The 72,089-nt window shown below is 44.9% G+C and overlaps 1 protein-coding gene and 1 pseudogene across 1 annotated transcript; both read left to right on the top strand.

The window, feature by feature from the left end:
- The first annotated feature begins 31,065 nt into the window (after positions 1 to 31,065).
- Positions 31,066 to 31,774, top strand: LOC137381082 (mediator of RNA polymerase II transcription subunit 10-like). The gene has a single exon (XM_068053506.1). It carries the CDS (start codon positions 31,066 to 31,068, stop codon positions 31,471 to 31,473), a length of 408 nt encoding a protein of 135 aa, XP_067909607.1. The 3' UTR covers positions 31,474 to 31,774.
- Positions 31,775 to 59,906: 28,132 nt separating this feature from the next.
- On the top strand, positions 59,907 to 65,767 carry LOC137351642 (nucleolin-like; annotated as a pseudogene).
- The last annotated feature ends 6,322 nt before the right edge of the window (positions 65,768 to 72,089 follow it).

The raw sequence follows: 72,089 nt of genomic DNA, 5'->3' as shown, positions 1-72,089 counted from the left end.
AATTCCAAGCTCTAGGATTGCTTTCTGAGACTGGTTGCTTTCAACATCTTGGTGGCTTTTACATTTACAGTGGAAAAAAAAGCAAAATGACTGGGTGTGTGAGGTGGGGCCGCTGCTTGGTACAGTTGACTGATTTGTTGGCGGCTGAAGGTACAAAAATTGTGAATCCCACTCTGTGGGTGGGATTTTTGTTAAAATGTGAGAGTGGAACGAGAGCAGGCGGTTGTTTAAACCCACTCCTCGTGTCAGCGTGCTTGTTTCCTGACGTGAAATCAGGTTCTGCCAAGAGGCGGAGCAGCCAACCCATCTAAGATTGCTAAATGGCTCGTTATGTCACTTAATGAGCTTGTTGCCAGCTTGGTTAGGGCCAGCTTTGAGTTTTCTTTTGGAGGCACGGGATCCACATATCCGTGACGTGCCTGATGGTGTGATGAGCTGCCAACTGCAAGATGCCACCTAGGTCTTCAGCTGATCCCTAGAATAAGTTGGTTGCATAGAAATTCAAAGCGACGGTGACCTTGATGGCTGCAGGTAAGGGACTGCCATGGGGGCCACGAGGCGTCAGGTCATTGTGGATCAGAGCACAGAGGTCTGAGACCACCTACCTAGATAGGTGCAGTCTCTTACAGCACTGGCGCTTTGTCATTTCTTGGTAGCTGACTCTTGGGCAGTAGACCCAATGTCTAGGGTAGCACCTTCTTCCCCTTGCAGCTCCCTGCTGGAGGTTGCATCTGCTGAAGCTCATCCTGGCTGTTGTGTCCAATGCCAGAGTAGCCTGTTTCCAACTGATTTCCCTCAGCTGGGCTTTGTGCATCCATCAGGCCTTCTCCTGCCAACCTTAGGTGCCCAGTGATGCCAGCGACCTCACATCCTTCTCTGGATTCCTGCCACTCACCACTGAGAAAAGCAAGCCTTACCGCTTCAGCAATGGCGACTCAGAGGCACCTCTGAAGCAGCTGAGTTTTATTTTGTGCCTCTATCTCATCTTAATCAGCCCTTCTCCTAGCCTTCAAGGACCCCCACAGTGTTCATATCTTCAGAACCCTATCATGTTCCACACATGGCGTCTTCTCCATTCCCAGCCTTTAAAAATTGAACACTTCTGTTGACAAGCCAGTAAATTAGTTCTTCAATGAGCTCAACAGGCACTTAACTGGAGACATATGGGGCTGCTGATCCCTGCCTCCTGGCGGCCTTTTGAAAATAGCTTTATGTTCCCGAGGCAGTGGGACCCGGTGCTGACCTCCAAGACACCATCTTCAAATCTTGCTCGCACTCAGCCCATGGTTGCTGACTTGTGCACCCTCATTGAGAGTTCGCATAGTTTTCCCATGGCTGTAAATATCACAGTGGCCTTGCACTTTCTTGCAACTGTGACCCTTTAAGCAGCGGAGACAGACATTGGTGGCATCTCACAGGCAGCACGGAGGTGATCAACACTCTGTTCGAGAGGGCAGGGGATTACATTGAATTCCAGGTGGATAGTGGCACTCAAACTCAAAGGGCAGTGGGATTTGCCTCAATCACCAGAATCCCACAGGTACAGGGGATCATTGATTGCATCCATGTAGCCATCAAGGCACCAACTGACCAGCCAGGGAGATTCCTCAACAGCAAGGATTCCACTCCCTAAATGTTCAGCTGGTCTACAACCACAGCAAGAGCTTTATGCAGGTGTGTGCACAATATCCTGGAAGCTGCCATGATGCCTTTATCCTTCGGCAACAACAGGTGCCGCAGCTCTTCATGGAGCTGGATAAGGCTTACCCTGCAAGGAGATGGCTGATGACTCTTGTGTGTTACTCCACCACAGAGGCTGAGAAACACTACAGCTGATGTCACCTGAGCACAAGGGTCATCATTGAGCAGGCCATCGACCTCCTGAAGATAAGGTCCAGGTGCCTTGACCAGTCATCTGGTGCCCTTCAGTACACCCCCTCAAGGGTCTCATGCATTGTGGTGGTTTGCTGCACAGTTCATAATGTGGCCCTCCAGAGAGGTATGGAACTTAAAGAGGAGAAGTGCTGGAACGGCACAGCTCCTCAGGGGAAGCTGAAGGAGAACTGAGAGCAGGGATGTCACCATGGTAGGGTTAGGAGGCACAGCACTTATCAGGATGGCACGGACACTAGGGTCACTCTGATCAGGACACTTGTCAGCTGAGCAATACGCAGTTGGCAGGACATTTGGAAATGATATTCTCCTTCATCTGAGTAAGCATACACTAAGAACAATAATCAGCAAGCTTCTAATGGCACAAACACTGTAAGGCGCCAGGTTTTCCAACACACTCTTCCCCAACACAATCGTTCACTTTAGTAACCCTTATTTCTCCTTCCCCTGCCTTTTGCCATAATGAAATGAAGACTCACAAGTCTGCCTTAGTACAACAACATGCCCAGTGCTTTATCGTATAACAGTGTGATATTATTTACAATAAACATACCCAAGTGACCCACAAAGTGATGTTATTGATGTGGTGGCCTCCGCTCACGGCCACTCCTATGAAGTGCTCCCCCTGTGGCTGAGGATGAGGTAGAGGCAGACTGCTCGCTAGTGCCTCTATGGGACTAAGATACCGATGGCAGTTGGCCTTGTCGTGGAAATGGTGTGGGGGGGGTGGGGGTTAGTCACCATCAAAGTCTGCGACAACGGAATTACTGCAGGGGCAGTCTCTATCACAGGGCATAACTCTACCAATGCTTTTTCTGTTGGAGGGGCAATGGAGGTGGATGATGATGATGGAGCCCATGAGGGTTTCTCCTCATCACCATCTGTCGCCTCTGTTGTGGTACGCCTTTAAGAAGGTGTGGTTGTGTTTTCGATGTAAAACAGTGTAAGGGAAATGATGTAATGTACCCTGTGACTTCTACTCTGTGCGTGAGTCTGCAGAGAGTGGTTGTCCAGACCAGATGTAAGATTACTCCTAGTTGTATACATGCAGAATATTCGTCAATAAAGAAGCTACATTATGTGTTGACAGAATCACAGATCACAGAATTGTTACAGCACAGACGGAGGCCATTCGGCCCATCATGTCAGCACTGGCTCTTCCCATGAGCAATTCACCTCGTGCCATTCCCCGTCTCCAGTCCTCTGGCACCACCCCCAAGTCTAAGAAAGACTGAAAAATTATGGCCAGTGCCTCCGCAATTTCCATTCTCACTTCCCTCAGTATCTTTGGCTGCATCTCATCCAGTCCTGTTGCCTTATCCACTTTATCCACTTGTAGATAGTGCACAAGAAAGATGTGACATGCAGTCTCCAAAATGTCTTCCTCCTTTGATTCCTCAGGAACTTGTTGGCATTGTGTGGATTCCTGCCCCTCTGAAGCTGGGGAGACATAGGGGAAGATGATGATGAGCGATCAGGAGAGTCAATAAATGCTTCCACTGCTTAAATCATGAGATGACAGCTTATTTATTGACAGCTTGTTGCATGGGGAGCATTACCATACATCCATTGAACCTGGAGTTGTCGAAATCTTTTCACACTGTCTACAGTAAACTCCTGTTTCTCTGTCTCCTGCATCCCTGTGGCTTGCCACTCTGGCCACATCAAGGGTCAGTTCCTCAATATGCATCATTGTCGCGAGCTGGGGCACCATCCAGATGTGTCCTCTCACTTTCCCTGGTATCCATCCCTCATTTGGCCTGCAAGGTGAATAAAGATGCCACTAGGACTATGCCTCTCTCCTTCACGACTTGTTGCTTTTCATTTGTATAAGATGCTGCAGTCTGCACTCCAGCCCTCTGTCCAACAGCACTAGGGTTTTGAGTCATTATGAATCATCAATGCTGCTGAGAACACATGGTCAGGAGAAGTCAATACACCCTCAGGATGTCCTCTCTTTCTCCTTCTGGTGACTGCTGACCAGGAGGGATACCATTTAGGTCTATCTTTGGGCTCATCTTGCCAGACCTAAGCAGGTCTTTTTTTTAATTTCCAAAATATACTTTATTCATAAAAATCTGTAAAAAAAAATACATTACCAAACAGTTTCAAACAGCACCAAGTCAAAAAATACAAACAGTGCAAAGGAGATCAGTTTCCTTCAATACAATCATGAGTTGCCTCACAACCCCACAACCCTTCCATTTCATTTGTCGTGCCAGATACGTTTTTACATTTTACAGCACACAAAATTTTCCCGATACAGTTCGAGGGGTTTCCCATAGATCCAGCCCCTCAGTTCAGCTTGGTGGGGGAACTTACACTGTGGTCTTTCCCCATTGAGCCTTTGCTGCGGTTGCCCCAAGCTTTAGTGCGTCCCTCAGCACGTAATCCTGGACCTTGGAATGTGCCAGTCTGCAACATTCGGTCGTGGACAACTCTTTGCGCTCGAAGACCAGCAAGTTTCGGGCAGACCATAGAGCGTCTTTCACCGAATTGATAGTCCTCCAGCAGCAGTTGATGTTTATCTCAGTGTGTGTCCCTGGGAACAGCCCGTAGAGCACAGACTCCTGTGTTACAGAGCTGCTTGGGATGAACCTCGACAAAAACCACTGCATCTCTTTCCACACCTGTTTTGCAAAGACACATTCCAGAAAGAGGTGGGTAACCATCTCTTACGCACCACAGCCACCGCGAGGGCATTGTGCAGAGGGGGTGAGACTTCGGGCGTGCAGGAAGGATCTGAAGGGGAGGGCTCTTCTCACCACGTGCCAAGCTACATCTTGGTGCTTGTTTGAAAGTTCTGGTGATAGCAGGTCATTGTAGCATTTCCTGCACTGGACCCAGTTCCCCTCACCACTCCTCTGCTGCTGACCTCATGAGCCACCTTCAGCCATGCCTTCTTGGTGAGCCTTGTCTGTCTTCACTGGCAGGGCACAGGATTCAGTCCCCACCACCAGCAGCACCTCCAGTGAGACATCAGAAAAATGGGGGGCTGCCCTGGCACAGGGGCCCTCCCTATCCACTGCCCTCTGCTCTGCTTCTCCTTGCATCGCGGAGACAAACAGAAACCACAGCAATGACTGCTGCTTGCCATTTAAATCCAGCCTGCTGCTGACTGTGCCCCGCCTCCTTCTCACATCTGCTGCCACTAATTAGGCAGCGAACACGACTCTATGCCAATTAACTACTTACCATCTATTTACCATATTAAAATTGCAACGCATGCGCATTGCTGACGCGGTGCGGGGTCGGGATCCCGAAATGAACATGACATCAGTGTCTCAACTCCGGAATTGAAATCCCGCCCTGTAACTGTGATTGTCTCACCAAGGGAGCATTGAGAGCCATGTCCATAGTAACTGTTATAAATGATGAAAATAAATATAAAATCCAAGCAAATCATTTAGTGCTTTAATAACCTATTTTATCTTAATTTTAATACTATTATTGACAGTGCATATCGCTGATTTATGTGTAGCTGTGCTGCCCACTGCACTTAAGCAGCCTGATGGTACTCAGTCTGTCTCGAGCATGAATTATTGGCTGTTTGGAAAAAATTGCAGAGTGTGACAGGTACCTGATAAACAGTAACTTGAGCAAGGAGTCAATACCTTCAACAGATTCGGAAAGGCAAAATTAATTTTTAAAAAGGGATGGGCAAATACTTTTTCTGTTTACAAGGAGTAAATCAGATCAAAACAGATTTTTGTATTCCTAAGATATTACTGTGCAAAACTGCTAGTCAATTGTTTAAACTGAACTGAGTGCTGCCAATAAGGCAACCAAGATCATGCCCCTGTAAACTGCTATCGGTCCTTTTTCACCATTCTACATTCTCCATTTTCTTCTCTTTCAACAGTGAGATGGCGCTGGTTGCATTTCAATGCCATTATTTTTGCATATTTAATTTAGTCATTCTTCTAAGTCAGTAAATATTAATTATTTACATAAATGTGGCATCAAAATCATGTGTGGGCGAGGGTTAATAGGCCTTTAACAATGTTCAAACATTAACTTTGGGAAAAGGAGAGTTGGGGCCATTGAAAGGACATGGTGAAAGTATTTTGTTCATAAATCCTGAATCATTAGAATGATGTATACTGATTTACCTCACACAGTCCTGTCAGAGCCTATAGCAGCTCCGGGATATGATGCTAGAAGCTGCTGGGTATGAAGGAAAGTTTTACTCAGTCATTCTTAAGTTCCCACTTAACAATGCATGAGAAAAATGGGCCCAAAATTCCTGGGATTTCACTCCAGTGTTGGAAGTGTGACAGAGTTGGGATTTCTGGCCACTGACTGCTTAGGACATTGATCTAATCGCAAATCCTGGGGACAGGGTCATATAAATAATTCGGGGTGTGACGTCAGCACCTACAAAGATGCAACAGAGGCACTGTCCTGAAAAAGCGGCAGGAAATCAGTGTGACACTCTGCCACTCCAGTATGGGGAGCCAGGAGCCCTTAACTTGAAGGCTAAATTTAAAAAAAAATGTTTGTCCTGCACAGAAACAAGCTCTGTTATTACGAGATAATGCAATTCTTCCACCATTTGAAGGTGCAAGGGATATCAAGAAGTTAAATGAGAAAATCAGGAAAAAATAGTCAGGTCAAAGGCCCAAAGAATTAGAATTCGGCTTGAATGGCACAAACCACTCAAAACAAGATTGGAGAGTTTGAAGTATTAATTACATTTGAAGGAATATAATATAGTCACTGTAACAAAGATGTGGCTTGGATTTAGAGGCTTAATAGACTTAGTTGAGATTCTACAAGGTAAAAGGAAAATCTGGCAAATTTCTTCAAAGGCATGTGCTCCAACCCACCCACATTTTCCAACATTTGCTGCACCCCTATGATTCAGTGCATCTCAGAAAATCTCCCCTACTATTCCTGGTTATAACATTTTGAGGAAAGAAGGGAAGGAAAGAAAAGGGAGGATTAAATGAAGGATTCTCACAATGCTACAATGTAAGGATATTTTGGAGGCTATTTTAAGACAGAATCCATATGGATAGAGCTAAGAAATAAAAAGGAAATTGGTGCAATTTTCAGTGTGCATTACAGGCCATCAAACAGTAAAGTATAGAAGTGGAGATATGCAGACAGTGGCACAGAGTAATAATATTGGGTAATTTTAATCTTCCCAAGATAGATTGAAATAAAGGACATGAATTTTAGAATACGTCCAGGATTGAATCCTAGATTGGTAGGAGATAGAATTTCCACGGAGTTCTCCTGATTTCCCATCATAACTTTGATGGAAGATCAGCAGAAACCAGTGCAAATGGCCCTTTTTGTAATTTCTCTGGATTTTCACCATCATCCCACCAAAGGTAGGAACATAGGAATTGTTCGACGGGCAAAGACCAAGATCCATCTAGTTTGCCTTCTCTGTTCCTGATAGTCAAGATACAACAATAATTGAATTGCTGACTAATTTATTTTATTCTTTCATGGGATGTGGGCATTGCCAGCAAGGCCAGCATTTGTTGCCCATCCCTAATTGCCCTTGACACTGAGTGGCTTGTTAGGCCATTGCATAGGGCAATTAAGAGTCAACCATATTACTGTGGATCTGGAGTCACATGAAAGCCAGACCAGGTGAGGACAGCAGATTTCCTTCCCTAAAACATTAGTGAACCAGATGTTTTTTATGACAATCGATGGTAGTTTCATGGCACCATTACTGAGACTAGCTTTCAATTCCAGCTTTTTATTAATTAAGTGAATTTATTAATTAATTTATTTTAAATTCCACCAGCTGCCATTTGAACCCATGTCCCCAGGGCATTAGCCCAGGTCTCTGGATTACTAGTTCAGTGACATTACCATTACACCACCATCTCCCCCCATGGCAAGTAATCTCTATCAATTAGTCTGCAACAGACTAAGACTATGAGGAAAACTCCAGTAATACAAAGCTTTAGGAAGAATCGGTCCAAAGTCTCCCAAACATGCTCCACTTACCACATTTCATGTCTCAAATCCTCACAAGTTCAATGACAATTTCACTGATTACTAAAAGATTCTGACAAGTGCTCAGCCCACACTCACAAATGCATAAAGGTGTTTGATTAGAGAGTTCAATCTATTCACCAGATAAATGGTTTATTTTAACTCCTGATGTGACACTGTCCATATACACTGGCTAAAAAGTACAATACTGAGGATAGCTTGTTTTTACAGCTAATTTACAGACAGCTTTCTAAAATAATTTTCTGAATTTTTCTTCAACTAAAAAATCTGTCTTTAGTTTGCTAGTGTTTATGCAATATTCCCTCAGCTCCAGAGCTTTATATGATCATGTTCAGTAATCTGTTGAGGTTCACATGAACATATTCTGTGATCTACTGGGATTTATGTGGAAATGCTCTATCGTCTGCTGGGGCTGTAATATAAGTGTCTTTCATGCAATGGGTTTTACATGAACAAGATCAGTAGTCTGCATAAACATACTTTATGGTTGGTGATGAATACAGATCATGCTGGAAGAGCTCAGCAGTTCTATTAGCTTTAATAATGGAGATTTTAGTGATTATGCTATCTAGTGGTTATAGTACTGGACCAGCAACTCCGGAGGTTGTGAATTCAAATCTCACATGGCAAATTACAAAAATGAATCTGAAAAATCTGGTAACTTGGAGGCTCGCACTGAAAAATGACCTTAGCCAAATTCTTCAGGGTCACTCCTGCTCCGCCACTAGGGCTTTTCTGGTAGTGTGGGGTTTCAGTCACATTTCTGGTAAAGTTGCAGTAGTGGTGTGGGAACAGCTCTAAGGAAATTCCCACCACATGAAAGCTGTTGGTTTCTGGAAAAAACTAAACTGGTTCATCATGTTTTTCATGCTGAAGAACCTGACACCCCCTTACCCAGTCTGGCTTATATATTACTCCTGTTCAACATTATAGCATCCGAAAACTGGAGGTCAAGCAGTTAAAATGACCTCTGTGACTTATTATGCTGTCTTCTTGTAAGTTACCATTTTAACTGACTCTTCTGAGCAGACAAGAGGAACACCTGCCAGAAGCCAAATGTGGCAATGGCAAGATTGGGAGCAGGAACAGGGCGGTAAGCTTTTCACTGACATTTTAGCGGCTCTACTGCCCTGCTTCCATCCAGTGGCCCAGGGAACGTCTTCTCATTCCTTCTAACCACTTACAACACAGAGTGGTCATGGAAGAATGCAGCGTTATCAGAGTGCTAAAGTCAGGAATTTGGTGCAAATGGGAATTCGATGCAGAGGGGGAAAGAGGCACTGTTTTTCTTTACCTCCAGTAGCTCATGAGTGTTTTGCTTTTGTCTCTAAGCTAGAAATTTGTATCTAATTAACTAATCAAATAAATAAATAAGGTTAGACTGACATGGCAGGGCAGGTGATGTGCTGTAAATGCAGCATGTGGGAGTTTGTGGAGAGCATTGCAATCCCAGACAACCATATCTGTGGTAAGTTTCTGCAGCTTGAGGAACTTTGGCTTAGAGTTGTTGAGTTGGAGTCCGAGCTGCAGACATTGCAGACTATCAGGGAAGGGGAGAGTTACCTGGACACTTTGTTCCAGGAGGCAGTCACACCCCTTAGATTAAGTAGAACTTTAGAGTTGGTCAATGATCAGGGATATGAGGGTGTGACTGCGAGTCAGGCAGGTATGGGGATCTAGGATGTAATGATGGAGGATTCTCGGCTCTTTTCTTTGACCAACAGGTACAATGTACTTGCTATCTGTGTGGATGAGAACTGCAGGGTGGACGGACAAACTGATCATAACACCATGATGCAGGAAGCTAATCACATGGGGGGGATTGAAATGAATGTGATAGTGTTAGGGATGGTATAGTCAGAGGCATAGATACTGTTCTCTGTAACCGCGACTGGGAGTTCTGAAGGTTGTGTTGCCTGTTCGGTACCAGGGTTAAAGACATCTCATTGTGGCTGAAGAAGAACCTGGAGTGGGAGGGGGAGGAGCAGTGGTACTGTCACTGGACTAGCAATCCAGAGCCCAGGCTAATGCTCTGGGGGCATGGGTTCGAATCCCACCACAGCAGACAGCAACATTTGAATTCAATTAATAAATCTGGAAATAAAATCTAGTCTAATGGTGACCAAGAAACCATTGTCAATTGTTGTAAAAACCCATCTGGTTCACTGATGTCCTTTAGGGAAGGAAAGCTGCTGGTCTTACCTACACGTGACTCCAGACCGACAGCAATGTGGTTGACTCTTAAATGGCCTCCCAAGCCACTCAGTTCAAGGGCAATTAGGGATGGGCAATAAATGCTGGCCTAGGCAGCGATGCCCACATCCCAGAAACAAATAAAATAAGGATCCAGTTGTAATGGTCCACAGAGGAACCAATGGCATAGGTAGAACTAGGAATGATGTTCTGCTGAGAGAGGTTCAGGAGTTATGGTCCAAATTAAAATGCAGAACCTCAAAAGAAATAACCTTTGGATTTTTACCTGAGCTGCAAGAAATGGCTAGCATTTAAAGAATTAATACAAAATTTGCAACCAACATACACTCCTTTAAAGCACAAAAACCCACAGAGAAACTGGTCCAACTCTGGCTAACAGGAAGAGTTAAAGATAGTATTAGATCAAAAGAAGGGACTTATAATGTTATTGAAAAGAGTAGTAAGCCTGAGGATTGGGAGGATTTTAGAATTCAGCAAAGGAGGACCAAGAAATTGATAAGAAAAGAGAAAAATCGTAAACGTCTCCATAGGTATGTAAATAGGAAGAGATCAGTGACAGCATACATGGGCCCATTAGAGGCAGAGACAGGTGAAATTTAATGGGGAATAAGGTAATAACAGAAACATTAAACAACTACTTTGTATCTGTCTTTATGGTAGAAAACACAAAAGCATTCCGGAAATAAAGGGGTATCAAAGGTCTAGCGGTCTAGTGAGAATAAGAAACTTAAAGAAAGCAGTATAAGTAAAGATATAGTATAGTGTTTGATTGTTTTGGGTTTGATTGTATTAATCTGTCCACTTATCTGTGTCCACCGTGCTTGATTGCTTAAGCCTATGGATGGAGCTGAAGTGTTTGAAACTGAAACCAAAAAAGACAGAGACTGTTTGAATATACACTGGCCTTCTGCTCTGAGACAATGTACAAGTATTGCTTTCTTATGGTTCACTGCTATATCTGGGCTGTCCATCCCCGTAGCAAGCAAGTAGGTTTTGAACCTCGAAATCCATTGCTCCCAGCACAAGGGAGGATTTCCCAGCATTGAAAAAAATGGTTCTGGAGCTGGTAACTACATTTTGTTGAATCATCCTCGTAGCCACAGATTTCCCACGGAGGAGGGACCCAAGGTGCCGTCCCCGCATAGTGGAGGCACTCCCCATCGCTGATAAGATCCCAGCAGCCATGGGAAGAGGCCCTTAATTGGCCATTAATAGGCCATTAAGGGCATCAATTAACCTCTGGGTAGGAAGTCCAATGTCGGCCTATCCCGCCCCCGGGAAGATCGCTTAGTAATGAGGAGGCAATGGGCCCTTCACCACCCCTGCCACCCATCAGAATACCTCCTGTTCCCCCCCCCTTCAACCCTGCCTCAGGGGTCCACATAAAATCCCGCCCAATGTTGGCGTCTTAGATGAGGGAACTGAGTGTAAAGCATCCAAGTTTGCTGACGTTACAAAGTTAGGTGGGAAGGTAAGTGGTGAGGAGGATTTTTTTTAAATTCATTCATGGGATGGAGGCATCACTGGCCAGGCCAGCATTTATTGCCAATCCCTAATTGCCCTTGAGAAGGTGGTGATGAGCTGCCTTCTTGAACCGCTGCAGTCCATTTGGGGTAGGTATACCCACAGTGCTGTTAGGAAGGGAGTTCCAGGATTTTGACCCAGCGACAGTGAATGAATGGCGATATAGTTCCAAGTCAGGATGGTGTGTGAAAGACGAGAGTGGTCCTAAAGGAAGAGTGCTAAATTGGGGGAAGGCCAACTATACCAAAATTCGGCAGGAGCTGGGAAATGTAGATTGGGAGCAGCTGTTTGAAGGTAAATCCACATTTGATATGTGGGAGGCTTTTAAAGAGAGGTTGATTAGCGTGCAGGAGAGACATGTTCCTGTGAAAATGAGGGATAGAAATGGCAAGATTAGGGAACCATGGATGACAGGTGAAATTGTGAGACTAGCTAAGAGGAAAAAGGAAGCATACATAAGGTCTAGGCGGCTGATGAAAGACGAAGCTTTGAAAGAATATCGGGAATGTAGGACCAATCTGAAACGAGGAATTAAGAGGGCTAAAAGGGGTCATGAAATATCTTTAGCAAACAGGGTTAAAGAAAATCCCAAAGCCTTTTATTCATATATAAGGAGAAAGAGGGTAACTAGAGAAAGGATTGGCCGACTAAAGGACAAAGGAGGAATGTTATGCTTGGACTCAGAGAAAATGGGTGAGATTCTAAACGAGTACTTTGCATCGGTATTCACCGAGGAGAGGGACATGACGGATGTTGAGCTTAGGAACAGATGTTTGATTACACTAGGTCAAGTCGGCATAAGGAGGGAGGAAGTGTTGGGTATTCTAAAGGGCATTAAGGTGGACAAGTCCCCAGGTCCGGATGGGATCTATCCCAGATTACTGAGGGAAGCGAGAGAGGAAATAGCTGGGGCCTTAACAGATATTTAACAGATATGGGGCTCTTTCTGGGGTAGGTGGGACCTCTACAAACAGGATGGTCTTCACCTGAACCAGAGGGGTACCAATATCCTGGGGGGGAGATTTGTTAGTGCTCTTCGGGGGGGTTTAAACTAAATCAGCAGGGGAATGGGAACCTAAATTGTAGTTCCAGTGTACAGGCTGTTGAGAGTAGTGAGGTAGGGGATAAGGTTACAGGGACGCAAGAGGGCACTGGCAAGCAAGAACTTGGTTTAAAGTGTGTCTACTTCAACGCCAGGAGCATCCGGAATAAGGTGGGTGAGCTTGCAGCATGGGTTGGTACCTGGGATCCTGATATTGTGGCCATTTCAGAGACATGGGTAGAGCAGGGGCAGGAATGGATGTTGCAGGTTCCGGGATTTAGATGTTTCAGTAAGAACAGAGAAGAGGGTAAAAGATGGGGGGGGTGTGGCATTGTTAATCAAGGAAAGTATTACAGCGGCAGAAAGGACGTTTGAGGACTCGTCTACTGAGGTAGTATGGGCCGAGGTTAGAAACAGGAGAGGAGAGGTCACCCTGTTGGGAGTTTTCTATAGACCTCCGAATAGTTCCAGAGATGTAGAGGAAAGGATAGCGAAGATGATTCTCGACAGGAGCGAGAGTAACAGGGTAGTGGTTATGGGGGACTTTAACTTTCCAAATATAGACTGGAAATACTATAGTTCGAGTACTTTAGATGGGTCTGTTTTTGGCCAGTGTGTGCAGGAGGGTTTTCTGACACAGTATGTGGACAGGCCAACCAGGGGCGATGCCACATTGGATTTGGTACTGGGTAATGAACCCGGCCAGGTGTTCGATTTAGATGTAGGTGAGCACTTTGGCGATAGTGATCACAATTCGGTTAGGTTTACCTTAGCGATGGGCAGGGACAGGTATATACCGCAGGGCAAGAATTATAGCTGGGGGAAAGGAAATTATGACGCGATTAGGCAAGATTTAGGATGTGTAGGATGGGGAAGGAAACTGCAGGGGATGGGCACAAACGAAATGTGGAGCTTATTCAAGGAGCAGCTAATGCGTGTCCTTGATAAGTATGTACCTGTCAGGCAGGGAGGAAGTTGTCGAGCGAGGGAGCCGTGGTTTACTAAAGAAGTTGAAGCGCTTGTCAAGAGGAAGAGGGCGGCTTATGTTAGGATGAGACGTGAAGGCTCAGTTAGGGCGCTTGAGAGTTACAAGCTAGCCAGGAAGGATCTAAAGGGAGGGCTAAGAAGAGCAAGGAGAGGACACGAGAAGTCATTGGCGGATAGGATCAAAGAAAACCCTAAGGCTTTCTATAGGTATATCAGGAATAAAAGAATGATAAGAGTTAGAACAGGGCCAATCAAAGATAGTAGTGGGAAGTTGTGTGTGGAATCAGAGGAGATAGGGGAAGCGTTAAGTGAATATTTTACGTCAGTATTTACAGTAGAGAAAGAAAATGTTGCCAAGGAGATTACTGAGATACAGCCTACTAGGCTAGATGGGATTGAGATTCACAAGGAGGAGGTGTTAGCAATTTTGGAAAGAGTGAAAATAGATAAGTCCCCTGGGCCAGATGGGATTTATCCTAGGATTCTCTGGGAAGCCAGGGAGGAGATTGCAGAGCCGTTGTTGTTGATCTTTATGTCGTCATTGTCGACAGGAGTAGTGCCGGAGGACTGGAGGATAGCAAATGTTGTCCCCTTGTTCAAGAAGGGGAGCAGAGACAGCCCTGGTAATTATAGACCTGTGAGCCTTACTTCGGTTGTGGGTAAAATGCTGGAAAGGGTTATAAGAGATAGGATTTATAATCATCTTGAAAAGAATAAGTTCATTTGCAATAGTCAGCACGGTTTTGTGAAAGGTAGGTCGTGCCTCACAAACCTTATTGAGTTTTTCGAGAAGGTGACCAAACAGGTGGATGAGGGTAAAGCCGTGGATGTGGTGTATATGGATTTCAGTAAGGCGTTTGATAAGGTTCCCCACGGTAGGCTATTGCAGAAAATACGGAAGTATGGGGTTGAAGGTGATTTAGAGCTTTGGATCAGAAATTGGCTAGCTGAAAGAAGACAGAGGGTGGTGGTTGATGGCAAATGTTCATCCTGGAGTTTAGTTACCAGTGGTGCACCGCAAGGTTCTGTTTTGGGGCCACTGCTGTTTGTCATTTTTATAAATGACCTGGATGAGGGTGCAGAAGGGTGGGTTAGTAAATTTGCGGATGACACGAAGGTCGGTGGAGTTGTGGATAGTGTCGAAGGGTGTTGTAGGGTACAGAGGGACATAGATAGGCTGCAGAGCTGGGCTGAGAGATGGCAAATGGAGTTTAATGCGGAGAAGTGTGAGGTGATTCACTTTGGAAGGAGTAACAGCAATGCAGAGTACTGGGCTAATGGGAAGATTCTTGGTAGTGTAGATGAGCAGAGAGATCTTGGTGTCCAGGTACATAAATCCCTGAAAGTTGCTACCCAGGTTAATAGGGCTGTTAAGAAGGCATATGGTGTGTTAGCTTTTATTAGTAGGGGGATCGAGTTTCGGAGCCACGAGGTCGTGATGCAGCTGTACAAAACTCTGGTGAGGCCGCACCTTGAGTATTGCGTGCAGTTCTGGTCACCGCATTATAGGAAGGATGTGGAAGCTTTGGAAAGGGTGCAGAGGAGATTTACTAGGATGTTGCCTGGTATGGAAGGAAGGTCTTACGAGGAAAGGCTGAGGGACTTGGGGTTGTTTTCGTTAGAGAGAAGGAGGAGGAGAGGTGACTTAATAGAGACATACAAGATAATCAGAGGGTTAGATAGGTTGGATAGTGAGAGTCTTTTTCCTCGGATGATGATGGCAAACACGAGGGGACATAGCTTTAAGTTGAGGGGTGAAAGATATAGGACAGATGTCAGAGGTAGTTTCTTTACGCAGAGAGTAGTAGGGGCGTGGAACGCCCTGCCTGCAACAGTAGTAGACTCGCCAACTTTAAGGGCATTTAAATAGTCATTGGATAGACATATGGATGAAAATGGAATAGTGTAGGTCAGATGATCGGCGCAACATCGAGGGCCGAAGGGCCTGTACTGCGCTGTAATGTTCTAATGTTCTAATATCTTTGCAGCATCCTTAAACACGGGTGAGGTCCCGGAGGACTGGAGAATTGCTAATGTTGTCCCCTTGTTTAAGAAGGGTAGCAGGGATAATCCAGGTAATTATAGACCGGTGAGCCTGACGTCAGTGGTAGGAAAGCTGCTGGAGAAGATACTGAGGGATAGGATCTATTCCCATTTGGAAGAAAATGGGCTTATCAGTGATAGGCAACATGGTTTTGTGCAGGGAAGGTCATGTCTTACCAACTTAATAGAATTCTTTGAGGAAGTGACAAAGTTGATTGATGAGGGAAGGGCTGTCGATGTCATATACATGGAATTCAGTAAGGCGTTTGATAAGGTTCCCCATGGCAGGCGGATGGAGAAAGTGAAGGCGCATGGGGTCCAAGGTGTACTAGCTAGATGGATAAAGAACTGGCTGGGCAACAGGAGACACAGAGTAGCAGTAGAAGGGAGTTTCTCAAAATGGAGACGTGTGACCAGTGTTCCACAGGGATCCGTGCTGGGACCACTGTTGTTTGTGATATACATTAATGATTTGGAGGAAAGTATAGGTGGACTGATTAGCAAGTTTGCAGACGACACTAAGATTGGTGGAGTAGCAGATAGTGAAGGGGACTGTCAGAGAATACAGCAGAATATAGATAGATTGGAGAGTTGGGCAGAGAAATGGCAGATGGAGTTCAATCAGGGCAAATGCGAGGAGATGCATTTTGGAAGATCCAATTCAAGAGTGAACTATACAGTAAATGGAAAAGTCCTGGGGAAAATTGATGTCCAGAGAGATTTGGGTGTTCAGGTCCACTGTTCCCTGAAGGTGGCAACGCAGGTAAATAGAGTGGTCAAGAAGGCATACGGCATGCTTTCCTTCATCGGACGGGGTATTGAGTACAAGAGTTGGCAGGTCATGTTACAGTTGTATCGGACTTTGGTTCGGCCACATTTGGAATACTGCGTACAGTTCTGGTCGCCACATTACCAAAAGGATGTGGATGCTTTGGAGAGGGTGCAGAGGAGGTTCACCAGGATGTTGCCTGGTATGGAGGGCGCTAGCTATGAAGAGAGGTTGAGTAGATTAGGATTATTTTCATTAGAAAGACGGAGGTTGAGGGGGGACCTGATTGAGGTGTACAAAATCATGAGAGGTATAGACAGGGTGGATAGCAAGAGGCTTTTTCCCAGAGTGGGGGATTCAATTACTAGAGGACACGAGTTCAAAGTGAAAGGGGAAAAGTTTAGGGGGGATATGCGTGGAAAGTTCTTTACGCAGAGGGTGGTGGGTACCTGGAACGCGTTGCCAGCAGAGGTGGTCGATGCGGGCACGATGGCGTCTTTTAAGATGTATCTAGACAGATACATGAATGGGCAGGAAGAAAAGAGATACAGAACCTTCGAAAATAGGCGACATGTTTAGAGAGAGGATCTGGATCGGCGCAGGCTTGGAGGGCCGAAGGGCCTGTTCCTGTGCTGTAATTATCTTTGTTCTTTGTTCTTTGGAGGGGAACTTGCAGGTGGTGGTGTTCCCATGCATTTGCTGCCCTTGTCCTTCTAGTTGGTAGAGGTCGCGGGTTTGGAAGGAGCTGTCGAAGGAGCCTTGGTGCATTGTTGCAGTGCATCTTGTCGATGGTACACACTGCTGCCACTGTGCGTCGGTGGTGGAGGGAGTGAATGTTTGTAGATGCGGTGCCAATCAAGCGGGCTGCTTTGTCCTGGATGGTGTCAAGCTTCTTGAGTGTTGTTGGAGCTGCACCCATCCAGGCAAGTGGAGAGTACTCCATCACACTCCTGACTTGTGCCTTGTAGATGGTGGCCAGGCTTCGGGGAGTCAGGAGGTGAGTTACTCGCCTCAGGATTCCTAGCCTGTGACCTGCTCTTGTAGCCATGGTATTTATATGGCTACTCCAGTTCAGTTTCTGGTCAATGGTAGCCCCTAGGATGTTGATGGTGGGTGATTCAGCGATGGTAATGCCGAATGTCAAGGGGAGATGGTTAGATTCTTTCTTGTTGGAGATGGTCATAGCAAATTGGTTGCAGAGGGATTTAGACAGGTCAGGTAAATGGGCAAGAACATGGGAGAGGGAATACAATATGGCAAAGTGTATTGGTAGGAAAATTTAAAAAAAGAATTTTTTTGAATCTTTTGGGACTGGGAAAAATTTGCATTCAGAGAATGTCCTTGTTCTATTCTGGAAAACCAGCTGGTGAAGGGTGGTACTGTTGCCAATCTTTACTCAGTCTGACATTTATTTAGAGAGTGAAACATTACAAACATACACCTCCTAACTCAACCACAGCACAGTTGCGATAAGTGTCTCGTTATTTGTGCTCAAGTGAAACCTCAATTAATGCCCTCCACCTATATATAATTAAACAGTTGATATATAATTAACATCCTTGCACAGGAAGTTAACATGAAGGTACAGCAAGCAATTAGGAGGGCAAATGGTATGTTAGTTTTGTTACAAAGAGACTGGAATATAAGAGTAAAGAAGTCTTACTGCAATTATACAGGGCATGGTGAGGCGACACCTGGAGTACTGTGTGCAGATTTGATCTCCCAAGGAAGGATACACTTGCTTTCAAGGGAGTGTAACAAATGTTCACTGGACTGATTCCTGGGATGAGGGATTGTCCTATGAGGACAGACTGAATAACTAGATCTATATTCCCGAGGGTTTAGAAGAATGAGAGGTGATCTAATTGAAACATATAAAATTCTTAATGGGCTTGACAGGGCAGATGCTGAGAAAATGTTTCACAGGGGAATCTAGAACATGGGGTTACAGTCTCAGAATAAGTGGTCAGCCATTTCGGACTGAGATGAGTAGAAATTTCTTCACTCAAAGGGTGTGAATCTTTAGAATTCTCCACTCCAGAAAGCTGTAGATGCTCAGTTGTTGAGCATATTCAAGACAGAGTTCAACACATTTTTGGGTACGAATGGAATTAAGGGATATCGGGATAGTGTGGGAAAATGGGAGAAGATCAGCTTTGATCTTGTTGAATGGTGGAGCAGGCTTGTAGGACTAAATGGCCTACTCCAGCTCCTGTTTCTTATGTTCTAATATATCAGTCTTCTTTGCCCCTACAATGATGCATCAATCACCCATGCAAATATGTCAGCACCGCATAAGTACATGATTCTTATCTCCTAACCTCCAAAAGCATCATGCCAGTGCTCATTCTATTAAAATTACAGTGATTTCAAAAATGCATACAATCCCCATCCACTCTTCCTTAACACCGTGTTGCCACTGGATGCCTATACATGTCCTCTTTTACCTGTTCTAGTGGTTATTCCAAGTCTCACTTAAGGGCCAAGGATAGCAGGAGGTGATTGGCTGCTTATGTTGTATAGATGGCTGATGGAACTGAGATGGCCCTTGTCTCATCAGAACTTGTGTCTTGACAGCATGATATTGTGCTATCAGGTTAATGTCATGAGTTGCTGTCCTCAGAGACGGGGTATCATGTAACTCAAAGAACAAAGAACAGTACAGCACAGGAACAGGCCATTCGGCCCTCCAAGCCTGCACTGACCTTGATGCCTGCCTAAACTAAAACCTTCTGCACTTCTGGGGACCGTATCCCTCTATTCCCATCCTATTCATGTATTTGTCAAGATGCCTCTTAAACGTCGCTATCATACCTGCTTCCACCACCTCCCCCGGCAGCAAGTTCCAGGCACTCACCACCCTCTGTGTAAAGAACTTGCCTTGCACATCCCCTCTAAACTTTGCCCCTCTCACCTTAAACCTATTACTGACTCTAGTAACTGACTCTTCGACCCTGGGAAAAAGCTTCTGACTATCCACTCTGTCCATGCCGCTCATAACTTTGTAAACCTCTATCATGTCGCCCCTCCACCTCTCCCATTCCAGTGAAAACAATCCTAGTTTATCCAACCTCTCCTCATGGCTAATGCCCTCCAGACCAGGCAACATCCTGGTAAACCTCTTCTGTACCCTCTCCAAAGCCTCCACGTCCTTCTGGTAGTGTGGCGACCAGAATTGCACGCAATATTCTAAGTGTGGCCTCACTAAAGTTCTGTACAGCTGCAGCACGACTTGCCAATTTTTATACTTTATGTCCCGTCCGATGAAGGCAAGCATGCTGTATGCCTTCTTGACTACCTTATCCACCTGCGTTGCCACTTTCAGTGACCTGTGAACCTGTACGCCCAGATCTCTCTGCCTGTCAATACTCCTAAGGGTTCTGCCATTTACTGTATACTTCCCACCTGCATTAGACCTTCCAAGATGCATTACCTCACATTTGTCCGGAATAAACTCCATCTGCCATTTCTCCGCCCAAGTCTCCAACTGATCAATATCCTGCTGTATCCTCTGACAATCTTCATCACTATCCGCAACTCCACCAACCTTGTGTCGTCCGCAAACTTACTAATCAGATCAGCTACATTTCCTCCAAATCATTTATATATACTACAAAGAGCAAAGGTCCCAGCACTGATCCCTGCGGAACACCACTAGTCACATCCCTCCATTCAGAAAAGCACCCTTCCACTGCTACCCTCTGTCTTCTATGACTGAGCCAGTTCTGTATCCATCTTGCCAGCTCACCTCTGATTCCGTGTGACTTCACCTTTTGTAGCAGTCTGCCATGTGGGACCTTGTCAAAGGCTTTACTGAAGTCCATATAGATAACATCCACTGCCCTTCCTTCATCAATCATCTTTGTCACTTCCTCAAAAAACTCAATCAAATTAGTGAGACACGACCTCCCCTTCACAAAACCGTGCTGCCTCTCGCTAATAAGTTCGTTTGTTTCCAAATGGGGGTAAATCCTGTCCCAAAGAATCCTCTCCAATAATTTCCCTACCACAAACGTAAGGCTCACCGGCATATAATTTCCTGGATTATCCTTGCTACCCTTCTTAAACAAAGGAACAACATTGGCTATTCTCCAGTCCTCTGGGACCTCACCTGCAGCCAATGAGGATGCAAAGATTTCTTTGCAGTTCCGATGAAGGGTCACTGACCCGAAACGTTAACTCTGCTTCTCTTTTCACAGATGCTGCCAGACCTGCTGAGTGGTTCCAGCATTTCTTGTTTTTATTATTATTATGCAAAGATTTCTGTCAAGGCCCCAGCAATTTCTTCTCTTGCCTCCCTCAGTATTCTGGGGTAGATCCCATCAGGCCCTGGGGACTTAACTACTTTAATGCTTTGCAAGACACCCGACTCCTGGGTGGGTTGGTCCTCATCTTTTGCTCTTCACTGCCATCATCATTGTCCACCTCCTGTGCTGCCATTGCTGTGTTGGATTTCCAGGAAAGGTTGGTCGAACTTAAGAATGGCTGAGCATGACCCTCTTGGGATTAAGAACTAAGGGGGTGGGGACTGGGGGGTGGGGTGGATGGTGGATGGAAGACTGTGGCTGTGTAATGCTTCATAGTAATGCCAGGGCAACAGTGTAGGTGTTCAGTTTCGAACCTCGTGCCAGCAAGATCACCATCATAGCTGGAACTGCCTCCCCAGTCGCTGCCTGCCCTTGTCTTCAAAGATGGTGAAGGATTTAAAGGTGAGCTACCACCCCACCCCACCCCGCTCCTGTAGTCTGCCTTTGTGGCGGTTTAGTGCACCAATTTCTCCTGCAGGATAATTGCATGAAGGAGGGTGAAATTATATGGGTAAGGGGTGGGTGGGTGTGGTGGTGATGGGTATGAGGCTGTTAAAGTGAAGGAAGGGGGTTTATCACCATGATTGCAAGTAATTCTGTGAGGAAAGCTAGGTGGCTGTTGTGCAAGTTGTTGAGGTAACCCACCCATCCACCACCCAATCAAAGACCATTGAGAAGAGTTAGTTGTGCAAGTGCTACAGTAAGAGGGTAAGAGTGTATTTGGGCCCATGCTGGGCAAGGAAGAAAAAGTAGAGATTTCCAGTTTGCTACCATACCTTCCCTGCAAGAATGTGGAACTGTTTGCATCTGACAGTCCAGGGGTGAGGGACCTGGTAAGCAGTGGTAATGCCATCTCCCTCAAGTAGCATCAGTTCCAATTCTGGGAGGAGTGGTGGCACCCACACCGAATCACAGAATTGTTACAGCGTGGAAGGAGGCTATTCGGCTCATCGTGTCTGCACAAGTTCTCTGGAAGAGCAACTCCCTCAGTTCCATTCGCCTGCCTTCTCCCCGTAACCCTGCACATTCTTCCTTTTCATATAACTGTCCAATTCCCTTTTGAATGCTTCAGTTGAACCTGCCTCCATCACGTTCTCTGGCAGCGCATTCCAGACCTTAACCACTCGTTTCGTGAAAAAGACTTTCCTCATTATCTTCTCATTACATGCTCTTACCTTCCAGGAGTGGTACGGAGAGGAGCGGAGCGGACCTGTGGGGAGAACGCCGGGAGTGGAGTCTATACATCGACCCCGAGGATCGAGGCCCAGTCTCTTACCTTCCGGGAGCGGAGCGGACCTGTGGGGAGAATGCCGGGAGCGGAGCCTACAAATCGACCCCGAGGATCGAGGCCCAGTCTCTTACCTTCTGGGAGTGGAGTGGAGAGGAGCGGAGCGGACCTGTGGAAGAATGCCGGGAGCGGAGCCTATGAAACGACCCCGAGGATTGACGCCCAGTCTCTTACCTTCCGGGAGAGGAGCGGACCTGTGGGGAGAATGCTGGGAGCGGAGCCTATAAATTGACCCCGAGGATCGAGGCTCAGTCTCTTACCTTCCGGGAGCGGAGAGGAGCTCTTCCAGTGCGCCGGAGTTTTGAAAAAAGAGGCAAACAGTGATGTCAGAGGAGAGCTGCAAGGTGATTGGTTGGTGAGTAGCAGCTGTTCAAATATCTTTAAAAAAAAAGGGAAAGTTGTTTTTTTTTGTTGGAAAAAAATCTCTGGTGATAAAGTGAGTACTACTAAAGTGTTTTTTTTTGAAGGACTTTAGATTGAAGTGGGTAGAACAAGGCCCCTAGTATAATTAGTATTTTTTAATTAAGGGAGTAACTAATTAATCTATGGATAAGTCATGGCAGGAGAGCTCAGCCCCGTGATATGCTCCTCCTGCGCTATGTGGGAAATCAGGGACGCTTCCAGTGTCCCTGGTGACCAAATGTGCAGGAAGTGTATCCAGCTGCAGCTACTGGCTACCCGCATTATGCAGGTGTGGCTGTGGGTGGATTCACTGTGGAGCATTCACGATGCTGAGGAAGCCGTGGATAGCACATTTAGTGAGGTGGTCACAACGCAGGTAATGGCTGCACAGGCAGAAAAGAGATGGGTGACCACCAGACGGAGTAGTAGGCGCAGGCAGGTAGTGCAGGAGTCCCCTGTGGTCATCCCTCTCTCAAACAGATATACCGCTTTGGATACTGTTGGGGGGGATGACCTTCCAGGGGAAAGCAGCAACAGCCAAGTTCGTGGCACCACGGAGGGCTCTGCTGCACAACAGGGGAGGAAAAGGGTTGGAAGAGCTATAGTGATAGGGGATTCTATCGTAAGGGGTGCAGATAGGCGTTTCTGTGGTCACAAATGAGACTCCAGGATGGTATGTTGCCTCCCTGGTGCTAGGGTCAAGGATGTCTTGGAGCGGTTGCAGGACATTCTGAAAGAGGAGGGTGAGCAGCCAGAGGTCGTGGTCCATATTGGTACTAACGACATAGGCAGGAAGAGAGATGAGGTCCTGCAAAGTGAATATAGGGAGTTAGGCAGAAGGTTAAAAAGCAGGACCTCTAGGGTTGTAATCTCAGGATTACTCCATGTGCCATGTTCTAGTGAGGGTAGGAATAGGAGGATTAGACAAATGAATGCGTGGCTGAAGAGCTGGTGTAGGCGGGAGGGCTTCAGCTACTTGGATCATTGGAATCTCTTCTGGTGCAGAGGTGAACTGTACAAGAAGGACGGGTTGCATCTAAACTGGAGGGGGACCAATATCCTTGTGGGGAGGTTTGCGAGTACTACTCGGGAGGGATTGAACTAGTCTTGCAGGGGGGTGGGACCCAAAGTAGTAGTCTCTCAGATGAGATAGTTGAGGCAAATGTAGAGCTTAAAGCAAGCAAGTCTAGTAGGCAGGCCGGGCAGGGGCAGGACAGGGAGTGTGGAAGGTCTGGTAGACTAAACTGCATTTACTTTAATGCAAAAAACCTTACAGGTAAGGCAGATGAACTCAGAGCATGGATTGGTACATGGGATTGTGATATTGTAGCGATTACAGAAATGTGGTTGAGGGATGGGCAGGACTGGCAGCTCAATGTTCTGGGGTACCGATCCTTCCGGTGTGACAGAGGTGGAGGTAAGAGAGAAGGAAGAGTTGCATTATTGATTAGGGAGGACATCACAGCAGTACTTATTTATTTATTTAGAGATAACAGTCTGTGCTGACCATCAACCACCTATTTATACTAATCCTACATTAATCCCATATTCCTACCACATCCGCTCAATTCCCTACCACCTTTTTTTTTTCTTTTGGGCCTCCTTATCTCGAGAGACAATGGATACGCGCCTGGAGGTGGTCAGTGGTTTGTGAAGCAGCGCCTGGAGTGGCTATAAAGGCCAATTCTAGAGTGACAGGCTTTTCCACAGGTGCTGCAGAGAAATTTGTTTGTCGGGGCTGTTGCACAGTTGGCTCTCCCCTTGCGCCTCTGTCTTTTTTCCTGCCAACTACTAAGTCTCTTCGACTCGCCACATTTTAGCCCTGTCTTTATGGCTGCCCGCCAGCTCTGGCGAACGCTGGCAACTGACTCCCACGACTTGTGATCAATGTCACAGGATTTCATATCGCGTTTGCAGACGTCTTTATAGCGGAGACATGGACGGCCGGTGGGTCTGATACCAGTGGCGAGCTCGCTGTACAATGTGTCTTTGGGGATCCTGCCATCTTCCATGCGGCTCACATGGCCAAGCCATCTCAAGCGCCGCTGACTCAGTAGTGTGTACAAGCTGGGGATGTTGGCCGCCTCGAGGACTTCTGTGTTGGAGATACGGTCCTGCCACCTGATGCCAAGTATTCTCCGGAGGCAGCGAAGATGGAATGAATTGAGACGTCGCTCTTGGCTGACATACGTTGTCCAGGCCTCGCTGCCATAGAGCAAGGTACTGAGGACACAGGCCTGATACACTTGGACTTTTGTGTTCCGTGTCAGTGCGCCATTTTTCCACACTCTCTTGGCCAGTCTGGACATAGCAGTGGAAGCCTTTCCCATGCACTTGTTGATTTCTGCATCTAGAGACAGGTTACTGGTGATAGTTGAGCCTAGGTAGGTGAACTCTTGAACCACTTCCAGAGCGTGGTCGCCAATATTGATGGATGGAGCATTTCTGACATCCTGCCCCATGATGTTCGTTTTCTTGAGGCTGATGGTTAGGCCAAATTCATTGCAGGCAGCCGCAAACCTGTCGATGAGACTCTGCAGGCACTCTTCAGTGTGAGATGTTAAAGCAGCATCGTCAGCAAAGAGGAGTTCCCTAATGAGGACTTTCCGTACTTTGGACTTCGCTCTTAGACGGGCAAGGTTGAACAACCTGCCCCCTGATCTTGTGTGGAGGAAAATTCCTTCTTCAGAGGACTTGAACGCATGTGAAAGCAGCAGGGAGAAGAAAATCCCAAAAAGTGTGGGTGTGAGAACACAGCCCTGTTTCACGCCACTCAGGATAGGAAAGGGCTCTGAGGAGGAGCCACCATGTTGAATTGTGCCTTTCATATTGTCATGGAATGAGGTGATGATACTTAGTAGCTTTGGTGGGCATCCAATCTTTTCTAGTAGTCTGAAGAGACCACGTCTGCTGACGAGGTCAAAGGCTTTGGTGAGATCAATGAAAGCAATGTAGAGGGGCATCTGTTCACGGCATTTCTCCTGTATCTGATGAAGGGAGAACAGCATGTCAACGGTCGATCTCTCTGCACGAAAGCCACACTGTGCCTCAGGGTAGACGCGCTCGACCAGCTTCTGGAGCCTGTTCAGAGCGACTCGAGCAAAGACTGTGCTGACCACCTATTTATACTAATCCGACATTAATCCCATATTCCTACCACATCCGCTCAATTCCCCTACCACCTAAGGGGCAATTTAAAATGGCCAATTTACCTATCAAACTGCAAGTCTTTAGCTGTGGGAGGAAACCAGAGCACCTGGTGGAAACCCACACAGTCACAGGCAGAACTTGCAAACTCCACACAGGCAGTACCCAGAATCAAACCCGGGTCGCTGGAGTTGTGAGGCTGCAGTGCTAACCACTGCGCCACAGTGTCGCCCAACTTAGAGAGGATATCCCAGGGGGAATGTCCAGTGAGGCCATATGGGCAGAACTTAAAAATAAGAAAGGGGTGATCACTTTGATGGGATTATACTATAGGCCCCCCAATAGTCAGAGGGAAGTGGAGGAGCATATATGTCGGGAAATCACAGATAGGTGTAAGAATTATAGGGTTGTAATAGTAAGTGATTGTAACTTCCCTAATATTGACTGGGACTGCCTTCGTGCTAAGGATTCAGATGGAGAAGAATTTGTTAAGTGTGTCCAGGATAGTTTCCTGAAGCAGTATGTGGATGGCCCTACTAGAGAAGGGGCTACACTCGACCTCCTCTTAGGAAATGAGGATGGGCAGGTGATTGATGTGTCAGTGGGGCAGCACTTTGGGACCAGTGACCATAACTCTATTAGCTTCAAAATAGTTCTGGAAAAGGATAGGACTGGTCCTCAGGTTGAAGTCCTAAATTGGGAGAAGGCTAATTTCGATGGCATCAGACAGGAACTCTCAAAAGTTGAATGGGGGAGGCTGTTTACAGGTAAAGGGACGTCTGGTAAGTGGGAGGCTTCTAAAAGTGAGATAGGAAGAGTTCAGGGACAGCATGTTCCTTTTAGCTGGAAGGGCAAGGCTGGCAAATTTAGGGAACCTTAGTTGACGAGGGATATTGAGGGTCTGGTCAGGACAAAGAAGGAGGCATATGTCAGGTATAGGCAGCTGGGATCGAGCGAGTCCCTCGAGGAGTATAGGGGTTGTAGGACTACACTTAAGAAGGAAATTAGGAGGGCGAAAAGGGGCCATGAGATTTCCCTGGAAGATAAGATAAAGGAGAATCTTAAAGGATTCTATAAGTATATTAAGAGTAAAAGGGTAGCTAGGGAGAGAGTAGGTCCCCTTAAGGATCAGTGTGACAATCTATGTGTGGAGACACAGGAAATGGGCGAGGTCTTAAAGGAATATTTCTCATCTGTATTTACCGTGGAGAAGGTCATGGAAGCTAGTGAGTTCAAGGGATGGAACACCGATATCCTGGAGTATATCAACATTACAAAGGAGGATGTGTTGGAGGTTTGGAAGCGCATTAAGGTGGATAAATCCCCAGGGCCTGACCAGGTGTATCTTCGGGTGCTATGGGAAGCAAGGGAGGAGATTGCTGGGGCCCTGGCAGAGATTTTTGTATCATCGTTAGCCACGGGTAAGGTACCGGAAGACTGGAGGATAGCTAATGTTGTGCCTTTATTTAAGAAGGGCAGCAGGGATAAGGCAGAGAACTACAGGCCGGTGGGCCTTACATCAGTGGTGGGAAGGTTATTGGAAGGGATTCTGAGAGACAGGATTTATATGCAATTGGAAAGGCATGGTCTGATTAGGGATAGTCAGCATGGCTTTGTGCGTGGGAAATCATCTCTCACAAATTTGATTGAGCTTTTTGAGGAGGTGACCAAGAGGATTGACGAGGGCAGGGCGATGGACGTTGTCTACATGGACTTTAGCAAGGCCTTTGACAAGGTCCCGCATGGTAGGCTGGTCCAGAAGGTTCGAACACATGGAATCCAGGTTGAGCTGGCAAATTGGATACAAAATTGGCTTGGTGATAGGAGGCAGAGGGTGGGAGTGGAGTGTTGTTTTTCAGATTGGAGGCTGGTGACCAGTGGTGTGCCGCAGGGATTGGTGCTGGGCCCTCTGTTGTTTGTCATATATATTAATGACTTGGATGTGAATGTAAGAGGCATTATTAGTAAGTTTGCAGATGACACCAAAATTGGTGGTATAGTGGACAGTGAAGAAGGTTGTCTAAGGTTACAACAGGATATAGATAAACTGGGAAAGTGGGCAAGGGAGTGGCAAATGGAATTTAATGCAGACAAGTGTGAAGTGATGCATTTTGGGAAGTTAAACCAGGGCAGGACATACACAGTGAATGGCGGGGCCCTGGGGAGTGTTATTGAGCAGAGTGACCTTGGGGTGCAAGTACATCGTTCCCTGAAAGTGGCAACACAGGTAGACAGGGTGGTGAAGAAGGCATATGGCATGCTCGCTTTCATCGGCCGAGGCACTGAGTACAAGAGTTGGAACGTCATGTTACAGCTGTACATAACGTTGGTTAGGCCGCATTTGGAGTACTGTGTGCAGTTCTGGTCGCCGCACTACAGGAAAGATGTGATTAAGCTAGAGAGGGTGCAGAAAAGATTCACAAGGATGTTGCCTGGTTTGGAAGCTTGAGTTATAAAGAGAGATTGGATAGGCTGGGTCTGTTTTCCCTGGAGCGAAGGAGGCTGAGAGGGGACATGATAGAGGTATATAAAATTATGAGAGGCATAGACAGGGTAGATAGCCAGAGTCTGTTTCCCATGATAGGGATGACTAAAACTAGAGGGCATAGATTTAAGGTGAGAGGGAGGAGGTTTAAAGGGGATCAAAGTTGTAAATTTTTCACACAAAGAATAATGGGTATCTGGAATGAGCTGCCTGAGGAGGTGCTGGAGGCAGGAACAGTAGCGACATTTAAGAGGCATCTGGACAGGTACTTGAATGAGCAAGGCATAGAGGGATATGGAATTAATGCAGGCAGGTGGGATTAGTATAGATAGGCATTATGGTCGGCATTGACGCGGTGGGCTGAAGGGCCTGTTTCTATGCTGTACGACTCTATGACTCTATGTCTCTAAGACTCATGCCACTTTTGCTTCTCTTACCAAATACTTTAAATCTGTGCCCTCTCATTCTCGATCCTTTCCTGAGTAGGAACAGTTTCTCTCTATCTACTCTGTCCAAACCCTTCATGATTTTGAATACCTCTATTAAATTGCCTCTCAGCCTTCTTTTCCCTAAGGAAAACAGTCCTAACTTCTCCAATCTAACTTTGTAACTGAAATTTCTCATCCCTGGAACCATTCTCGTGAATCTTTTCTGTACTGTCTCCAATGCCCTCACGTCTTTCCTCAAGTGCGATGTCTTATCCAAATTCAACATAACTTCCTTGCTCTTGTTGCCTATGCCCCATTGAATAAAGCCCAGGATACTGTATGCTTTATTAACTGCTCTCTCAACCTGTCCTGCCACCTTCAATGACTTATGCACATATATACCTAGGTTCCTTTGCTCCTGCACCCCCTTTAGAATTGTACCCTATATTCTGTATTGTCTCTTCATGTTCTTCCTACCGAAATGAATCACTTCACATTTCTTTGCATTGAACTTCATCTGCCACCTGTCTGCCCATTCCATCAATTTGTCTACATCCTTTTGAAGTTCTACACTATCCTCCTCACAGTTCACAAAGGTTCGAAATTTCGTATCATCTGCAAACTTTGAAATTCTGCCCTGTACCCCAAGGTCTAGGTCATTAATACATATCAGGAAAATGAAGGGTCCCAACACTGATCCCTGGGGAACTCCACTACAAACACTCCTCCAGCCCGAAAAACATCCATTAACCACTACTCTTCGTTTCCTGTCACTCAGCCAATTTTGTATCCATGTTGCTACCGTCCCTTTTATTCCATGAGCAACAAGTTTGCTCACAAGTCTGTTGTGTGGCACTGTATCAAATGCCTTTTGAAAGTCCATGTACACCACATCAACAGCATTGCCCTCATCAACCCTCTCTGTTACCTCCTTAAAAGACTTCAGCAAGTTAGTTAAACATGATTTTCCCTGAAGAAATTCATGCTGGCTTTCCTTAATTAACTCGCATTTGTCCATGTGACTATTGATTTTGTCCCGCATTATTTTTTCCAGAAGTTTTCCCACCACCGAAGTTAAACTGACTGGCCTGTAGTTGCTGGGCTTATCTTTACACCCTTTCTTGAACGTTTGCAATTCTCCAGTCCTCTGGCACCATCCCTGATTCTAAGGCAGACTGAAAAATTATGACCAGTGCTTCCACAATTTCCACCCTCACTTCCCTCAGTATCCTTGGATGCATCTCATCCGGCACTGGCGTTTTATCCACTTTAAGTACAGATAGGCTATCTAATACTTCCTCTTTATCAATTTTAAACCTCTCTAGTGTCTGACTTACCTTCTCTTTCAACATTGCCTGGTTTGCATCTCCTTCCTTGATAAAGACAGGTGTAAAGTATTCATTTAATACCTAAGCTATGCCCTCTGCCTCCATGAGTAAATCCCCTTTCTGGTCTCTAAACGGCCCCACTCCTCCTTTTACCATCCTGTTACTACTTATATGCCTATAGAAAGCTTTGCGATTTCTTTTAATGCTAGCTGCCAGTCTCTTTTCATGCTCTCTCTTTGCTTCTCTTATTTGCTTTTTCACTTCCCCTTCCATTTCCCCTTCGAGGAAACATATTTTGACTGTGCCCAAACTTCATTGAAGGTAACCCATTGTTCATCTCCTGGTTTTCCTGCCAGCTTTTGACTCCAATTTATTTGCCCCAACTCCATTCTTACCCCATTGAAGTTAGCTTTCCCCAGTTAATTATTCTTACCCTGGATTGCTCTTTGTCCTTTTCCATAGTCAGCCTAAACCTTATGATACATTGATCACTATCTCCTCAATGATCTCCTACTGATACTTGATCCACGTGACTCATGTCATTCCCAAGAACCAGGTCTAGCAATGCCTCCTTTCTCATTGGACGAGCAACATACTATTGCAGAAAATTTTCCTGAACGCATTCTAGAAACTCTTGCCCCTCACTGCCCTTTACGCTACTATTATCCCAGTCTATGTTTGGGGATAATTAAAGTCCCCCATTATAACTACCTTATAAGTTTTGCACCTCTTTGTAATTTCCTTGCAAATTTGTTCCTCCATGTCCTTCCCACTAGCTGGTGGCCTATAGACAACACCAAGCAATGTAACTGCGCCTTTTTTGTTCCTTAGCTCTAGCAAATAGATTCTGTCCTCGACCCCTCTGGGACATTCTTTTTCTCCAGCACTGTAATGCTCTCCTTAATCAATACTGACACCCCTCCCCTTTTTTTCCCTTTCCTATCTTTCCTGAATACCTGTATCAAGGAATATTTAACACCCAGTCCTGCCCTTCTTTGAGCCAGGTCTCTGTTATAACCACAACATCATATTTCCACAGAGTAGGAAGTGAGATTTTCACCTATCAGTAACATTGATATTATTTTGCTTAAAGAAAACTATGTGTTTACAATGACATAATATATCTAACTATAGTCCTGGGGTCAGTGAGGTAAATCCAATGAGCTAGTTAACTGACCACATTCCTCCTTTCTCTCTGAGATTTCTTCATGCATTTGCCATTCGCTATGGCGGAAACGTTCGACAATCTGGAAGAACATCTTGAGAAATTCATTGAGAACATTCGGCAGCTTGGCATCATCGTCAGTGACTTCCAGCTCAGTAGCCAGGCGGGTCTGAACCAGAAACTCAATTCCATGATTACGGGGCTGCAAGATGTTGACAAATGCCGACAACAGCTGCATGATATTAATGTACCATTGGAAGTATTTGAGTACATTGATCAAGGCTGCAATCCTCAACTTTACACCAAAGAATGCTTGGAGAGAGCCTTAGCCAAGAACGAGCAAGTCAAAGGAAAAATTGACACATTGAAGAAATTCAAAGGACTTCTGATTCATGAACTGAGCAAAGTGTTTCCTGAAGAAATGTCCAAATACCGATCTATTCGATGTGAAGATCATCTGCCCACGTAGCTAGATCCACCATGTTCTATTTGGAACTATACTGCTTCCTTTTTTCAGGAAACGAACAATGTGGCTAACTTTTTGCAGCCTGAGAAATTATTCTTGAATGCTTAAGAGGAATACATAATTTGTTTCCTCCACTGAAATGGACCTGAAAAGAAAACTGGGGAAGAAGCAAATGTGTTTTTCCTTTCTCGATGCATTAGTGCTTGGATTGAATGGGACTTAGTTCGTTCATGTCAGATATTATGAAGGCAGCATTATGATTGGATGGGAAGATGTACTCAGTAAAACAGATTCAGATACTTTTGTACCAGTGTACATGATAAATGCATTTTGTATAATACTAGTTAGTGCAGCAATTTTTGTAATAAAACAGGTTCTTTGTGACCAGAATGCTTAAACAGATTTTAACTGTACAATTTCTAAATGACTTGAAAAGGCCCAAAAGATTCAGAGCAAAAAAAAAGACACTTTAGCTCAAAGTGCACATTATCAGGAGTCCATGGATGTCCATCCCACACTACCTTAAATACTAATTTTCTTTCCATACCTCTCTTTGGGGGCGCTGAATCAAGCTGTGATGTTAATTATCTTTGAAACACTCCTTCTTAACAATTAATATCTCAGCTTTGTAAAGGTGCCAGTCAGTCCCAAATTAGCTTTTTTCCATTCTGATGAAAGGTTATCATTTTGAAACCTAGCTTTAATCCTCTTTCCACATATGCTGTCAGACCTGCTGAGTACTTCCAGCATTTTCTGTTTTTATTTCAAATCAACTATGTTCTCTGGGAGTTCCACATATTGGCTATCTTGCGGAGGGAGGTGGTGGGGAGGGAAGTGAGGGGAGAGTATTTTTCTGGTCCTTGAGGTTTGTGAATTTTTATATGTCCTTGAGGCACATGTTCATTGAAATAAAGTTTGATTTTTCCATTAAAAAAAAGGGCGGCACAGTGGCGCAGTGGTTAGCACCGCAGCCTCACAGCTCCAGCGACCCGGGTTCAATTCTGGGTACTGCCTGTGTGGAGTTTGCAAGTTCTCCCTGTGTCTGCGTGGGTTTCCTCCGGGTGCTCCGGTTTCCTCCCACATGCCAAAGACTTGCAGGTTGATAGGTAAATTGGCCATTATAAAATTGTCCCTAGTATAGGTAGGTGGTAGGGAAATACAGGGACAGGTGGGGAATATGGTAGGAATATGGAATTAGTGTAGGATTAGTATAAATGGGTGGTTGATGGTCGGCACAGACTCGGTGGGCCGAAGGGCCTGTTTCAGTGCTGTATCTCTAAACTAAACTATTCCTGCCAAGTAGGTGAGCAGACCACATTTAACCAATGGTTACATGTAAGCTAATGATATGTTCGCCTTTATCGTAAGAGGATTTGAGTATAGGAGTCGTGAAGTCTTGCTTCAATTGTATAGAACCTTGGTTAGACCGCACTTGGAGTACTGTGTGCAGTTTTGGTTTCCTTATCTTAGGAAGGATATTATTGCCCTAGAGGGAGTGCAATGAAGGTTAACCAGACTTGTTCCCGGGATGGCGGGACTGTCCTATGAAGAGAGATTGAGGAAACTGGGCCTCTATTCACTAGAGTTTCGAAGAATGAGAGGTGATCTCATTGAAACTGACTAAATACTTAAAGGGATAGACAAGGTAGATGCAGCTAAGATGTTTCCCCTGGTTGGGGAGTCTAGAACTAGGGGACACAATTTCAAAATAAGGAATAAGCCACTTAGGACAGAGGTGAGGACAAATTTCTTTACTCAGAGAGTTGTGAATCTTTGGGATTCTCTACCCCAGAGGGCTGTGGAAGCTCAGTCATTGAGTATGTTTAAAGCAGAGATTGACAGATTTCTAAATACAACTGACATAAGGGGATATGAGGATAGTGTGGGCAAAAGACATTGATGTGGATGATCAGCCATGATCATATTGAATGGCAGAGCAGGCTCAATGGGCTGAATGGCCTACTCCTGCTCCTATGTTCCTAACCATTCAACTTCCATTGGAGCTCTGAATTCAGATGCCGACGGCTGCAAGGTGTAAGGCTGGGAAACCTTTCTCTCCTGCCTGGAGAAGTGCCTGCCCTTCACTTGCCACCTGTTCATAATGATGCTGCTGAAATTGGGAACTCAAGAGGGATCATTTGAATAAATATCCCCTGGTGGAATGAGTTGATACAATGGTGTATTCCATTTATGCCTTTTGCTGTTTAACTTAACCAATATGTCATCAGAGATCTGTCTGTCACCCACTAACGGTCTTGCTTCTGCACGGAATAAAATAAAATACACAATGGGAGTACATTTCTGACCCTTAGTGAGTGGTACAAATGGCAAAATGATAGCAAACTAGCTGACCAATAATAAACTAATTCCCCAGCTTACTATATCATAAACAAACTTTATTCTTCAGCGCTTTCTTAAATGCTTCTGCTCATGCTATGATTTAAAGGTAATTCACATAGAACAAAAAGATAATACCATAACTACCTCTGAGACCTGCTCAGGATGATGCAGTTAAAGTTTCTGACAGCTGTTGAGGGCCCTAAATGAAAGCAGAGGCTCAATTCAGCTCCTACTGGATATAAGTGCACAGCACTGAGCTGCCTATTATTCAGCACTAATTGGACAATCTCACTCAGAGAAGCCAGAAGGACAGTCAGGGTGAAAAATGGAAGTGTCACACTGATTGGTAGTGAGTGTTCTTCAGAGGTCGGGGTCATGTTGTTGGGGCAGAGCAGAGGGAGCTATACGCTGCATCTAGCACACCTTGGTGGAATGCTTAATCTGCAGTGCTCAATGATGACACCAGAAGGGAAAAGAGATTAAGTGTTCCATTCCTTAACACAACCTCCCTTATTGCAATGAATACAAAATTCACCCAAATCCTCCCAAAATTACTCCAGTAATAAGATTTCTTTTTTAAAAAAGCAGCGACATTTTTAACTCACCAAATGGAAAAAAAGAACAAAAAACAAGATTTGAAATTGCTTTCCAGCATCCACAGTTCATATCACGAATGCAAACAGACAGCCTGTCTAAAGAATTGACTCTAATAATCTAACTCCACAGTGATTCATGCTGATCAGTTGTTTGTTTGAAAGGATAGAAAAAGCAGCACCTAATTATAGAAACTATGCTTCTTCACAATAACTGTTTTTCTTTTTGGCTTTAATTATTAGCTGCAATTTCTGCTACAGTTACTTTACATTTTTAATTTAACTGAAATAGGGTTTCTGCTCTTTCAAATTAAGAAGACTTTGGCTTTAAAAAAAAATTGGTTCACAAATATCTACATTTTTCGGTTGTGGGAAATCACTGACAGGATCTCCAGTGTGTAGTTACACTGACTAATACCTCTTGTGTGCTGTATTTATTCCAACACTTGGCACATATGCTACTAACAGTAACAGAAAAGAAACATTAAAGGAAGATTATATTCCCATCTTTATCTATGCAAATTAGGCCTTTAACAAATCCTTTTAATGCTGCTGTCATTTTTTATTAAAGTTACTGTTACATAATTACAACAAAATGTTATTGCAAATTATATTTGACATCATCCACTTAAATGTTTATTGAACACTAGATCCATTCAGTTGAATGTATTTTGGACTGATCTTTCAGATTGGAGGATCTGTAAAGGGGCAGCCTGCAAACTCAGCTTCAGGACTCATTTGAATGTAGACGATGAGCTGAAGGTGCTCTATGGACACTCCACTGTAGCTTCTGGGTAGTGGAAGGGTAGGACACTGGTTGGATCTAGGGGTGTAGGGAGGGAAAGCCAATCCTAGAGGGGTTGAGCACGGGCCTTTAAGTGGAGCCAGGAGGAGCATCAAGAGCAGGGTATACTGTTCTCAGCTCTGTACAATGTGGTGAGCTTTGTACTTGTTCTAAATCCTCCTTTTGTGTACTTTACCTTCACCAGCTTATGATGTCACACTTACTAATATTGACATTATCGTTCAATGAAGGGGGAGCAATGTTCCAAACAATGGGATAATTTCAGCTTCACCACTTGAAAGGTAAACTAGTGGAATGGATTGCCCGCATGTTGAGGAGCCTGCCCAATTCCCATCCCATTGAAATCAGTAGGAATAAAAGTCTGGTGGGTTATTTAATGGGTGGGAGACCTGCTCCAGGGGTTCAGCACGCATGCGGTGAACATAAAAATGACCCTCTTCATATTTTAGTTTAAGCAATGATGTTGCGAAATGGGAGAAAGTGGATAAATAATTTTGCAGGACTGGAATTCCAAAGATAAAGCAACATTTACATTGATACCAAGTGTTAGACTGTTAACAGCCTGAAAACATTTAAGCACAGCACAGAGTGGAAAAAAATTCACTGTCAATTTGCAATTCTATTCATGGTGAGTTTCATCAAACTGAAAATGGGTAAGGAACAAAAACAGTTGTGAAATGAAAAATAACCTCAAGCCATTTTTGAAATGAAAAACAACCTCAAGCCATTCACAGGCTTAATGTTTATGACAGTACTCAAAATTCTAGTACTGTAACATTAAATCAATTTTATGTGAATTTACCTGAATAGGATTGAAGCCTGTATTAAATTATTTATATCTATATATTGTCAGGCAACCCCCCCCCCCCCCCCCACCACCACACCTGCCAAAACTGAGGCACATCTTATTTTGCCACATGAACAAAAACTTAAAATTGCAAGCCTGACCGGAAGGACATTTGCATAGTACCAAACAATGTTGAAACAATGGGGACCCAGCAGTTGCTTCTCCAATACACAGAAGTGGTCAAACCAGTTTTAGTCACATGACTAGGTGGCTGGAGTTTTTGACTTTGAACTTCCAACAAAGGATTTGAACACAGAACGCCGTGTGCTCATGGACTGAGAATATCTCCTCTCCTGTCTGTCTGACTTCATCTTTTCCCATGGAACTGGATTTTGTGAAAACACATGAAACTCAAAGAGAGAAAGATTTCCTATGTGAACAAGGTTTTAAGAAGACTATTGGGCCCCAACGAAATACAAGACCATATCTTTAATCAAGGATTACAGCGAGTTCGAGAAACAGTACCAAGATATTGCCTCAAACTGTTCTACTTATCTCTACTTCTGCTCTTTTCTTTCCCTATCTGCATGTTTAAATCACATGTGCATGCTAGCTTGGGCACGTCAAAAATCCTTAGGAGTGAACCATATTAGATTTTAAGTTTAAGCTTTAATAAATTTCATCTTTCTTCCTTAAACCACAGAAAACTGTTTGTGCTCATTTCTTTACCTTATAATTGGAAAGTTGTGAAAAAGGATCCACAAAGGGAGAGCTCAAAACAGTGTGTTTAAAATTAAACCCTGTTACAATAAGACCAAGTAAAGACAGCACAAGACCCCTAGACACGTTGCTCACCTGGTTAAAGTTATATATATAGATATATATATTTTCTTTCTGCAGGTGAACAATAGTTACTCCATAATAAAAGCAAAATACTGCGGATGCTGGAAATCTGAAATAATAACAAGAAATGCTGGAACCACTCAGCAGGTCTGGCAGCATCTGTGGAAAGAGAAGCAGAGTTAACGTTTCGGGTCAGTGACCCTTCATCGGAATCGGTTCCGATGAAGGGTCACTGACCCGAAACGTTAACTCTGCTTCTCTTTCCACAGATGCTGCCAGACCTGCTGAGTGGTTCCAATAGTTACCCCATCACTGCAGTAACTTTGCACTGGAGGCAGTACCCCCATTATTTTACTGATATTTTCTTTTTGGTGCCAGCAGTCAAATACATTAATACCTGAAATTATGCATACCACTGACTGAGAAGGAGGAGAGGAGATAGTTGCTCACTGTTCCAGCACTGAGGTGTAGACAGGAAATAGTTATATGAAACATTAGCATTGAATTACTATTGCAGTTCAGGTGAGCCAATGTTTAATGCATTCCTCTGTCTGCTTCTTTAATACAGGCACAAAGCCATTTGCTTTAAAATAGAAACTCTTCTGTGGCATTGCTCATGGGGACCTTCCCAGAATGGCTGCAAGCTCGGTGAAATTATCACACTGCCCACCCAAAGCCAGTGTCATAGAATCATAGAATATACAACAAAAGGAGGCTAGTCATCCCATCGACTTTGTGCCAGCTCTTTCAAACAGCAATTCAATTTGACTCATTCCTTCACTCCTCTCCATGTCCCCACAACTTTTTTTTCTCCTTCAAGTATTTAATCAATTTCTCTTCATTTATACTAGCTAAACTATTCATAATTTTAAACACCTCTAACAATCTCCTTTTAGCCTTTTCTGCACTAAGAACTCCAGCTTCTCCAGTCCAGTCATGTAAGGTAATCCCACATCCCTGAACCAATCCCTCTGTACCCTCTTCAAAACCTTTGCATTCTTCCTAAAGTGTGGTGCCCAGAATGGGACACAATACTCCAGCTGGGGGTGAACTTGAGTTTTCTATAGGTTTAGCACAACTTCCTTTCTTTTGTACTTTATGCCTATATTTATAAAGCCCAGAATTACAATATGTTTCATGATCTGCTTGGTTAATCTGTCCTGTCACTTTCAAAGATTTGTGCACAAGCACCCCAGGCCTCTCTGTTCTTTTTGCTTATTCTTTCATGGGATGTGAGGTCACTGGCAAGGCCAGCATTTAGTGCCCATCCCTATTTGCCCTTGAAAAGGTGCCGGTGAGCCGCCTTCTTGAACTGTTGCAGTCCCTCTGGTGTAGATACACCAACATTATTGTAGGATTAGGATTATTGTAGGAATTAGTGTAGGATTAGTATAAATGGGTGGTTGATGGTCGGCACAGACTCGGTGGGCCGAAGGGCCTGTTTCAGTGCTGTATTTCTAAACTAAACTAAACTAAACAATGCTGTTAGGGAGTTCCAGGATTTTGACCCAGTGACAGTGAAGGAACGACAATATAGTTCAAAGGTAGGATAGTGAGTGGCCTGGAAGGAAACTTGCAGATGGGGGTGTTCCCATACATCTGCTGCCCTTGTCCTTCTAGGTGATAGAGTTCAAGGGCTTACAAGGTGCTGTTGAAGAAGGCTTGGTGAGTTGCTGCAGTGCATCTTGTAAATGGTACACACTGCTGCCACTGTATGTCAGTGGTGGAAGGAGTGAATGTTTAAAGTTGTGGATGGGGTGCCAATCAAGTGGGCTGATTTGTCTTAGATGGTGTCGAGCTTCTTGAGAGTTGTTGGATTTGCACATATCCTTGCAGATGGAGTGTATTCCATCACACTCCTGACTCGTGCCTTGTGGACAGGCTTTGGGGAGTCAGTTGCCACAGAATTCCCAGCCTCTGACCTGCTCTTGTAGCCACAGTATTTATAGGCTGGTCCAGTTAAGTTTTTGGTCAATGCTGACCCCCAGGATGTCGATAGTGGGGGAGTCAGCGATGGCAATGCCATTAAATGTCAAGGAGGGTTGGTTAGATTCTCTCTTGTTGGAAATACTCATTGCCTGGCTCAAAAGTTACTTGCCACTTATCAGCTCAAGCATAAATGTTGTCTCAGTCTTGCTGTATGTGGACACATACTTCTTCAATCTCTGAGGAGTCTCCAATGGTACTGAAGACTGTGCAACCATTACCATAGCATGCTAGGCCATTTCAGAGTCAACCACATTACTGTGGAGCTGGAGTCACATGTAGGCCAGACCAGGTAAGGACAGCAGATTTTCCTTCCCTAAAGGACATTAGTGAACCAGATGGGTTTTTACAACTATCAATAATGGTTTCATGGTCGCCATTAGTTTAAATTCCATTATAATTTTTTTAATATGATTTATTAAGTGAATTCAAATTTCACCATCTGCTGTGGTAGGATTCAAACCCATGTCCCCAGAACCTGGGCTTCTGGATTACTAGTATAGCAACATTACCATGATGCCACCATCTCCCCTGAGCTATGTCCTGGGGCTGAGATATTTGGCCTCCATCATCCTTTGTGTTAGATATGGCTCCAGCCAGTGGCGAGTTTTCCTCTGATTCCCATTGACTTCAGTTTTGCTAGAGCTCCTCGATGCCATACTCAGTCAAAGCTGCCTTGATGTCAAGGGCAGTCACTCTCACCTCACCTCTGGAATTCAGCTGTTTTGTCCATGTTTGGACCAAGGCTGTAATGAAGTCTGGAGCTGAGTGTCCCTGGCAGAACTGAAACTGAGCATTGGTGAGTGGGTTATGCTATTTAAGTGCCATTTGATAACACAGTCGACAACACGTTCCATCACTTTGCTGATGATCGAGAGTGAACTGATGGTGCTCTAATTGGCTGGATTGGGTTTGTCCTGCTATTTGTGTACGGGACATACCTGGGCAGTTTCCACATTGTTGGGTATATGCTGGTGTTTTAGCTGTACTGGAACAGCTTGGCTTAGCCGTGGCTAGTTTTAGAGCACAAGTCTTCAGTACGACAGTCGGGATGTGGTCAGGGCTCATTGACTTTGCTGTATCCAGTGCCTTCAGTCATTTCTTGATATCCCATGGAGTGAATAAAATTGGCTGAAGACTGTGATGCTGGGGACCTCAGAAGGAGGTAGAGATGGATCATCCACTTGGCACCTCTGGATGAAGATGTTTGCAGATGCTTCAACCTTGTCTTTTGTGCTGATGTGCTGGGCTCCCCCATTATTGAGGATGGGGATGTTTGTGGAACCTCCTCATTTGGTTAGTTGTTTAATTGTCCATCACTATTCATGCTTGGATGTGGCAGGACTGCAAAGCTTTGATCTGATCTGTTGGTCGTGGGATCGCTTATCATTTTTCTCACATGTTGCTTCCACTGTTTAGCATGCATGTAGCCCTGGGTTGTAGTTTCACCAGGTTGGCACTTCATTTTGAGGAATGCCTGGTGCTGCTCCTGCCATGCCCTCCTGCACTCCTCAGTGAACCAGGATTGATTCTAATGGTAGAGTGCGGGATATGCCAGGCCGTGAGATTACAGATTGTGGTTGAATACAATTCTGCTGCTGCTGATGGCCCACAGGGCCTCATGGATGTCCACATTTGAGCTCCTAGGTCTGTTCTGAATCTATCCCATTTAGCACAGTGGTAGTGCCACACAACATGATGAAGGATATAAAAACAAGAAATGCTGAAAATACTCAGCAGGTCTGGCAGCATCTGTGCAGAGAGAAGCAGAATTAACTTTTCAGGTCAGTGACCCTTCTTCAGAACTGGCAAATATTAGAAATGTAAAAGGTTATAAGCAAGTAAAATGGGGGTGGGGAAAGAGATAACAAAGGAGAAGGTGTAGATAGGACAAGATCACAGCAAAGATATGTTAATGGTGTGTTGAAAGACAAAGCATTAATACAGAAAGGGTGTTAATGGACTGAAAATTGAACAGCCGCAAGTACAAACATGAAAAAAACAGTGGGTAAGCAAACTGAACAAACTAAGATGAAATAAAATAAAATAAACACAAAAGAATATATATAAAAAAAGGAAAAAGAAAAATATAACTAAAAATAAAAGTAAAATGGGGGGCCCGTCACGCTCTGAAATTATTGAACTCAATGTTCAGTCCGGCAGGCTGTAGTGTGCCTAATCGATAAATGAGATGCTGTTCCTCGAGCTTGCGTTGATGTTCACTGGAACACTGCAGCAATCCCAGGACAGAGATGTGAGCATGAGAGCAGGGGGGCTCCATTTTACTTTTATTTTTAATTATTTTTTGATTTTTCCTTTTTTTTATATATATATTCTTTTGTGTTTATTTTATTTTATTTCATCTTAGTTTGTTCAGTTTGCTTACCCACTGTTTTTTTCATGTTTGTACTTGCTGCTGTTCAATCTTCAGTCCGTTAACACCCTTTCTGTATTAATGCTTTGTCTTTCAACACACCATTAACATATCTTTGCTCCATGACCATCTGGTCAGCTATTCTGTGACCTTGTCCTATTTACACCTTCTCCTTTGTTATCTCTTGCCCCACCCCCACTTTACTTGCTTATAACCTTTTACATTTCTAATATTTGCCAGTTCTGAAGAAGGGTCACTGACCCGAAATGTTAAATCTGCTTCTCTCTCCACAGATGCTGCCAGACCTGCTGAGTATTTCCAGCATTTCTTGTTCTTATTTCAGATTTCCAGCATCCACAGTATTTTGCTTTTAATGATGAAGGGTATCCTCAGTGTGAAGTCGGGACTTTGTCTCCACAAGGACTATGCAGTGTTCACTCCTACCAATACTGTCATGGACAGATGCATCTGCGACAGATAGATTGGTGAGCGTAAGTTCAGGCAGGTTGGTTCCCTCACCACGTGCTGCAAATCCAGTCTGGCAGCTATGTCCTTCAGGACGCAGCCAGTCGGTCAGCAGTGGTGCTACTGAGCCCATCTTGGTGATGGGCATTGAAGTCACCCACCAGAGTATATTCTGTGCCCTTGCTACCCTCAGTGCTTCTTCCAAGTGGTGCTTTTACACCCAGTTTAAAATTGTACCATTTAGCTTCCATTATCCCTCCTTATCCTTCCTATCAAAATGTCTCACCTCACCCTTTTTTGCATTGAATTTCATCGAGCATGTGTCTGCCAATTCCACCTATGTCTTCTTGAAGTCTATTACTACCTTCCTCACTTTTTACAATACATCCAAGTATCATGTCAGACAGGATTTAGTGAAACCAGCGGAGCTCCCAACGCTGAGCCAAAAAGGTGGTGGGGACCCTGCCTCAACCTTTCGAACCCCCCTTGCCCACATCCCGGCTCTATTTAATGGTGCCAGCTGAGCGCTGGGATCCCCGTCCCTTTAAAGATGGGGATCCCACCTCCAAGAGCTGCCGGCCAATCAGAGGGCCGGCAGCTCAGTTGTATCGGCAGTGCTACCAGGCGCAGTGGCCATTGCTGGAACTGTAGGAGGCTTTGAAACCAGGCCAGCGCAGGAAACCCAGATCCAAGGTAAGTAAGGCGGGGTCGCTGGGGCCTGTCCGACAGGCCCCAGCGATGGGGGGAAGGGAAGGTGGGGGGGTGGGTTTCAGGGAGGTGGGAGATTTTCTATCGGATGCCCTCTGTGGGGCACAGATTGTCCACAGAGGAGGGCCCCACCCCCAAGCCTGCATTGAGGTTGCTCTGTTTTACTGAGCTACCTCTCTGTGTGGCGTAGGTCCCCGCACCACTGACTTAATTCCAGTGGCGGCGGGAAGAGGCCCTTAAGTGGCTGATAATAGGCTTCTTAAAGGCCTCAATTGGCCTCTGGGTGCGAAGGCCGTCTTCAGCTTATCCTGTCCCCGACTAAATTCCGCTGTTACCGGAATGTGACGGGCTGTCCGTACCCTGCCTTCCTTTGCAATTCTATAGGCCCCCTGTCCCCTAGCTGTCTCCAGGGGGCCCATTGAATTCAGCCCATCATTTGCAAATTTCAAAGTTGTGCTTTGTACATCCAAATCCAAGTCATTAGTGCAGAGCAAATACAGCAATGGTTCTCGTGCTGAATCGTGGGGAAACTCCACTGTATACCTCCCTTCTGTCTGTAAAACAGCCATTCACCACAGCTTTGTTATCTATAGAGAGTCACGAATCATTTTCAGGTTTAGGCTTCATTTGAATTCGCAAGCAGGAACCCTTCTGCAACTCGCCAGTTATGAGAGGAATGCAATATTGGTCGCCTGCCATGTGGAGGGCCTGAGGGGAGGGTCACCAGTTAATCCCAGAGGGGCCAAACATAGGGCAGCAGCAGGCTGCAGTATTTTGGCTCCACATAAATTTCCTCCCTCAAAATATGCTGGGCCCTTGTTAGGCCAGCATTGATATCCTCAGGGATCACTGTTTAGACTGCCTACTGTTTGTCAGTTTACTCATTGAGTTCAACCCAGTTTACTGTGGTCAATTTACTTCTCATATCCCTTCAGGTTTGTCTTGCTTAAATTTAGAACCTGGTTTGTGATTCTTCCTTCTTGCTCTCAAACCTAAGATCAAATTCAATCATATTATGTTCACTGGTCACAAGATGTTTCCTCACAATCAGGTTATTAACTAATTCTGTCTTGTTACTCATCCCGAAACCTCATATGGTTTAATCCCATGTTGGTTCTAAAACATATTGTTCCAGAAAACTGTCCCAAATACATTATAGAAATTTGTTGCCTTTACTACTTGAGCTGTTCTGCTTCTCCCTAATCTTTGTGAAAATTGCAATCTCCCAGTAATACCAAATTATTTTTGCTATACGCTTCCCTGATATTTTTATTTATACATTCCCCCAGGGCATCACTATTGTCAGGAGTTCTGGAGGCAACCAGAGCCTTACAATTTTTACTGTTCCTTAGATCTCCCGATACTGTTTCCACTGCCTGCTCACTTTTACTGAAGTCCTTTCTTCTCAGTTTTGTAATTGTGTCTTACTGTCAACAGGAATTTCATTGTATGGATGCATGAATTGTGAAAGTATTCAGTTCTGCAGGACTAACATCTTTCACCTCAATAAACACATATAGTCAACCAAAAATAATTTAAAAAATTGTTTGGGCAGATGAATGATTCATATTAGATAAAACCTGAGATATCTTTCATGCATTATTCTGAATTTTCTCCCTGCAAGGCACATCCATGAATTTGGGTGCAAAAGCTTGACTTGTGCTCATGCAAGAACTGGCCACTTTTCAGCCATGAGGGAGGAATGCAGAATAAATCTATAAACATATATCATGATGAATTCGTAATGCCTTGCATAGGATCAAAGGCCATTTTATGACTTTAATATGAGAGGAATGGACTGATTTAAGTTATCTAAGATTATTCATCTGTTTTAACTTGCAGTGTTTTGAAAATTAACCAGCAGCCTTAACCTATCTTTATACTGAGACCGAGATAATTCGTACTGACACGAGTTAAGAGTGATGAAAATAGTGCTGAACAAGACCAATGGACCCAATTTTTACTCCAAACAAATGTTAATGAAATATTGACTTTTTAATCATTTTCCTCCAGAGGGCATTTGCTGTCTTCAGGAGTCAAAGATATGCGACTTAAATATACTGGGCCCAAAAATGCACAGAACCACTCCATTGGCATATTGGTTGCTGATTACCTTTACTCCTAAACTCCAAGTATCCAGGGTCGGGTCACCTCATTTACATTTGACTGATGGAAATCCGTGCCACCTGCTACAGGAGGCGAGATGGAAAAGGTGGCATTTGGCAGCTGCTGGTAGTGCAGCCAGCACTCCTTGCACCGCGGGACTGAGTTAACTTACATGTGGGCAAATATTCTGAGGGATCAAAGACAGATGTTAGATCTGGATCCTCCAGATGAGTTCCACATCTAATACTTGGATTCCAGATTTGGAAGGAAGGCCGAGGCAGAGGAAATAACTGGCGTGAGAATTCCCTCCCCTGACCACATCCCCTCAAGTGTCATGGACCATATTTGGCACAGATAGAGGTTCTGCCCTAAATAAAGCCCTGACAAAAACTGGCAGTGTTGGTACTGTTGTATCTAGATGCTGACTGATTTCCTGCCCCCTCAGTTGGCCTCTGGTCCCTTGGAGAAATTCAAGGCCATTACACACAGTTCCACTGATGACTCAGTAAGTTCAGTGAGACTAGGAAGCTCTAGGGCTGAGTTAGCTGATGTCAGTCAAGAAAACTGTAGAAGAGAAGGGAAAAATGACAAAGGCTTCTTAATCCTCATTACTGTGTGCATTGGGGAGGACAAGATTGGGCTTGGTATAACGCCTCCTGCAGTTGAATAAGCTGCTCATATTCTGTTGACAATCGATATAAATTATTTAGACGTGGGGACCGAATAATATTTCCAAATTTGCCAATGATACAAAACTAGGTGGGAATGTGAGTTGTGAGGAGGATGCAAGGAGGCTTCAAGGGAACTTGGACAGGCTAAGTGAATGGACAAGAACATGGCAGATAGAATATAATGTAAATAAGTGTGAAGTTATCCACTTTGGTAGAACATAGACACATCGGAGCAGTTGTAGGCCATTCAGTCCATTGAGCCTGCTCTGCCATTCAGTACGATCTTGGCTGATCATCCACTTCAATGCATTTTTCCCACACTATCCCCATTACTTTTTATGTCATTGCTATTTAGAAATCTGTCAATATCTGCTTGAAACATACTCAATTACTGAGCTTCCACAGCCCTCTGGGGTAGAAAATTCCAAAGATTCACAACCCTCTGAGTAAAGACATTACTCTTCATCTCGGTCCTAAGTCACTTCCCCCTTATTTTGAAATTGTGTCCCCTGGTTCCAGACTCCCCAACCAGGGGAAACATCTTAGCTGCATCTACCCTGTCTATCTCTTTAAGTATTTAATAGGTTTCAATGAGATCACCTCTCATTCTTCGAAACTCTAGAGAATATAGGCCCAGTTTCCCCAATCTCTCTTCATAGGACAGTGCCCCCATCCCGTGAACAAATCCGGTGAACCTTTGTCACGCTCCCTCTATGGCAATAAAATCCTTCCTTAGGTAAGGGAACCAAAACTGCACACAGTACTCCAAGTGCGGTCGAACCAAGGTTCTATACAATTGAAGCAAGACTTCACTACTCCTGTACTCAAATCCTCTTGCGATAAAGGCGAACATACCATGAGCTTTCCTAATTGCTTGCTGCACCTGCATGTCAGCTTTCAGTGACTTTTGATTAGGACACCCGGGTCCCTTTGTACATCTACAGTTGATAATCTCTTACCATTAAGAAATGCTCTTCACATCATTTCCTCCTTTCAAAGTGGACAACCTTACATTTTTCCAAGTTATATTTCATGCGCCACATTCTTGCCCACTCACCCATATTCCCATCTAATTTTGGACAGGCTAAGTGAATGGACAAGAACATGGCAGATAGAATATAATGTAAATAAGTGTGAAGTTATCCACTTGGTAGAACATGGGAGCAGTTGTCGGCCATTTAGTCCATTGAGCTTGCTCTGCCATTCAATACGATCATGGCTGATCATCCACTTCAATAAATGCCTTTTTCCCACACTATCCCACGAACTTGGAAATATTACATTTGGTCCCCACATCCAAATCATTGATATATATTGTGAACAGCTGGGGCCCAAGTACTGATCCTTGCGGTACCCCACGAGTCACAGCCTGCCAACGCAAGAATGACTCATTTATTCCTACTCTCCGTTTTCTGCCTGTTAACCAATCCTTAATCCATACCTCCTATCCCATGTGCTTTAATTTTGCTAACCAAGCTCCTGTGGGGGACTTCATCAAAAGCCTCCTGAAAATCCAAGCATACTACATCCACTGACTCGCCTTTATCAATTCTGTTAGTAACATCCTCAAAAAACTCCAACAGGTTTGTCAAACATGATTTCCATTCATAAATCCATGTTGACTATGCCCGATCAGATCATTATTATCCAAACGTCTTTTTATCACATCCTTTAGGACAGATTCTAGCATTTTCCCTACCGCTGATGGAAGGTTAACAGGTTTGTAGTTCCTGGTTTTCTCTCGCCCTCCCTTCTTAAATAGCAGGGTGACATTTGCGACCTTCCAATCTGCAGGAACCATGACAGAATCTATAGCATTTTGGAAGATGATCACCAATGCATCCACTATCTCCATAGCTACCTCTTTCAACACTCTGGCTTGTAGAATTTCAGGTCCTGGGGACTTATCAACCTTTCGCCCCATTAATTTCTCCAATACAACCTTCTTACTAATACTAATTTCTTTCAATTCCTCATTCTCCCTAGTCCCTTGGATCTCTAATTCTGGGAGATTTCTTGTATCTTCCTTAGTGAAGACAGGCTTCTCTGCCATTTCTCTATTCCCCGTTATAAATTCTCCTGACTCTGCCTGAAATGGACCCACATTTGTCTTAGCCAAATGTCTCCTTTTTACATACATATAGAAGCATTTACAGTCCATTTTTTGTTTTTTGCTATTTTACATTCATATTCTATTCTCCCTTTCTTTATCAGATTCTTGGTCCTCCTTTGCTGTATTCTAAAATCCTCCCAATCCTTTGGTTTACTATTATTTCTGGCAACTTTATCGGCCTTTTCTTTTTATCTTATATACTCCTTAACTTCCTTTGTTAGCCAAGGTTGACTAACTTTTCTTTTGGGGTTTTTTGTGCCTTGAAGGAATGGATAGTCACTGTAAACTATGTATTAATTCTTTAAAGACTATCCATTGCCTATATACTGTAATACCTTTTAATGTATTTTTCCAATCCACGTCAGCCAATTTGCCCCTCATACCGTCATAATTTCCTCTATTCAAATTTAACACCCTGGCTTCCGATTGAACTACCTCACTTTCAAACATATGTAAAATTCTTCCATATTACGGTCACCCATCCCTAGGGGTTCTTTTGCAACAAGATTATTAATTAGCCCTTTCTCATTACTAGATCTCAAATTGCCTGTTCTTTAGTCGGTTCCTCAACATTCTGCTCTAGGAAACCATCCTTAACACACTCCAGAAACTCGTCCTCCACAGCGTTAGTGCTCATTAGAATTTACCCAGTCTATGTGCAGATTGAAGCCACCCATAATTACTGTATTACCCATGCTACAGTCCTCCTCTATTCTCCTGATTAATACCATGCCACACACTACCACCAACCCCTGCCCCTTGCTGTTTCTTAGCTCCACCCAAACAGATTCAACATTTTGTTCTTCTGATCTGAGATCCTCCCTTACTAATGTACTGATCCCATCCCTTATTATCAGCACAACACCACCTCCTTTTCCTTATTGCCTGTCCTTCCTAAATGTCGAATATCCTTGAATATTCAATTCCCAGTCTTGGTCACCCTGTAGTCACGCTTCCGTATTGGCAATTAGATCATACCCATTTACCTCTATTTACACCTTTAAATCATCTACCTTGTTGCAAATGTTGCATGCATTCAGATAGAGTGCCCTTAACTTTGTCTTTTTGACATTATTCTGCATTCTAAGCCTAGTTGATGCTTGCCTTTATTTTGCCTGCCTTCTAATTTTGCTTGCTACTTTTCTACCTCCTGTTACCAGCTTTACTTCCTTCCAATTGAGCTACCCTTAGGTTCCCAACCCCCTGACAAGCTACTTTAAATCCTTCCCAACAGCACCAGTTAAGGTGTAACCCATCCCACCTGCCCCAGAACTGGTTCCAATGTCGCAGAAATCTGATGCCCTCCTTCCTACACCAATTCTCCAGCCATGTGTTCAATCAATCAGTCTTCCTATTCCTAAGATCACTAGCATGTGGCACTGAGAGTAATCCTGAGACTACTGCGGTTCTGCTTTTTAATTTCCTTCCTAACTCCCTAAATTCTGCTTTCAGGACCTCATCACTCTTCCTAGCTATGTCATTGGTACCAATGTGGGCCAGGACCTCTGGCTGTTCACCCTACCCCAGAAGGATGTCCTGCAGCCACTCCATGACATCCTTGACCCTAGCACCAGGAAGGCAGCACACCATCCTGGAATCACACTTACTGCGGCACAGTGGCGCAGTGGTTAGCACCACAGCCTCACAGCTCCAGCAACCCAGGTTCGATTCTGGGTACTGCCTGTGCGGAGTTTGCAAGTTCTCCCTGTGTCTGCGTGGGTTTCCGCCGGGTACTCCGGTTTCCTCCTACCTCCAAAAGACTTGCAGGTTGATAGGTCAATTGGCCATTGTAAATTTCCCCCAGTGTAGGTAGGAGAATGGTGGGGAATGTGGTAGAGAATATGGGGCTATTGTAGGGTTAGTATAAATGGGTGGTTATTGGTCGGCACAGACTCGGTGGGCTGAAGGGCCTGTTTCAGTTCTGTATCTCTAAATTAAATTTAAAAATTAAATTAATGCTTGCCTGATCCCCTGACTATCAAATCCCCTATCACTATTGCTCTTCCACTCTTCTTCCTCCCCTCCTGTGTAGCTGAGCCATCCGTGGTGCCATGGACTTTCCTCTGGCTGCACTCCCCAGAGGAACCATTGCTCTCACCAGTATTCAAAATGGAAAACCAATTAGCAAGCAAGATAGACATAGGAATATGAGGATTGATCGATTTTGCTACCTGCCTGGTTCTCTTAGACTGCCGGGCGGTCACCCATTCCCTCTCTGCAAAAAGACAGAACGACAGTGTATTTCTTAAATGGTGAAAGGTGGTGAAGTGTTAATGTTCAAAGGGACCAGGGTGTTCTTCTTAGTGAGTCACTAAAAGCTAGCATGCAGGTGCAGCAAGCAATTAAGAACGCAAATGGCATGTTAGCCTTCATTGCAAGGGGTTTTGAGTACGGGAGTAAAGAAGTCTTGCTGCAATTGTATAGAGCATTGGTGAGACCACACCTGGAGTATTGTGTACAGTTTTGATCTCTTCATCTAAGGAAGGAAATACTTGCCGTAGAGTGAGTGCAAAGGAGGTTCACCAGACTAATCTCTGGGATGGCAGGACTGTCTTATGAGGAGAGACTGAGGAAACATGGCCTGTATTCTCTAGAGTTTCGAAGAATGAGAGGTGATCTCATTGAAACGAACAAAATTCTTACAGGGTGCGATAGGGTACATGTAGATACGATGTTTCCCCTGGCTGGTGAGTCTAGAACCAGGGGACATTGTCTCAAAATAACGGATAGGCCATTTAAGACTGAGATGAGGAGGAATTTCTTCACTCAGAGGGTGGCAAATCTTCAGAATTCTCTACCCCAGAAGGCTGTGGAAGTTCAATCATTGAGCACGATAAAGACAGAAATCGATGATTGATGAGGGAAGGGCGGTGGATGTTGTCTATATGGACTTTAGTAAAGCCTTTGACAAGGTCCCGCATGGCAGACTGGTGCAAAAGGTGAAGTCACACGGGATCAGAGGTGAGCTGGCAAGATGGATACAGAACTGGTTCAGTCACAGAAGACAGAGGGTAACAAGTGGATGGGTGTTTTTCTGAATGGAGGGATGTGACTAGTGGTGTTCCACAGGGATCAGTGCTGGGACCTTTGCTGTTTGTAGTATATATAAATGATTTGGAGGAAAATGTAGCTGGTCTGATTAGTAAGTTTGCGGACGACACAAAGGTTGGTGGAGTTGCGGATAATGATAAGGATTGTCAGAGGATACAGCAGGATATAGATCGGTTGGAGACTTGGGCGGAGAAATGGCAGATGGAGTTTAATCCGGACAAATGTGAGGTAATGCATTTTGGAAGGTCTAATGCAAGTGGGAAGTATACAGTAAATGGCAGAACCCTTAGGAGTATTGACAGGCAGAGAGATCTGGGCGTACAGGTCCACAGGTCACTGAAAGTGGCAACGCAGGTGGATAAGGTAGTCAAGAAGGCATGCGGCATGCTTGCCTTCATCGGTCGGAGCATAGAGTATAAAAATTGGCAAGTCATGTTGCAGCTGTACAGAACCTTAGTTAGGCCGCACTTAGAATATTGCGTGCAATTCTGGTCGCCACACTACCAGAAGGACGTGGAGGCTTAGGAGAGGGTACAGAGGAGGTTTACCAGGATGTTGCCTGGTCTGGAGGGCATTAGCTATGAGGAGAGGTTGGAAAAACTCGGATTGTTTTCACTGGAACGACAGAGGTGGAGGGGCAACATGATAGAGGTTTACAAAGTTATGAGCGGCATGGACAGAGTGGATAGTCAGAAGTTTTTTCCCAGGGTGGAAGAGTCAGTTACTCGGGGACATAGTTTAGTTTAGTTTAGTTTAGAGATACAGCAGTGAAACAGGCCCTTCGGCCCACCGAATCTGTGCCGACCATCAACCACCCATTTATACTAATCCGACACTAATCCCATATTCCTACCACATCCCCACCTGTCCCTATATTTCCCTACCACCTACCTATACTAGGGGCAATTTATAATGGCCAATTTACCTCCCAACCTGCAAGTCTTTTGGCTTGTGGGAGGAAACCGGAGAAAACCCACGCAGACACAGGGAGAACTTGCAAACTCCACACAGGCAGTACCCAGAATTGAACCCGGGTCGCTGGAGCTGTGAGGCTGCGGTGCTAACCACTGCGCCACTGTGCCGCCCAATAAGGTGTGAGGGGCAAAGTTTAGAGGGGATGTGAGAGGCAAGTTTTTTACACAGAGGGTGGTGAGTGCCTGGAACTTGCTGCCGGGGGAGGTGGTGGAAGCAGATACGATAGCGACGTTTAAGAGACATCTTGACAGATATATGAATAGGAAGGGAATAGAGGGATATGGTCCCTGGAAGTGCAGAAGGTGTTAGTTTAGGCAGGCATCAAGATAGACGCAGGCTTGGAGGGCCGAATGGCCTGTTCCTGTGCTGTACTGTTCTTTGTTCTTTGTTCTTTTGATAGATTTCTGGATACAAATGACATCGAAGGATAGGGGGTAGTGTGGGAAAGTGGCATTGAGGTAGGTGATCAGCTATGATCTAATTGAATAGTCTATTGAATTAATTGGATGAGCTGAATGGCCTATTCCTGCTCCCATATTCCTATATTCTACATCGAGGCTCAGACATGAAGAATGGTCACTTTGACAAGGTACTAGCAGGCAACTAGTGCCTATCGAATCACATTCCAGCATGAGTCAGCACCTCCAGTGGGACAAGAACTCGGGGGGAAGGGGACAGGAATTTGGGAACAGGGGAGACAGGAGTTCTAGGGATGGGGACAGATGCTCGTCGGGAGGGGTCAGGAGCTTGGGGGAGGGGGACAGGTGTTCAGAAGGAGGGGGAGAGAAGTTTAGAGGGAGGGGATCATGAGCTCAGTGGGAGGGGTTTAAGAAGTTTATGATGGGCCGAAGGGCCTGTTTCTGTGCTGTAGAACTCTATGGGCTGAATTTTATTGGGGCGACGTGCTCCGTGGCGATATTAATCGTGTGGGCTCATTTCCATACAGGCCGTGCGCCACCGCCACCACCCCCCCACCCCCCCGATATTACATGGGGAGAGGGGGACATTTGGTGCAGTGAGAGTTTTGACAATTGTGCAGCAGGTGCTGGGGCCCTATTTTAAGTGCCCCAGCACCTGCTTCCTAACAGCTGTCAAAGAAATACTTACCTGACTGCTGAAGAGTGGGGCTTCTGTCAATTTGGCAGCAAAGCAGAAAGTGCTGCAGAAATCCAGCAGGTCAGGCAGCATCTGTGGAGAGAGAAGCAGAGTTAACTTGTCCAAGTTCACAGACCTGAAAGTTAACTCTGCTTCTCTCTCCACAGATGCTGCTTGAGCTGCTGAGTGACCACAGCACTTTTCACTTTGCCACCACATACATACCCTGCTGTGTCCCAGTGTCCTGTGAAGTTGTGATCCTCTTCTCCCACTCAAGTGTAACATTCCTTCTTGTAGGCATGCCACACCTGGGTGAATAATCGTAAATTTGTACATTCCGGGACATGAGACTTAAATAGACCATAAAGGTATTACAGAGGTTTATAGAGAACACACTGAAACAAATGGGAAAGCATGGGTGTCACAACAATGTAAATACGTTTTTCACTAAATGTTCCTCACCAACATGTGTGTCCTTTTCTCTGTGCGAATGGTGTGTGCCAGCATGTAGCGGAGAGCCAACATATGCAATAACATCATTGCCATGCCATCATTACTCATGAGCGTCTCTACCGATGCAGTGACATGGACTCAGTCAGCTGCTGCCTCTAATGGTTAACACAGGGAGGCTGCAGATGTGGACTGGTGCTCAGCAGGTGATCGAGGGTGATGTGTGGCTTGCAGAGCTCATGTCAGTTCCTATGGTGCAGACAGCCTTTGTCTGATAAGCCATTTCCATACATCCCTAGCTCACTGCTAGCCCTGCATGTAGAGCCTGGGTGCCATCTGCCCTCCCATGCGTTTTCCATGTTGTAGGTCCTCAGCGTCCTCATAGTCTGAGGAAGAATCCTGTTGACGTCTCTCCACATCATGACAGGCCTGGCCCCTATTGGATGCGTAGTTGTGCAGAGCATCAAAGAAAGGAGCTGGCCCTTTTGGCCCGTAGTACAGGGCATCACCCTATCCATCCAGGCATTGGAGGTGCTCTTTCAGCATGCTGATCTCCTGCTCAATGGCGGCTCATGCAGATCAGTGGCTGGCTATGTATCTCTCCTCTGCAGCAGTGGTGGAGTCTCTCACTGGTGTCGGGAGCCATGTCTGTAAAGGAGATCCCTTATCTCCAAGAAGCCACCCCTCCATCTCAGCCAGTTCAGTGAACAGCGGTGGCAGCCGGGACTGGCGCAAGACCCAAGTGTCATGGCAGTTACCTGAGAAGCGATCTCACATTCCCTGCAAGTATCTGCGGTGTTCACATACCAGCTTCACCTAGATTGAGAGGGCTCCTTTAATGATGATGTCTGCAGATAGTAGCCTGGCAGTGGGCCTGATGGCCACATGAGTGCAGTCTATGAACTTTACAACCTATGGTTCTCCGGCAATGGTGCCAGAACCAATGGCCCTCTGGGCCTGGCTGTGAGAGTCTGTCCTGAAGCGGACATACTCACTCGCTCTCCAGTGCAGGGCATCAGTCACCTCCCTGATGCAGCGATGCACTGCTGACTGTGTGACACCACAAAGATCTCAGGTGGGCCCCTGCTGCATAGGCGTCAGGCTTGAGAACCACTGCCAATATGAGGACCGCAGGCAGAGGATGTCCACCGAAGCCCATGGGCTGCAGGTCATCATTGAGCAGGGCACAGAGATGTGTCACCACCCTCTCTACATGCGCAATTGCCTCTGACACTGGTACTCAGATATGCAAAGGCATGTCATGTGGGGCCTGCAGATGCACAGCGACCATAATGGTGAGTCCCCCTTGGGAGCTGCTGCTCATGACCGGGGGCCTCTACGTGGATTGCATCTGCCTGTTGATTTTGCCTCTGTGCATGTGGATCCTCAGGAGAAGCGGATCACATAGTTTAGGATGAGCCATACCTATTTTCATGTGATAAATAAAGTTGAACCCTGCATGTATTTGAAGGTTCCCAACAGGGCATGGATTGGTGTTGACGGGTACATCAGCTGCTTTCCTGGATCAACTATGTGGCGTACCATGGCACTGCCCATCTTGGCCAACACTCAGAGTGGCACAACATGACCACATCAAGATCCTACCAACTGAATCGATTGCCCCTCCATCCATATAACCTTAATTCTCCTGCCCTTTCTGGCACCCTCCCACACACAGGGTGTTTAGTGTGCCATTGCCCCCTCACAAACACAGAGTTTACACTGTTAATGGAGGGGTGGTACATGGTACCTCCCTTCATGCCAGCACAGCTTTCCGTCCAGTAATCCCAGACCCCCTCCCTTTCAGAATGCAGAGTGAGGCCCCTGTGTATCTCCCAGTTCCTCCCTTTCAGAATGCAGAGTGAGACCCCTGTGCATCTCCCCCCTCCTCCCTTTAAGAATTCAGAGTTAGACCCCTGACTATCCCTCCCCCACTCCTCCTTTTAAGAATGCAGAGTTAGACCCCTGACTATCCTTCCCCCCCTCCTCCCTTTAAGAATGCAGAGTTAGATCCCTGACTATCCCTCCCCCCCCCTCCCTTCAAGAATGCAGAGTTGGACCCCTGAATATCCCGCCCCCCCCCACACTTCCATAATGCAGATTGAGACCCATGAATAACAGAACTTACCTTTGCTGGAGACAACTTCTGCCTCTGAGGACACGCTGGCTTTTCAAATCGTGAATGGGACGGCAGCGGAAAATCCAGAAGTGTCAGTGGAGAGGCGGTGAGCTCTTGACCATATGCTAATTGTGGTGCCGCTGCCGCCAGTAATATGCGGCGGGCCCTTCTTGATGTTGCGGGTCGTGGCTGGCCTCTACCCGCAGCATTTTACCGGCCCCCGCGCCACGACCTGCGGCGTCGAGGAGCTGGTAAAATTCAGCCCACTGACTCGATGAATCTCAGTTGGGGGAGGAGGCAAAAACTTGGGGGAGGGGGACAGGTGCCAGGACAGCGGGACAGGAGCTCGGGCTGAGGGAGACAGGTGCTGGGGGAGAGGGAGAGCAAGAACAAAAGTAGCTTTCAATATATACTGTATACATTTTTGTTCTTTGCATACATTTCTGTACAAGAATTGCATTGAAAACTGCAAGTAAACACAGAGGGCAAATTACATAAATAAAAATGATTCTTGGAAGCCAATGAAAGCCTCTTGCCTGATCTGTACTATAAACCTTGCAGCAGAAAGAGAATGATGATTTGAAAATATCATTTGGTTGACTAAAGTTGACATAATTTAAAGTATGGCTAGTTCATGAGTTTGGCTGATGAAATAGACAACCATATAACATCAAATGCAATTGGCTTTGGCCTCAAATGAAAACTCCCTGAGTCTGTGTGACTAAAATGCTGGATTTTAATATGTTAGTTTCTAATTTACTGACTTGTAAATTGAAAATGCACCTGCAATATGTTTGTATTGACCATTCTTTATGTTAATTTTGTGCTATTATTAATGCAAATCAATTGTCTTTGACAGCCCGTTAATGTAATGTAATGGAGTGTATTCATTGCGTTACATAACATTGCATTCTACAGCTACTGGTTCAGTGCTTTAATTGCAAATATAACTGATTCCAGGAGACAGGAACACGAGGGAGCAAGCAAAGAATTTCTGAATCTCATCTGTGCAGTAATCTTGTGTTTGTAGTCACAGGTCGGGGCGGCACAGTGGCGCAGTGGTTAGCACTGCAGCCTCACAGCTCCAGGGACCTGGGTTCAATTCCGGGTACTGCCTGTGTGGAGTTTGCAAGTTCTCCCTGTGTCTGCGTGGGTTTTCTCCGGGTGCTCCTGTTTCCTCCCACAAGCCAAAAGACTTGCAGGTTGATAGGTAAATTGGCCGGTATAAATTGTCACTAGTATAGGTAGGTAGTAGGGTAATATCGGGACAGGTGGGGATGTTTGGTAGGAATGTGGGATTAGTGTAGGATTAGTATAAATGGGTGGTTGATGTTCGGCACAGACTCGGTGGGCCGAAGGGCCTGTTTCAGTGCTGTATCTCTAATCTAATCTAATCTAATCAGGTCAAATTGAACTGTTCAGATAGATAATCTTGTAAGCTGCAGATTATAATAGGGTAAAAATAATGACAGTCATGTAACAGCCAAATCCCAACTATGTTAAAACATTTTTTTTTAGTAGAGAAACAATATGCCCTGCTATTTTTTTCTGTGCTGTTCCCATTCTCATTTTCTAAATTTTACTTATTCATTTAATTTAATATATGACTGAATTTTGAAAATTTCACTCCGATATATTTTATCTCTTTAAATTATTCTTGCACTTATGACAAAAATTAAATAGGGTCAGAAATCAAAATTACAGTGTTATGCTGCTGTGAGTGAGGGACGCAGTGAAATTTCAATCAAGATTGGTGTCTCTGATCATTCATGAAGTTGTAGCACTTCTGCGAAGCATCTGTGGCTGGGTTAAAATATTCTTTTCACTTTTCAAAGCTACAGAGTCTTGTTCATAGTCATGCAATTCTTTGTCATTATACTTCTTTACATAATAATAGGATCTAAATTACCTGATAATCAAAATGTGCATGATGTTTCATTGATTTCTTATTTCATACTCCTCCTGAAGAACCACCATCACAGGCAATTTGATTCACTCCACATGATAGCAATAAATGGTTGAACACGCTGGACATAGCAAAGGCTATGGGCCCTGACAACATCCCAGTAGCAGTACTGAAGATCTGTGCTTCAGACTAGCTGTGGTTCTAGCTAAGCTGTTCCAGTACTGCTGCAACACCTGACAATGTGGAAAATTGCCCTGTCCACAAAAAGCGGAGCCCTGCATGCCAGTGCAAAAGACAAGGCTGAAACATTTGCAGCCATCTTCAGCCAGAAGTGCCAAGTGGATCCATCTCGGCCTCCTAGTGAGTCTTTCAGCATCACAGATGCCAGTCTTCAGCAAATTTGATTCACTCCACGTGATATCAAGGAACAGCTGAAGGCACTGGATACAGCAAAGTCTATGGGCCTTGACAAATCTTGGCTGTAGTACTGTGCTCCAGAACTAGCCAAGCTGTTCCAGTACAGCTACAACACTGGGATTTGCCCCACATTGTGGAAAACCGCCCAGGTATGTCCTGCCAACAAAAAGCAAGATAAGTTGATTCCGGCCAATTACTGCCCCATCAGTCTGCTGTCAATCATTAGTAAAGTGATGGAATGTGTTGTTGACAGTGTTATCAAGCAGCACTTACTCAGCAACAACCTGCTCACCGATGCTTAGTTTGGATTCTGCCAGTGCCATTCAGCTCGAGACCTCATTGCAGCCTTGGTCTTAACATGGATAAAAGAGCTGAATTCCAGAGGTAAGGTGAGAGTGACTGCCCTTGACATCAAGGAAGCATTTGTCTGAGTATGCTACTTAGGAGCCCTAGTAAAATTGAAGACAATGGGAATCAAGGGAAAAATTCTCCACTGGTTGAGTCATACCTAGCACAAAGGAAAATGGTTGTGGTTTTTATAGGTCACTGATCTCAGCCCCAGGATATCACTGCAGGAGTTCCTCAGGGTAGTGTCCTCGGCCCAAACATCTTCAGCTGCTTCATCAATGACCTTCCTTCAATCATCAGGTCAGATGTGGGAATGTTCATGATTGATTGCAGTGATCAGTTCCATTTTCAACTCCTAAGGTAATGAAGCAGTTTAAGCCTGCATTCAGCATGAACTGGACAACATTCAGCATTGAGCTGATAAGTGGTAAGTAACATTCACACCACACAAGTGCCAGGCAATGACCATCTCCAACAAAAGAGAATCTAACCATCTCCCCTTGACATTCAAGCATATTCATCATCAAAACCCCATCATCAACATCCTGGGTTTATCATTGACCAGAAATGTAACTGGAACAGCCATGCAAATACTGTGGCTATGGGAGCAGGTCAAAGTCTGGGAATTCTGTGGCTAGTAACTCAGCTCCTGACTCCCCAAAGCCTGTCCACCATCTACAAGGCATAAGTCAGGAGTGTGATGGAATATTTTTCACCTGCCTGGTGGATGAGTGCAAAATCAACAACACACAAGAAGCTTGACGCCATCCAAGACAAAGCAGCCCACTTGATCGGCACCCCATCCATCATCCTAAACATTCACTCCCTCTACCACCAATGCACAGTGGCAGCAGTATGTACTATCTACAATATACACTGCAGCAACTCGCCAAGGCGTCTTCACAGCACCTTCCAAACCTGTGACCTCTAACACCTAAAAGAAAGGTAGCAGGTGCATTGCAACACCACCACCTGCAAGTTCCCCTCCAAGCCATACAGCATCCTGACTTGGAAATATATCACTAGCACTTAGTCAAAATTCTAAACTCCCTCTCTAACAGCACTTTGTGTTTTCCTACACAACATGGACTGCAATGGTTCAGGAAGGCAGCTTCTGAAAGGCAATTATGGATGGGCAATAAATTCTGGCCTTGCCAGCAGTTCTCACATCCCAAGAACGAATAAAAAAAAAGTCAGGTGCTGGGAATTCTGTACCGAGTAACTTACCTCCTGACTCCCCAAAGTCTAACCACCATCTACAAGGCATAAGTCAGAGGTGTAATGGAATACTCTCTACTGGCCTTGATGAGTGCAACTCCAACAACACTCAAGGAGCTCAACACCATTCAGGACAAAAAAGCCTGCTTGAGTGGCACCCATTCAATATCTCCATCATCGGCGTGCTATGGCTAAATGGCATACCATCTGCAAGATGCACTGCAGCAATTCACCAAGGCTTCTTCGACTGTATCTCCCAAACCAGCAACCTCTACCACCCAGAAGCACAAAGGCAGCAGATGTATGGAAACACCACCATCTCCAAGTTCCCCTTCAAGTTGTACACCATCCTGAAATATGTTGCTATTCCTTCATCGTTGTTGGGTCAAAATCTTGGAACTCCCTTCCTAACAGTACTGTTGGTGCACCTTCAGGAGGCACACTGCAACAGTCCAGAGGCAGCTCATCACCACCTTCTGAAGAGCAGTTTGGGATAGGCAATAAATGCTGGCTTTGCCAGCAACACCACATCCCCTGAATGAATGAAAAAAATACTAATACTGATTTAACTATGTGTGGTCAAGGCTCATGGGGTGCCAGATAGTAATCCTGTACATATAAACAATGCACTTACTCACACCTTCTGCTTCTACAAAGTCTGAAATATAAACAGAAAGATATTGATTGGCTAGGTGAGACAGTGGAGTATTGGTAATGTCACTGGACTAGTAATCCAGCGGCCCAAGCTAATGTCATGGGAACATGGGTTCAAATCCAATTAATTCGTTTAAAAAAATGTGGAATTGAAAGCTAGTTATGAAACTATCATTGATTGTCATAAAAAAACCCATCTGATTCACTAATGTCCTTTAGGGAAGGAAATCTGCCATCCTTACCTGGTCTGGCATGTGACTCCAGGTCCACAGAAATGAGGACTCTTAACTGCCCTCTGAAATGGCTTAGCAAGCAACTCAGTTGTCAAGGACAACTAGGGATGGACAACGAACACTAGTCTTGCCAACGGTGCTCACATCCCATGAAAGCATAAAAAAAGAAAGCTAATAACATGTGCAGATGCTCTGAGGTGGCTAATCAACAGCTGAAGAGTACTGATGGGAGAACAGATGAGGCTGTGCACTATGCTGAGAGGCAGTCCAAGTCTTCCAAGCACGAGTGAATGATGGAAAGAAAGGACAAGTTTCAGAAGGGCCAGCACAAAGATCAAGACCAGAGTACTGGATGTAACAACTGGAGGGGATACCACAAGAAGGAAAGGGAAGCATATTCAGCATGGGGAAAGTGCTGTAACTGCAAGAAGCTGTTTTGCTAGAGAGAAGAAAAGCAAGCCTGTAAAGATGGAGAGATGTCGGATGATGATTCTGATGAATCACTGCACCCTAGAACATGTTGGTGCTGTCAATTCTTGAGGTAGGAAGTGGTTTGTGACTGTTGGAATGATGACTGCAGACAGAGAGCATCAAGTTGCTGCAAAGTATCAGATAGACACTGGTTCTATGTGCAGCATGATGAGCTTTGCAGACTTGTCTGAAATTGTACAAGTGGTGACCCGTTGAAGGTAAAATTGAGGCTCTATGATGGAACAGTACTCATTCCAAGAGGACAAACTGAAAGTCCAATTCAGGAGAAGAAAGAAGAACTTCAGTTCCAGATAGTGGACACTAAGCAAACATCCATTATCACGGCTTAAACAAGTCAAAAGCTTGGACTGGTAGCCCTCCACATACCAGAAGAGAAATCTATTCTGAAGTGTACAGCTGCTGTGATATTAAAAGCAAAGGAAGAATTTGAGATAGTTGTGCCAAAGAAAACTGGAAAGAAAGAGGAGCAGAAGCATAAGACTGAAAATGATGCATCCTTTTCGCTATTTGTTGGAAATATGAACTCTGAAAAGAAATTTGAAGAACTAAAGGAAGCTCTGAATGGCTTCTTCACCAAAAGAAATTTTCAGTCACAGATGACCGAATTGGATCTAGCAGGACATTCGGTGACATAGACTTTGAAACTGAAGAACAATTAGAAAATGCATTGGAGTTCAATGAAAACAAAGTGCTGTGAATTGCAATCAAACTTGACAAAGCACACAACAAGGAAAGCAATGCAGATAGCAAAAGGGAAAAAGGACAACAGGACATTATTAAAAATCTCCCATTCAAGATAACTCAGGATGGCCTCAAAGAGATTATTGAGGATGCTATTGGCATTAGAATTCCTGCTTCTCATGATGTTTCAGTGACTTAGGGCATTGTGAACATTGAATTTGATAAATGAAGCAGCTGCAGATACAGCATTGAAACAGAAACAAGGCACTGAAGTTGAGGACAGGCCCATCATTACTGATTTCACTGGCAATAAGAGTAGGATAAATGTAAGGGATAGACAAACGCAACTAGATTCTGATCTGTTCATGGTAACAACTTGGCATATTCTGCAACTGAAGAAATCCTTCAAAGTATTTTTGAAGAAGCATAATTAGAGAGGAAGTACTCGAGGGATTGGCATCCTTGAAAATGGATAAATCACCAGGGCCGAATGGATTGTACCCCAGGTTGTTAAAGGAAGCCAGGAAGGAAATAGCAGATGCGTTGAGGATCATCGTCAAATCCTCACTAGATGCAGGCGCGGTACCAGATGATTGGAGGTCTGCGAACATTGTATCATTGTTTAAAAAGGGTGCAAGAGATATGCCAAATAATTATAGGCCTGTCAGTCTGACCTTGGTGGTGGGTAAATTGTTAAAATCAATTCTGAGGGGCAGGATAAACTGCCACTTAGAAAGGCACGGATTAATCAGGGATAGTCAGCATGGATTTGTTAGGAGAAGGTCATGTCTTACTAACTTGATTGAGTTTTTTGAGGAAGTAACAAGGAGGTTTGATGAGGACAGTGCAGTGAATGTGGTCTACATGGAGTTTAGTAAGGCATTTGACAAGGTCCCACATGGCAGACTGGTCAGTAAAATGAAAGCCCATGGGATACAGGGGAATGCGGCAGGTTGGATCCAGAATTGGCTCAGGGACAGTAAACAAAATGGAGTAGTCCATGGATGTTTTTGTGAATGTAAAACTGATTCCAGTTCCACAGGGCTCAATGTTGGGTCCCTTGCTGTCTGTGGTGTATATTAATGATTTGGACTTAAATGTGGGAGGCATGATTGGGAAATTTGTTGATGACACAAAAATTGGCCGTGTAGTATATAGTGAACAGGATAGCTGTCGACTCCAAAATGATAACAATGGATTGGTTGAGTGGGCGGAAAAGTGGCAAATGGAATTCAATCCAGAGAAGTGTGAGATAATGCACTTGGGAAGGGCAAATAAAGCGAGGGAATATGCAATAAACGGAAGGATATTGAGAGGGGTAGAAGAAGTGAGAGACCTTGGAGTGCATGTCCACAGGTTCCTGAAGATGAGTCAGATGGGATTTATCCTAGGATTCTCTGGGAAGCCAGGGAGGAGATTGCAGAGCCTTTGTCCTTGATTTTTATGTCGTCATTGTCGACAGGAATAGTGCCGGAAGACTGGAGGATAGCAAATGTTGTCCCCTTGTTCAAGAAGGGGAGTAGAGACAGCCCTGGTAATTATAGACTTGTGAGCCTTACTTCGGTTGTGGGTAAAATGTTGGAAAAGGTTATAAGAGATAGGATTTATAATCATCTTGAAAAGAATAAGTTCATTAGAGATAGTCAGTACGGTTTTGTGAAGGGTAGGTCGTGCCTCACAAACCTTATTGAGTTTTTTGACAAGGTGACCAAACAGGTGGATGAGGGTAAAGCCGTGGATGTGGTCTATATGGATTTCAGTAAGGCGTTTGATAAAGTTCCCCACGGTAGGCTATTACAGAAAATACAGAAGTATGGGATTGAAGGTGAATTAGTGCTTTGGATCAGAAATTGGCTAGCTGAAAGAAGACAGAGGGTGGTGGTTGATGGTAAATGTTCATCCTGGAGTTTAGTTACTGGTGGTGTACCGCAAGGATCTGTTTTGGGGCCACTGCTGTTTGTCATTTTTATAAATGACCCGGATGAGGGTGTAGAAGGGTGGGTTAGTAAATTTGCGGATGACACGAAGGTCGGTGGAGTTGTGGATAGTGCCGAAGGATGTTGTAGGTTACAGAGAGACATAGATAGGCTGCAGAGCTGGGCTGAGAGATGGCAAATGGAGTTTAATGCGGAAAAGTGTGAGGTGATTCACTTCGGAAGGAGTAACAGGATTGCAGAACACTGGGCTAATGGGAAGATTCTTGGTAGTGTAGATGAGCAGAGAGATCTTGGTGTCCAGGTGCATAAATCCCTGAAGGTTGCTAACCAGGTTAATAGGGCTGTTAAGAAGGCATATGGTGTGTTAGCTTTTATTAGTAGGGGGATCGAGTTTAGGAGCCACGAGGTCATGCTGCAGCTGTACAGAACTCTGGTGCGGCCGCACCTGGAGTATTGCGTGCAGTTCTGGTCACCGCATTATAGGAAGGATGTGGAAGCTTTGGAAAAGGTGCAGAGGAGATTTACTAGGATGTTGCCTGGTATGGAAGGAAGGTCTTACGAGGAAAGTCTGAGGGACTTGAGGTTGTTTTCGTTAGAGAGAAGGAGGAGAAGAGGTGACTTAATAGAGGCATATAAGATAATCAGAGGGTTGGACAGGGTGGATAGTGAGAGCCTTTTTCCTCGGATGGTGATGGCAAACACGAGGGGACATAGCTTTGAGTTGAGGGGTGATAGATATAGGACAGATGTCAGAGGTAGTTTCTTTAGTCAGAGAGTAGTAGGGGCGTGGAACGCCCTGCCTGCAACAGTAGTAGACTCGCCAACTTTAAGGGCATTTAAGTGGTCATTGGATAGACATATGGATGAAAATGGAATAGTGTAGGTCAGATGGTCGGCGCAACATCGAGGGCTGAAGGGCCTGTACTGCGCTGTAATGTTCTATGTTCTAAGATGGCAGGACAGGTAGATAGAGTGGTGAAGAAGGCATATGGAATGCTTTCCTTTATTGGCTGAGGTATAGAATACAAAAGCAGGGATGTAATTCTGGAACTATATAAAATGCTGGTTGGGCCACAGTTGGAGTATTGTGTACCGTTCTGGCCACCATGTTACAGAAAGGACATAATTGCTCTGGAAAGCATACAGAGGAGATTTACAAGAATGTTGTCAAGCTTGAAAGTTGCAATTATGAGGGAAGATTGGATAGGCTCGGGTTGTTTTCCTTCGAATAGAGGAGGCTGAGGGGTGACTTAATTGAGGTGTGCAAAATTATGAGGGGCCTAGATAGACAGGAAGGACCTGTTTCCTCTAGTGGAGAGGTAAATTACTAGGGGACACAGATTTAAGCTGATTGGCAGAAGGATTAGAGGGGACATGAGGAAAACCTTTTTCACCCAGAGGGTGGTGGGTATCTGGAATTCACTGTCAGGAATGGTGGGGGAGGTAGCAACCCTCAATCCTTTTAAAAGATACCTGGACATGCACCTGAAGTGCTGAAACCTGCAAGGCTGTGGACAAGGTGCTGGAAGGTGGGATTAGATTGGGTGGCTGGTTTCTTTTCAGCTGGCATGGACACAACTGGCTGAATGGTCTCCTGCTGTGCCATAATTTTTCAATGGTTCTATCGTTCTATCATTGATCAAAATACCAGAAAAGAATGGCAGAGCAAAAGGATTTGCATTTGTTAAATTTGATTCTATTGAGGATGCTAAAGAAGCTCTTGAGAATCCCAGCAATACAGAAATCCTCAACCGATAAGGAGGATGTGAAGGAGGCTAATGAGCAGTCAGCACTGGGTACTGAAACCCCTGCACCAGAGCCCAGGCACTTTGAGATACGGGCAAGGGAGGCAAGAGACAATCTCATACTTACCAACTTCCAGTCACCATTCTGGCCTGTTTAAGTGAACTCAATAAAAACTCACCTCAATGGATTCAGTCTGTTGCCTCCCTTCTATCTGGATTCCGTGCCTAGTGCCCTGCTTAACCACATGCTCTGACACATCTGAGATGCTTGCCAAAGGAGGGCTGTGCCTACACTGGCAGCCTAATGAGTGATTGGGGGAGATAGTGGCGTAGTGGTAATGTCACTGAACTAGTAATCTGGAAGTCCAGGTTAATGCCCTGGGGACATGGGTTTAAATCCCGCCATGGCAGCTGGTGGAATTTAAATTCAATTAATTAATAATTGCAATTAGTTAATAAAATCTGAAATTGAAAACGAGTCTTAAAACTAAGCTCGTCATAAAACTATCATTGATTGTCATAAAAACCCATCTGGTTCACTAATGTCCTTTCGGGAAGGAAATCTGCCATCCTTACCTGGTCTGGCGTACGTGTGACTCCAGACCCACAGCAATGCCCTCTGAAATGGCCTAGCAAGTCACTCAGTTGTCAAGGGCAATTAGGGATGGGCAACAAATGCTGGCCTTGCCAGCGATGCTCACATCCCATGAAAGAATAAAAAAAAATTGAAGGGAGAACTGTGAGGTTGGATTTCAGCAACCAAGGGCACAGAAGTGCTGATGGTCCCACCAAGACATTGTTTGTTCCGAAGAAGGGTCACTGACCCGAAACGTTAACTCTGCTTCTCTTTCCACAGATGCTGCCAGACCTGCTGAGTGAATCCAGCATTTCTTGTTTTTGTTTCAGATTTCCAGCATCCGCAGTATTTTGCTTTTATTGTTTGTTCATGGCCTTTCTGATGCCACAAATTAAGGAACTTGAAAAGAAGCCTTTGAAGGAGCTGAGAGTGCTAGAATTGCAACAGACAGAGAATCTGGATGATAAAAATGTTTTGGTGTTGTGGACTTCCCATTAGAAGAAGATGCAAAAGCAACTAAGGAAACGATGAAAGATGGAGAAATTGATGAACGTAATATTACTCTTGACTTTCTTCGACTGAAGGGTGAAAGCCAGCGAGGTGGTTGAAGCTTTTGAAGAGCTGAAAGAAGTCATGGTGGATTTGGAGGATTCAGAGGTAGAAAGATGAATCCACTGGGAAAGAAAATTAAATTCTATTAAAAAGGCTAATGTGACCACTTTACCTCTGTGTTCAGACAGAGCCTCTGTTGATTTGCCTCAGAGTTGGACATTCCAGAGTTTGGCATGGACTAGGTGGCTATTCAGTTTGGAGTGTGGTGGGAGCTCCTTAAGCTTCTGATTGGACTCACAATTAAGTAAAGGCAGAAACTGTTGGTACACCTTGTGAATTTTGTCAAATTTATTAAGTGTTCTGTTTTAATAAGTGCATAATAAGATAAATAATAGGAGCAGGAGTCGGCCATTTGGACCCTTGAGCCTCCTCTGCCAATCAATAAGATCATGGCTGATCTGCTTGTGGCCTTAATTCCACTTTGCTGCCTATGTCCCATAACCCTTTACTCTTTTGTAGATCAAAAATTTGTCTAACTCAACCTTGAATATATTCAATGATCCAGTCTTTACTGTTCTCTGGGGTAGAAAATTCCAAAGATTAACGACCCTCTGAGAGAAGAAATTCCTCCTCATCTCCGTCTTAAATGGGAGACCACTTATTTTGAAACTTTTCCCTCTAGTTCTAGATTCCCCCACGAGGGGAAGCATCCTCTCAACATCTACCCTGTCAAGCCCCCTCACAATCTTCGATGTTTCAATAAGATCATCTCTCATTCTTCTAAATTCCAACCTGCTCAACCTTTCCTCATAAAACAGCCCCTTCATCCCAGCAATCAACCTAGTGAAACCTCTCTGAACTGCTTCCAATGCAAGTATATCCCTCATTAAATAAAGAGATAAAAGCTGTATGCAGTAGTCTAGGTGGTCTCACCAATGTCCTGCAGAGTTGTAGTAAGACCTCCCTACTTTTATACTCCATTTCCCGTGCAATAATTGCCAACATTCCATTTGCCTTTCTAATTATTTGCTGTACCTGCCTGCTAACATTTTGTGATTCCTGTACAAGGGCACCCAGATCCCTCTGTACAGCAACATTCTGCAATCCCTCCCCATCTAATTAATATTCTGCTTTTCTATTCTTCCTACCAAAGTGGTTAACCTCACATTTTCCCACATTATACTCCATCTGCCAATCTTTTGCACACTCACTTAACCTATCTGTATCCCTTTGCAGACTCTTGCTTTCCTACCTATCTTTGTTTTTTCAGAAAATTTGACTACAATACACTCGGCCCCTTCATCCAAGTCATTAATATAGATTGCAAACAGTTGCGGCCCCAGCACTGATGTCTGTGGCACCCCACTAGTTACAATTTGCCAACCTGAAAATGACCCATTTATCCCAACTCTCTGTTTCCTGTTAGCTAGCCAATCCTGTATCCATGCTAATATATTACCCCCAATACCATGAGCTCTTATCTTGTTTATTAGTCTTTTATGTGGCACTTTATCTAATGCCTTTTGGAAATCCAAGTACACTACATCTACTGGTTCCCCTTCATCCATCCCGCTTGTTACATCCTCAAAGAACTCTAATAAGTTTGTCAAACATGATTTTCCTTTTCACAAAACCATGTTGACTCTGCTTCACTGTATTATGATTTTCTAAATGTCCTGCTACTACTTTCTTAAGAATGAATTCCAGCATTTTTCCAATGACAGATGTTTGGCTAACTGGCCAATAGTTTCCTATTTTCTGTCTCCCTTCTTTCTTGAACAGAGGTGTTACATTTGCAGTTTTCCAATCCACTGGGACCTTTCCAGAATTTAGAGATTTTTGGAAGATTACAACCAATGCATCCACTACCTCTGCAGCCACTTCTTTTAAGACCCTTGGATGCAGGACATCAGGTCCAGGGGACTTGTCAGCCTTAAATTCCTTAAGTTTTCCTCATACTTTTTTCTAATGATAGTGATTGTTTTAAGATCCTCCAACTCTTTTGCCCCTTTATTTTTTTTACTATTCTTGGGATACTGTTTTGTGTCGTCTTCCATGAAGACATACAAAATACTTGTTCAAAGTCGCTGCCATTTCCTTGTTTACCATTATTAATTCCACAGTCTCATCTCTAAGGGATCAATGTTTACTTAGCAACTCTCTTCCTTTTTATAGACTTGTAGAAGCTGTTACTGTCTGTTTTTATGTTTCTTGCTAATTTACTCTCATTTTCTAATTTCTCCCTCTTTTATTAGTCATCCTTTGCTGGTTTCTAAAATTTTCCCAATCTTCCAGCCTACCACTAACCTTCGCACTAACACTTTTTTTCTTTTTTTCTTTCAATTTCATACCATCCTTAACTTCTTTAGTTAGCACAGATGGTACATCCTTCTCTTAGTGTCTTTCTCAATGGTTTATATCTTTGTTGAGAGTTATGAAATATGCCTTTAAATGTCAGAGGTGGAGTGGGAACTATTAGGGATAAAGAAGGTAATATATGCTTAGAGGCACAGGACAAGGCTAATATACTGAATGAGTACTTTGCATCAGTGTTCACTAAGGAAGTGGAATCTGACACAATATCAGCAGAAGCAGAGAGAGTAGAGGCAATGGATAGGGAGCAGGGAGGTACTGAAAAGGCTGGCTATGCTTAGGTTAGATAAGTCACCTGGTCCAGATGCCTTGCATCCCAGGTTGCTAAAGGAAATGGAGGTGGAGATAGCAGAAGGGCTTGCTATAATTTTTCAATCCTCCCTGGAGGTGCCAGAGGATTGGAGCATGGCAATGTGACACCTTTATGCAAGAAAGGGTGTAAGGCCAGTCCTAGCAACTATGAGCCAGTTAGTTTAACATCAGTGGGGAGTAAGGTTTTAGAAACAATAATCAGGGGAACTATTAATGGACACTTAGAGAGGTTTGAGTTAATTAAGGATAGCCAGCACAGATTTGTAAAAGGCAGATCATACTTGACTAATATACTTGAACTTTTTGATGAAGGAGCAGAGAAGGTTGATGAAGGGAATGGGGTGGATATTGTTTATACGGATTTTAAGAAGACATTTGATAAATACCACAAAAGGCTGGTTAACAAAATTGAAGCTCATGGAATAGGAGGGTCAGTGTCCAATTGGATAAAACAGTTGACTTATGGACAGAAAACAGTAAGTTGTAGTAAATGGTTATTTTTCGGACTCGAGGATGGTAGACGGTGCTGTTCCCCAAGGGTCAGGGCTGGGACCACTGCTTTCTTTGCTATAAATAAATGACTTGGATCTTAGAATACAGAGTAGAATCTCAAAATTTGCTGATGACACAACTAAAAAAATCAATTTTATGGCCCATGGGAGATGCTATCCAAATGAAGACTTTGCCTCCAGTGGCATTCCACAAAGGTGGAAGGGTGAAGACAGCAACTCAATTAATGCATGACAAATAATCATTTTACACAATGAAGGTTAATAGCTTGAATAAAAGAACTTTATATGATGCAGTACATGTCAAATTTCAAACACCCGTGAACACCCAAGGTGTCCAGGTGGGTTTCTTTATACCTGTACGAGTGCTTCTACAAGGTGTGAACCCATTGCTAGCAGCTGGGCTGGTTACAGGCTGTCCCTTGGCCTGCAATGACTTCAGCAGCTGCCCTCTGGCTGCTTGAGGCTTGGAGATCCCCGCCTGCCTGAGGGTGTCCAGCACTGGTGCATGACTCTCCTGTAGCTGGGCTCACTGGCGGAGGGACTGAGGCGCCGGTGTCTACACTCAGAGCACCTTAAGGGGAGTCCCCAGCTGTGGAGGTCAGCCTCTCCTCCTTCCTTTCAAGGCTCGCTTGAACCCCCTGCTCACCAGAGAAGGATGAGGAGTTGGAGAAGACTCGAGGGGCCTCATCCTCTCTCACCTTGCCATTGCTGCATCGAGTGCATGGTCAAGGTGATGACATGCAGGTCTGTGCGCATTTGTGAGATCTGGTTCTCCAGGAGGGTCGCCGACCTCTTGATTGAGGAAGCCATGCGCTCACACACCTGAGACATGGCAACACTCATGGCGTGGATGGACTCCTCCATCATCCGCTCATGGCTACACATGGCTGGCATCTCCACCAGATGTTGCCTTATCTCTCACTGCAACTCCAGCATGCCCTGTACTGTTGACACCAGAGGCTGTTCATCAGCCTGGACCTCAGCATGGGCCTGGACAGCCCCAGTCCTCCGACTGTCAGGGGTCTTGGCTGTCTCAGCATCAGTCAGCTGCTTGTGACCCTGCTTCTACAGCCAAGCGGAAACCCACCGAGGTGGAAGTATCTGTGCTGCTGGAAGGTGCAGGAGAGTCATGGGACGGTGCATCCTCTGAATGCTCCTTCTCCTCAGCGCTGGATGGCTGTCCCCCTTCTGCTGGAGTCTCCTGTGGATGCCAACCTACATGAGAGAGCACAAACATGTGTTGCTTGGGCTGTGCAGATCTTGTTAAACATTCATGATGTGACTATGTGTCAATGGAAGACAATTCTCACTCTCTTGCACAGAGACTCCAGTCTCTCCCTCAAATATGAATTGGTCGCTCTGAGTCCTTGTCAATTCTAATGCCTCTTACTCTGCTGTGGGGAGAGGCCAAAGATCTGGGATGCCTCCATCAGTTCGGGCTGCCTCCCTTTTTTGGGCCCCCTTGTCCTTCAAGTGGAAGGAGAGAGATAGCCATACTTCGCAGAGAAATAAACATGACAGTTCTGCTAGTAGCAGCCCCTCATCCCTGGGCTGTCCTCCCGTCCGCTCTCATGGAAGTTAGTGGGGGTGAGCTGTGAAAGAGGGTGGCCTGTGGCCGACATGTAGCCATGCATCTGTCAGGATGAGATGATGCCTAACCCCTTCTGCCAGCGCCGTTGTGGTTCCTCCCCCCCATGTCTCACTTCCTCCTGTGTAGCCACATGCAATTACTAAAAAGGAGAGGTGTGGAGCACTTAACTTGGCAGAACGAAGGAGGTCATTGACCATCTTGTGACACTGGACCTAGGCCTGAGGGTGACCCCATGGCTGCTAACCTCCTCTGTGATCTCCATCCGGGCTTGTTTGGTCAGGCGGCAGGACCTCTTTTTGCCATTACTGGGGAATAGGACCTCCCGCCTTTCCCTTGCAGCCTGGAGGAGAATCTGCAGGGAGGCATCACAAACCCGTGGGGCCATCCTGTGCCTTGCCTCTGCAATCCTGTGGGATCTGCCTTGGGGAGTGCGGGGGGTGGGGGGGAGGCGGTGGGGGGTGGTGCGGTGGTAGAGGGTCCAGGAGTCACTCCAAAACCGGTCTCAGTTGTGAAGAGCTAGCAGCAAATGAGTCCAAAGCAGCAACACAAGCAGGACTGGCGGGCCTTTAGATATGCTGCCAACAACTGCTCCTGAGTCATCCAATACCATATTCAGCATCTCGCATCCTGCCCCCGCTGTGTGATTGGCTGGACCTCGTGCCTCCATTATGCAAAGTGGCCCCTCCCATGTGGTCACAGTGGGCCGGCTGCCCACGTGACGAGCGGGAATGGCGCCCACTTCCAGGTCCACTGTGGGACCCAAGTTGGGCTCACTAAATTCATCCCTTGATGTTTCGGCAGTACTACCACAACCTCGTGTTTAGACAGGGCATCTTATCTTCACATTGCCTTTCAAAACCTCAATGGATTCCCAACTTTGCAGTTGTTGGCAAACTTAAATCTAACACGAGTCCAGAAAATGTAGGTCAAACCAGGTTCGTTTTCTTTTTCAATATGCAGCTCTAAGCCTTCATTGATTTCTGTAATTAAATGACGTGGAAGCAGCATCTGAACCTTGTTACTTATCACACAACAGTGCTGATCTCTGAATCTTAATTATCCTGGCCTTGTGCCAGGATTGCCAGTGATCAGCATTTTCTGGATGTAAGCTAGAAGTGACTACCAAATGATAACTAACTATCTGAATAAGTACAGAGAGATCTACAAAATTACTGTTGTATTTCTGTTACATAAAAAAGCAAAATTGTAAACAACACACATTAATGGAGGTAATATTAACTTGTATTGCAGGACAATAAAACGGGTGGTTTACACACATCGGGCTGAATTTACCGGCCCCTCGTGCCACAGGTCATAGTGTGGGGGCCGGTAAAATGCTGCGGGGAGAGGCCTTCCTCGACCCGCGATGTCGTGAAGGGCCCGTTGCATATTACCGGCGGCTGCAGGACCTCGGTGTGGCCCCACCACCACCAGGCAGTGGACCCTCCATCTCCATATTAAAATTAGGCCCATTGAAATGCAAATTCACCTAACTGCAGGCCGTGGCTGTCCTACTCCAATATTACAGCCGCCGATCGTGCATGGCATGCCTTCGGAACTCCATCCGGAGTTCCGGGTGAGAACCTGGTG

The sequence above is a fragment of the Heterodontus francisci genome, chromosome 1, assembly GCF_036365525.1.
Source record: "Heterodontus francisci isolate sHetFra1 chromosome 1, sHetFra1.hap1, whole genome shotgun sequence".
NCBI classification, from domain to species: Eukaryota; Metazoa; Chordata; class Chondrichthyes; order Heterodontiformes; family Heterodontidae; genus Heterodontus; species Heterodontus francisci.
This window is presented reverse-complemented; position numbering and strand designations above follow the sequence as displayed.

Bases quoted from the DNA above. Each gene is read 5' to 3' on its own strand.
- LOC137381082 (XM_068053506.1), top strand. From the start codon at position 31,066: ATGGCGGAAACGTTCGACAATCTGGAAGAACATCTTGAGAAATTCATT.